At 42.8% G+C, this 72,089-nt stretch overlaps 4 protein-coding genes across 5 annotated transcripts in view; 1 reads left to right on the top strand and 3 right to left on the bottom strand.

Moving 5' to 3' along the window:
• Positions 1-16: 16 nt before the first annotated feature.
• On the bottom strand, positions 17-15,598 carry LOC308610870 (uncharacterized protein). Of its 2 annotated transcripts, XM_081259871.1 has the most exons (6): positions 15,576-15,598; positions 14,082-14,138; positions 12,537-12,672; positions 9,757-9,887; positions 4,593-4,725; positions 17-94 (listed from the first exon to the last, which is right to left on the bottom strand). In XM_081259871.1, exons 3-5 carry the CDS (start codon positions 12,643-12,645, stop codon positions 4,648-4,650), a joined length of 318 nt encoding a protein of 105 aa, XP_081115997.1. In that variant the 5' UTR covers positions 12,646-12,672; positions 14,082-14,138; positions 15,576-15,598; the 3' UTR covers positions 17-94; positions 4,593-4,647. The 2 variants fall into 2 exon arrangements, with proteins under 2 accessions (XP_081115997.1, XP_081115998.1); XM_081259872.1 differs by lacking the exon at positions 15,576-15,598 and having other exon boundaries at positions 14,082-14,387.
• A 6,155-nt stretch (positions 15,599-21,753) lies between these two features.
• LOC308610875 (BCL-6 corepressor-like) lies at positions 21,754-42,021 on the bottom strand (the record flags this gene model as incomplete). The annotated part of the gene is made up of 10 exons (XM_081259875.1): positions 21,754-22,488; positions 24,007-24,294; positions 25,720-25,876; positions 26,549-26,694; positions 27,845-28,011; positions 32,898-33,161; positions 33,379-33,560; positions 34,810-35,055; positions 39,601-39,878; positions 41,975-42,021. The coding sequence occupies 10 exons, from the start codon at positions 42,019-42,021 to the stop codon at positions 22,452-22,454; spliced, it is 1,812 nt and encodes a 603-aa protein (XP_081116001.1). The 3' UTR covers positions 21,754-22,451.
• LOC308610872 (ferritin heavy chain-like) lies at positions 42,020-42,433 on the top strand (the record flags this gene model as incomplete). Its single annotated transcript, XM_081259873.1, has 1 exon — positions 42,020-42,433. The coding sequence occupies one exon, from the start codon at positions 42,020-42,022 to the stop codon at positions 42,431-42,433; it is 414 nt and encodes a 137-aa protein (XP_081115999.1).
• A 27,010-nt stretch (positions 42,434-69,443) lies between these two features.
• Positions 69,444-72,089, bottom strand: part of LOC308610869 (BCL-6 corepressor-like) — a 9,399-nt gene continuing 6,753 nt past the window's right edge. Inside the window, exons 4-7 of the mRNA XM_081259870.1 lie at positions 71,516-71,682; positions 70,220-70,365; positions 69,707-69,782; positions 69,444-69,530 (exon numbers count right to left, since the gene is read on the bottom strand). Of these exons, the coding sequence (XP_081115996.1) occupies positions 69,772-69,782; positions 70,220-70,365; positions 71,516-71,682 (324 nt within the window). The 3' untranslated portion in view covers positions 69,444-69,530; positions 69,707-69,771. The remainder of the gene's footprint in view (positions 69,531-69,706; positions 69,783-70,219; positions 70,366-71,515; positions 71,683-72,089) is intronic.

Raw genomic sequence — 72,089 nt, 5'->3', positions numbered from 1 at the left:
GATGAAACGTGTTTACCTCACTGACTCGTCTATCAGCCTTCAGTCTTATTACTCTTTCCTCCTTTAACTGCTTTAGGCACTCCTCCAGGGTTTCCTAAGCAAACAGAGTCAATATTATAACTAATTCATAGTATAATAACCAAAAGCCTTTCCAGCTATTGGTCTCATCAGGATTTATGGGCAGAGCCAGAAGTGAACTCAGATTTTAGTCTGCTACTGGTCATATCATACCATGCCAGTGAAATGAATGATCAAAATCTATCAAATTTGCAAAGATTTATTTAAATTCCACTCTTTCCAACATAAATTTGTGGCAGGCCACCATAAAAGGCATATGCATATAACATAGTAAGTCAGAAATAAGAAGTTACGACCAAGAAAGAAAAATTCTATTTTTATTTGTGGGTCTCTTTATAGCAGGAAGTCCTATTAACGAACCTGCTTAGCATACCTGAATTGCATAATTGCAGATTCAAAAGCATGTTTTAAAAAAGTAATCACTGGGGCTTTCCTGGTGGCACAGTGGTTCGGAATCTGCCTGCCAATGCAGGGGACACGGGTTCGAGCCCTGGTCTGGGAGGATCCCACATGCCACGGAGCAACTAAGCCCGTGTGCCACAACTACTGAGCCTGCGTGTCTGGAACCTGTGCTCCACAACAAGAGAGGCCGCGATAGTGCGAGGCCCGCGCACCGTGATGAAGAGTGGCCCCCGCTTGCTGCAACTAGAGAAAGCCCTAGTACAGAAACGAAGACCCAACACAGCCATAAATAAATAAATAAATAAATAAATAAATAAAAATAAATTGCCCCCCCCAAAAAAACTTTAAAAAAATAATAAAATAAAAAATAATAAAAAAGTAATCACTTTTAAAGCAATTTACAGTCAAGCACTGTTCCTGGAGTTCCCTGGGTATTAAATAATCGAATCATCAAAACCCTAAGAGGGGGCTTCCCTACTGGCACAGTGGTTAAGAATCCGCTTGCCAGTGCAGGGGACACGGGTTCGAGCCCTAGTCCAGGAAGAACCCACATGCCTCAGAACAACTAAGCCTGTGCGTCACGACTACTGAGCCTACGCTCTAGAACCCACGTGCCACAACTACTGAGCCCGCGTGCCACAACTACTGAAGCCTGCGCGCCTAGAGCCCGTGCTCTGCAAAAAGAGAAACCACCGCAATGAGAAGCCCGCACACCACTACGAAGTGTAGCCGCCGCTCGACGCAAGCAGAGAAAGCCCGTGAGCAATATCAAACACCCAGCGCAGCCAAAAATAGATAAATAAAATAAATTTATTAAAAAAATCGTACGAGGAAAGAACGATCACTAACTCCATGTTATTTTACAGATGAGGGAAACAGAGGCAGAGAAGTAGAGTAAGTAGAGCAGCACAGCCAAGGTCACACCACTAAGTAGCAGAGCCACACTGTGGACTCAGGAAGCTGGCTGCCATTCCTGCTCACGGAGGTGGTAGTCTTCCCTTCACCAAGGTCACTGAAATAAAATGAACACTGATAAACTATCTTAGGAGTTTTAGGAACTAAGACACTTCGGTCCTTGAAGTGGGGACACTGCTTGCAATAGGCAGAATTCTGACAGAGCCCCCAAGATGACCACTTACTGAAGTACACAAACCTTCCACTTATCCAATCAAACTCTAAATGTAGGTGCTGTAGTGAAGGGATTTTGCACATGGAATTAAGGTTCAAAATCAGTTGATCTTTTAAGATAGGGAGATTATTTTAGGTGGATGTGGCCTACTCAGGCACCCCATGAAAAGGACCTGAACTCTTCCTGAATTGAAGTACAAAAGGGACAAAAGGGAGGCTCTCCATTGCTGGCTCTGAAGAAGTCCAATGCTGCGGCAGAGAAGGCAAGCGAGAGGCCTCTAGGAGCTGAAACTCTCCCCCGACTGACAGCCAGCAAGGAAATGGGGACCTCTGTCCTGCAACTCCAGAATCTGAATTATGCCAACAAGCCGGAAGAAGCCTGTAGGCATTCTTTCCCAGAGCCTCTGGACGCTAACACAGCCAGACTGACATCTTGATTTCAGCTCTGTGGCCCACACAAACTATGGTGAACATCCAATGTTTGGGGCTCAATATCTTACACTTAAATTTCACGTGCTTTAACACTCTCAGGAGGGAACCCACATGTTCCCGTGTATATCTGAGCAGGAAGCCCAGTCACGCTGTGCCTGGACTTCTGACCTACAGAACTCTGAGCTAGTCAAACAGGTATTGTTTTCAGTCAGTAAGAGTGTAGTAAAAGAATTAATATTCTACTCAACCTCCAGGTTCGTGAACAAAATAAATGATTGTCATTGTTTTAGGCCACTGTTTTGGGCTGGTTTCTTATGCAGTGATAAACAATCATAATACCTATACTTATGAAAACAGTAAGGTATATTTATACATGTTAACTGCTTTGAACAAAAAGAGTGAGGAACTCTATTACCTGCCATCATTGGGAGAGGAGCTGGTATCACTTTCTGGAGAGTAGCTTTTGGTACCTAACAACAATCCTACATCAGGAGTTTACCCTAAGGAAATCAAAGATGTGGGCAAAGATTTATCTACCAACATGATGTCATAAGATTGGTTATAACCAAACCCTAGAAGAAAGCTAAGAGCCTCTGAATTGGGACTGGTTTAAATAAAAACAGCTCATCGTCTGAAGGAATGCGTTATGAAGCCACTAAGAATGACAAGAGGTCTCAACCAGAGTTCATGAATGGGCTTCAGGAGTGCTACATTCAAAATATATCTGTGCGTTTTTCCTGGGAGATGATGCATAAGCTTAATCAAATTCTCTGATGTAGAAGAGTAGTTAGTGACATGGCAAAATATTTCGGATACTTTTTTAAGACAAAAGAGCAGATTAGGTGTGTGTACATGCAGAGGTGCCTTTTATTTCCTTCAAGAAGTTGTTCATTGTTTTCAAACATTTGCTCAATGAACATATATTTTTATATTCAGAACATGTTTAAAAAATTGAGAGTCTAAGAACTTCAAATTCTTTAATGTTTCATTACCAAACCCAGTCAAGTTTTCAATGAGGAAAAAGGGAAAAAAATTGCAAAATTCCTCTACTTTTAATATAATGGTTTAATCAATCTTCTAAAACTGATTTCAAAGAAATTCTAAACAAATAAACAAAAAAACAAAAAACCCTCAGCACGGTCAGAGGAAGGTAGACTAAAATTCCTGACTGGTTCTAAATAGCACATCAAAGTGCAATTACATGCAACAGTTTCTCCCTCTAATGGAGGGAATTAGAACACAGTGTTCAATTTTTGTGAAAAAGTGTACCCTCCTCCTACAAAGTATTCAGAATTCATGTCCCTTACATGGAAATATGGAACCAAAAAAGTTAGAAAGTAAAATTGCTTGATATTCTATTACTTAAATAAGACTAATGATAAGGCTTTGGAATAATTTTCCTTCCTGCCATCTGCTCTCCATTCCACCCTTCTGTACACCGGCTAGGGTGATTTTTCTGGGACAAAGCTCCCATCATATTGGATATCAAATTTTATGTTCAACTTTTCTCCATTTAACATTGAAATCAATCATTTCTCCTATAATCAGGGGATTCATAACCTTGATTTTTTTGTGTGGGCTACAAAATATTCCACTGAGTGGGTTTACTGGTTAACCATTTTACACATTTAAATTCTTTCCAACTTTTCAGTATTATCAGACAAAATAACCGTTTTTATGCATGAAGGCTTTTTTCCATATTGAGAATAACATTCTTACAATAAATCCATAAAAATGAGTTTGAGATCAAAGCAAATGAACATTTTTAAGGCTCTGAGGTACCTATCTCCAGACTTCTTTCCAAACGATTTCTGAGATTTTACACTGCCATCAGCGATGTATCACTTGGTATATAACCTCTACTATAACTGTTGGCTTACTTCCTCACTGAGAGTGCAAGTTATTTGAAGATAGGGGGTGTATTTTATTAAGGTTTATCCCCAGCACCTGTGCCTAGCACAACGTACACGGTCAATAAATAATTGCTTAATAAGGAGAATCCCTGCCACACACATACATATAAGATGTACGTGTGTGAAAGACAGACTGTGTGTTTTTCTCTAACTGGATAGATGAAAACTTGTCATCTTCTTTAATGTGCAATTTTTTTGCTTATAATTAGTCATTAAATTTCTCTTTTCGATTATATTGTAAATATTCAGATTCTCTGAGGCAAATGGGCCTGGCACTACCCATTAGCTACATAACCTTGGACAAGTTGTATAACTCTAGGCCTCAACTTCCTCATCTATAAAATGGAGATAAGCTCCCATATTACAGAGCTCTTGTGAGAATTACATGAGTTAAAACACATATAAAATTAGAAGAGTGCTTGGTACATAGAATATGTGCAATTAATGCTGAATGAATGAACATGCGAATGCAAACAGTAGTGAAGGACTTAAAATGAAACGGTCTCATCCCACTCCCACATCCAGCACTCAAGAATCGACCGATTCTTTACGCAGTTTTTAATTGTAAAATACGATATGTGTACTGAGAAGTGCACAGAACAAAACTGTCAATGTGACAAAGAAAAAGAGAATACTTACATAAGCACTACTAGAATCTGTCAGCATCGCAAAAACCCCCCATATCCTTTTCTCATCACAAGCTCCTTCCTTCTTCCCGGTTAAACACCAACCTCACTTCTTGACAGTCATTTCCTTTAACCTGCATGCATCCCTAACAAAAGAGTTTAGTTGTGTCAACATCTAACTTTATGTACAGGATCATAGTATATGAAGTCTTTTCTATCTTATTTCTTTCTCTCAACATTGGTTTAAAAAATTCATCCACATTGCTGCCTGTAGCTCTAGTTCATTCAATTTTATTGCTGGAGAGTTTTCCCACTGTACAAATACACATCATTTATTTAATTTTTGACTCTTAATGGACATTTGGTTTGCTTTCAGTTTGTGCTAATGCAAATCATGGACAGGAATCCTGCTGTACCCGTTATTCTGGTGCATTTACACAGGGCGGGGGTGAGGGCTGCTGGCTCACAGGCTATTTATATACCTTCAGGTGATGGAGAGGGCTAAATGCTTTCCAAAGTAGTTGTGTCGATTTATACTCCAGTATAAACAGGGTAGAAGATTCCCATAGTACTTCAGGTCTACAATACCTGATACTACCAGACTTTTTATTTATGTATTTGTCAATCTGATTGACATGTAGTTTCCTTGGTTTTGACTCACTTTTCACTTGTTACTTAATGAAGTCGTACACTTTTCTGTGTTTACTGGCTGTATGGATTTCCTTTTTTATGAGGTTTACGTCAACTATTGTTATTTTTTATTATTTTATTATTATTATTTACTTTTGGCTGTATTGGGTCTTCGTTGCTGCGTGCAGTGCAGGTTTTCTCTAGTTGCGGCGAGCGGGGGCTACTCTTCATTGCGGTGGCTTCTCTTGTTATGAAGCACAGGATCTAGGCGCGCAGGCTTCAGTAGTTGTGGCACATGGGCTCAGTAGTTGTGGTTCACGGGCTCTAGAGCACAGGCTCCGTAGTTCTGGTGCACGGGCTTCGCTGCTCCGTGGCATGTGGGATCTTCCCGGACCAGGGCTCGAACCCGTGTCCCCTGCCTTGGCAGGCAGTTTCTTAACCACTGCACCATCAGGGAGGTCCAACTATTGTTATTTTGAATTCTTCTCCATTTCCAAGTAATACTCTTCCATGACTATTTTCTCACTAAATTGGAGGCATTATCTGTTCACTTTCTAACTTACTAATAAGCGTTTAGTTCCTCTACACTCTTTCCTACGTCCACACTGCTCAGTAAAGTTATGTCATCATGAGTTATTCCACTGCTCATGATCTCTTTCACTTGTAGTGATATACTTAAAAACCTACATTGTTGATCAACTAGAAACTCTCTCAACGTCACGCTTTGTAAAATGAGGACATTCATAGCATCTTCCCTTTTTTCTACCTTCTGTCTACCTTCCAAACCTAGCTGTTATGTTGTCAAAGTTGAAATTTATATTCTGTTCTATGTGCAGTTAAGTCTTCTGTTATTTGAGAGTCAGTACGGAGTAAGGTTTAAGAGAACAGGCAGAGAGCCTAAACTCAAAGCCTCGATCCAACCTTAAATTAGGTACAGCCTGGGCAAGTTCCTTCCCTGTCTTAGCTTCCTGTTCTCAAAAGTGGGAATGATATTAGCACCAACCTCATAAGGCTATTCAGAGGATTAAATGAGTTAATATATGCAAAAACACTTAGAGCCTAATATATACTAAGTACATACTAGTACACAATACATTTCAGTACATACCAAGTTAATACTAATACATACTAAGTATAGTTTACTTTAGTTATTTGTGATTACATGCACGTTGACAATAAAAGCTGCAAACCAAGACAGTATTGCCATTATTACAATGAAATTAATATTGCCCACTGCAGATGTACTGTGTCTCTGTGTATAGACTACACCTCGTTCCATACTGTGCCAGTGTCACTGCCCTTGTGCAGGGTGACCACATACCCCAAGCCGCCTTTGGCTGTTCCAGTTTATACCTGTTGTCCTGATGTTACAGCATTAGAGCGCCTCCTTACACTATTGAAGTGTAAGGAGTTTGGACAAGTTCTGGTTTGGACAACAAATTAGATACGTGGTCATTACCCCTGTGTGTCACTGAAAAGGGGGACATCTATAGTGTCAAGTTGAAGTGGATTCTTCCCTTCCTCACCAATACTAGGTTAAAAATCAACCATAGTTCAGTGTGCTTCAGCTTTATGTCCGTATAGCCTTTTCTCCTCTGGAGTTCAAGTTCCTTCTCCTCTTCCTCTCCCTCCTCCCTTCCAACAGTGCCTAACACCTAGTAAGTACAATATGCCTCAAGGTGTTTCTAAGCTCTCAATCACACAATCAATAGAAGCCTCTCCACTCTAGACTAGCTGCAATCTGCACTGAATCCCCTATTACCTTCCTTCTTGGTTTATTGCCTCATTTTGCTGGATTATGTCTATAAATAGCTTAAGGTGTAGCACAGGAGGTCAATTTTTCAAATTTCTTTGGGTACAAAATATCTTCTTCAGCTTCCACGTATGACTGATAGTTTGGCTGGATACAAACCCCTAGGGTGAAAATTATGTGCCTGAAAAACTTTGGAGGTATCTTTCTAATGCCTTCCAGGATCCATGGTGCTCATGACAAGTATGATAAAGTCAGATTGTAACCTTTTTTTTTAGGTGACCAGTATTTTTCTCTCTGGAATGGATGTATCCTCTCAGTATTTTATTCTATTTTAATTTATTTTTTCAGTATTTTAAAGTTTCACAATGAAGGGTGCCTAGGTATGAGTCTATTCTTGCTCATCTTGCGTAACTATTTTCAATCTGAGGCCTGATGTCTACTTTCAGCTGTGGGGAATTTTGTTGCCCTTTGACAGCTTCCCTCCATTGTTTTTCTGGGTCTGGAGTTTCTAATAGTAACATGTGGGATCTCCCAGATGCAGCCTCTCTAACATATTTCTATCACATTTTCCATTGTGTCTTTCTTTCTTATATACTGAGAAATTTTTTAAATTCCTACTGAATTTATTTCAGCACCCATATTTTCATTTCCAGGAGAACTCTCTTGCTTTCTGACCATTCTCCTTTTCATTAATACCCTAGTCTTCTTTTATAGTTGCTAGCTCTTTCTAAACCTCTCTCAGGATACTAATTAGGGTTTTTTCTTAAATTATTCTGTTCCCTAAATTGTCCCTGGTCCTACTAGGATATGTTTGCACTCTTTCCCCCTCTCTCATGTTGTAAGCTTTACTCAACAGGCAAATGACACTTATTTTCTATTTAAGAATGAGCGCAGGAAGCTCCCTGAAGTCAACGATTGATTGGCTTCTTATGAAGGAAGAAGCGGGCAGTAACTGTAACAGGATCTCCCCCAAACACAATTTTCTAGGGTGTAAAAACTCACACTAGCTGCCCCAGTTCTCGCCAGTTTCACTGTTTTCAAAATGAAATCATCTCATTTCAGGAGGGTGAGGGCGGGGCTGGGAGTCCACTCCTCCAAACACAACCCTTCAATGAGCTCCCCTATCTCAGTCACACTTTTAACTAACTCCACCCTCTCTCCTACATGCGCACCTGAGCATGGGGCTACTTTTTCAGGTGGGGTCAGAATCCTCCTCAGTTGCACGTGGTCCCTGTGCATATTCTAGGTGATGCTTTTCCTCTGTTCTACTGCTTCAGTTTCATACTCTTCCACCTGTCTTCTGTCTTTCAAAACTATGTTGAAATCTCTTGATTGTTGTGGGCATATATACTTAAACACTTTGATACCATCACTGTAGTGTCTTGTCAAAACAGAGAAGAGGACTTCCCTGGTGGCGCAGTGGTTGGGAGTCCGCCTGCCGATGCAGGGGACACGGGTTTGTGTCCCGGTCTGGGAGGATCCCACATGCCGCGGAGCGGCTGGGCCCATGAGCCATGGCCGTTGAGCCTGCGCGTCCGGAGCCTGTGCTCCTCGACGGGAGAGGCCACAACACTGAGAGGCCCACATACCGCAAAAAAAAAAAAAAAAACAAAACAGAGAAGAGCTAAAAGATCTCAGTGCATTCTGAATCTGCTATTCTGTGGTCCCAGTGTTTAAACTTCTTGGACTTCCCCAGTGTCTATTACTGCTTTTACAAATACAATCTTGTGGTCTATTCGTGAAGGAAATGAATACACCACATCTAAAATAACAAGGAATGCAGGTTGGATGCTCTAGGGTCTTGTCATACTCTGCCATTTACTAATAAACCACTTACGTTCTACAAATTGTAGGTGCTCATTTATAAAACGAAAGGGAGTAACTCTACAGGAACTATAGATTTCTCCTACTCTAACATTTCATAATTTTCTAAGTTCTTTTCTTAAAATTTCTCTATATTATCATTAATTTTAATTAAAAAATAAAAATCTAACTTTCTCTTTTGAAAATCAAAGAGTAATTCCCGTAGTCGTACAATAATGGGATAAATAGTTCTGAAACCTGTCAAGTGTCATGTTTCATATGAAGAGAAAATCATACTAAATAATTTTAAAAAATTAAACATGGACTTTGTAGCACAAAAACAAGGTCCCCCACAAATGGTGTTCCTTTATTTACTAGAAATGTTCAGCTCTGCATTAAAGTTGAAATAAAATAAATATATTAATTTTGAGGTGCAAAAATTTCTTATGAAAATCAATTTTTGTTTTCTGTCCATACAAACAAAAGTATGGAATGACATTAGAGGTCAGGTTTATTTGGTAATAGAATGAAGCTTCTTGATATTTTTGATTTTAGGAAAGGAGACTATCAACATCAAAACTTTTTTCAACTTTACTTTTATTTAAAATGAGGCCATATTTTCCTCTTATAAAAAGAGAGTTCAACTAGAACTGTCCATTTTCTCATCTGTAAAACAAGAGCACTGAATCAGCTGACTGTATTCATTCAGAACTCAATTTCCTTATCTTATGATCACTAAGGTTCTCCCTAAATCTAATATACTAAGGTTCTAAGGAAAGGAAAATATATTACTAACAACATGTTTTGATTTTAATTTCTTAGAGTTCAAATGTCCACCATTCACCTTGGTCTAAGCTTAAGGAATCATTCAAGGGGATACAATGCAGATGGCATGAGAAAACAGAACCCTCACACAAGCTGTGCTGTGTTGCAATCAGCCTTCCGTTTGAAAAATAATCTTCTCTATAGCTTTAAAGTGATAACTTTGTACCTGCAATACTTCTTGTTTCAAATGGATTTTCTCTGGCTCCTCCTGAACACGTTCTGAGGAATCATCGACCTCTTCGATTTCTGAGGAGGAAGGACTCCCTACTGTCACCGTCACAGGAAATTCTGATGGACCTGAGTGTCACAGGAAGATAGGAAACCATAGAGTTGTTAAACTAAAGTGCAAAGAAAGAAGACAAGATTGCATAAAAGACAACACAAGCCAGATACCAAATATCCAAATATTAGAGGACATTTAACAAAAGTGATCTGAGGTATCATTATTTATAAATGTCTCTCACTGCTCTTTAGTGTAAAACAGGCAATGACTAAGTAAAAGTACAGTAACTTATTTTTGCTATGTTACTGTACAGACCTCTGTTGTACGTGGTTAGGATTAGTAATGGGAATTGCCCATATTATTTTATTAAGTTTCTTTCACAGAAGCCAAGTGAAGATCCAAGGTAAACATTTTTTCTCAAATCAATTTTATACTGCAAATGAAAAATTTATTCTTCACCATCAGACAAAAACAGTCTGGAAGAAAATGTAGTTTTTCAGAGGAAAATACATCAGTAAAGGGACTGATGAATAATCAGGAAGTCAACATATCTAAGCTGTGAATAATAGACATTAGAATTAAAAAAAATAAATCACATACACATACACAACTAAAACTGACCCATCAAAAATTTCATCTTCTCACCACCCTTAAGCCAAAACTAGGGCAACAATTCTCCCAGCAAGCTTCACTGCCACTGCAATGTTGTTCAATAGGACATTTCCAAACATTTAAAAACTGACCTGGCCACAACCCCATAAAAGTTTACAGATCATAAAGAAGTGTGCTGGGATTATATAACCACGAAGAAGACAAGTCACTAGGACATCATTTTGACAACAAGCAGCAAACCCTGCAGCATAGGAAAACCCTAACAAGAGAACGTGGTGCACACCCCTCTCTCTGGGAATGCAAGGCCAGGACTGACACCCAAGATGCTCTTCTCTCAACCTCAGCAGTGGTCCCTTTCACAGAGCCACTATGCAGTCTCCCAAGACCACTGGGAAGGAGAATCTGATACTGACAGTATTCGCTTGCCACGAGGCCATAAGCGAGGGAATGTGTGTGGCCTTGGTGAGAGAGCAGAGGTTTGGGAGATGTTGCTTTATATTGGCTTTCAGATCAGGAATTTATACATATAGCCCGCAAACAACGTTTCTTGAAAATATGTGAACATTCTTGAGTATGACAGCTCCATGTGAGGGGTCAGAAATGGCAGTCAAGTTCGTTTCACTGGGTAACAGCTGATTTGCGGACTGGAAAACAGGATTCCTTGTTTACAGACATAACCACAAGGCTGCCCGTTATGTGCCAAATCCACACAACTACACAGTTGCATTGGGAGAGCGACCAAACATGTTTTACATGGATTTATTTCAGAGAGGGAAATGCTTCTTGTAAGGCTCTGTCAGTTTAAAAAGCAAGAAGAATGACCATCCACCTTTCCCAATTCAAGCCCTATATATCATAAATATGATAGCTACACACCACCAACTGATTACATACATCACGAGCTTTGATGAATGGAAAGCCCCTAAAAAGATAGCAACAAAACGAAGTTAGATCTTCATGTAAATACATCACCAGTTAAACCCAGTTAATACAACTATTTAGTAGTATGAACAGTATCCATACAGAATTGTGTATAAAAATAAATAAGCTCAAAACAAGGACCTGGAGGGCTCTGCTACGGAGAAAACACAACAGAATTCAGCCTACTGGCTTGCTAATTACTCTCTGAACTGCTGAGAGGCCCCTTCAGCTCCTATGTTCAGGACGGTTGAGATGTCAGCCTCTCTTCTTTAAATGGTGATATTAATCGTTCTCTAATTTACCACCCTGTGTGACGAGGATGGACCTGCAATTAAGTGTCTCAGGAAGAAGACAGGAAACCACAGAGCTGTGAAACTCAAGTGCAAACACTGGGGATTCAACACTATAGTTTATGCAACAGCAATTCACATTACCATTTGCAAAAAAGTAGTCGGTTGTCCAGTGGGGATTAGAAACATCCATTTAACATGAGCAACTGAACAGATATTTTACACAGTAACTACTTCAAGTACTATTTAAAATCAATTCTCTTTGTTTTCTTAAGCAATTGTTAATCCTCAATTTCCTGATTACTACCAAGTAAGTCACCTGAAGATCATCTAGAGCCATCTATTTCACTTAGCAAGCCTAAAGCTATAATTCAACCATTTTATTTACTGTTCTGTGACAAATATTACTATGAACAGCTATCCCCTGGATAAGAAATCAGGTAATGCTAGTTTGACTCACTAAATCTGATTTACTGAGTTAATAAGCCAGTTGATTTAGAAGAGGTCTAATGCATATTTTTCATCCATTCTGCATTAAACTATTTCCCATGCCTAAAATGTCTTTTTTCCCATTCGTACGTATCCAAATTCCTACTTCTGTGCTGTAGGGCTTCGCTCAACTACATCTGCCTTTAATGAAACTTTTCTCACATGCACAATTGGTGATCATTTTAGTCTCCTCAAGACTCCCACGGAGTTACCTCTGTTGTGACACTTGAGAAACAACTTGAAACTCCCAATTACTTTTAATTTTTCTTCCTTAGAAGGCTCATTAGGCAGAAGCCATGTGTGAGTTACCTTTTTTCCCTACACAAAGCACCAGAGACCACCCACATAATACAAGTTCCAAAATAAAGAACTCTAAATGACTGAAAAAGACAGGGAATGCAAACAGGTTACCTGTTGCTTTTTGCACTTTCTGCAGGACACAATGGCCGGAAACCAGACACTCCAGGTGGTAGCGCTTCAGGAGGGTAACATTCTTGACCAGCAGAGTGTTTCCTTCCATTACTTACAGGCTTCTTTGTGGCCAAGACTACGTTTGACAAAGCATGAAAACAAGGAATCAAGATGCACCAAAGGTCTACAGAGCAAATGTCACACGTGCACACGTCGAAAGGAATCAAAAAGGCACTTGACAATGATGCCAAGCCCATTAAAAAGAGGATCGGTTTTGTACAAAGGTTTTACATAAGCCAGCATTTTAAAAAAATATAAGTTCTCTACAGTAACAAGTTATTTTAACTAAAACAAAAGTATTGAGATGTGCAGAAATGCAAAAATAAAAGTTTTAAAAAAATCCCAAAGTATGATACATTGTATGTATCATGTAGAAACACTCAAGTTTCCTGAATCGTAGAACACCTTTGGCATTTCTGAATCTCAAGGACACAGAAACACAGATACACCCATGACTTCTGCCAAACAGAATCTTCAGAAGTAGACCAAAAGTTAAATTTAGGATGAATTTTTCTATGTAAAAACAATACAAGTTATAAGGCTGCAAGTTGCTGGGGGGTAGGTGAGTCAATTTTACCCTCCTATAAGCCTGTCAACCTTCACTGCTCCTTTGATTTCATATAGAAAACACACAAAAAAACAAATGAAACCCACTGGATGAAAGAGTGAAATGTGGAGACTTACCCTATATTTCAGTAGTAAAGAGGCATTTGGTTGCAAAAACTAGACCTACGTGTTAATATTTTACTTAGAACAAGCCATATATTAAAATTCACATTTAAATATTTAATTTGAATTTACTGAAAACAAACATCATAGGTTAAAATGGTTATATTTATCCTTCAAAGCTACTGCATTTTATGTTATTTTATTTATTTATTTTAATAGATCTTGATTGGAGTATAATTGCTTCACAATTCTGTGTTAGTTTCTGTTACACAACAAAGCGAATCAGCCATATGCATACACATGTCCCCATATCCCAACCTCTTGAGCCTCCGTCCCACCCTCCCTATCCCACCCCTCTAGGTCATCGCAAAGCACCAAGCTGATCTCCCTGTGCTATGCTGCTGCTTTCTACTATATTTTAGCAGCATTAGGATGCAGGGTAAAATGGAGTGTATGCGGTAATATAGGACAAATATTTCACAGAGTGTAGCTTATTGATAATCAACACACGATCCTGTGTGATTTACATGCCTCTTAAAAATATATAGGAGCTCAGTTCATTTTGTGCTATTTTATTGTGTTTTAACTTAATTGCCATCAAAAAAAATGTTTGTATGCATATGGTATGTATGTGTATACCCTTCCTTTCCTTTCAGAAACTAATGCAAATACATTTGTATTAAAATTTTTTTAATTACACTTTTCTTGTTAGGAGATTAAAAAATTTCTAATAAAAGTTCCCATCTTTTATTAGGCATACATAAGTACAATATAAATGTGACACAATTCACACCATTATTTCACCCCTATACTCACCTGGATCTAGGTATATACCCAGATACTGATTTGGCTTACTTCTATGTCTCCAAATAACTGAGGCAAACACAAAAAAAAGCCCAAGAAATAAAATTACTCTTAAAAGAGCTCAATGAGTTTGTATACTTCAGTTACATTTCCACTTTGTTTAATCATGCTAACTAAAAAAAAATGTTTAACTGTTCTCATTCCATGATGCCCTATTATTCTGTACTAGTTTTACAGAATTCCTAATATGTTTTACATATACATGTTTTATTTATATAGATTTCCATTTCTAATATCATAGCAAAAGTCAAGGTAGCTATTTTAAGAATGCTTTACATATGATATAAATTTTTAATAATAATATCTAATTAGTGTGATATCACAAATCTTAACTTCTTTGAATGTACTATTTGATTATTAAAATATCACTCTCTTGAAATAACAATTGGCAGACGATCATAAGCTTTTTTTTGACTTCATAAACACTCTTAACAACTTATTTAATACACTGTTGTCCAAGCAAGTTGATGAATAGAGAATCAAAAACATACAACTTTAAGTAGAAAAAAAAAAGCTGTATTTATGAAGATGTTTACAATAGTTTATTTTAGGTTATTTCCAATTTTTCACCAATTTAAAAACTTGACCAACTCAATGAAACCTTGTGAATGCAATGTTAAAAAGTATAACTATGAATTACAGAATTGAAATTTAGTATGAAAAGATAAGAATGGCAAATTATAATGAAGCTATGTGGAACTATGTTTATAGACAGCAGGAAGAGAAAATTAAAATGTAAATATTGCTTGATAGGATAATGGGATTAGAGGTGGTCTCTTAAATTTTTCTTTTTTATGCTAATACAATACCTTTATAAACCCCAAAAATCTTCAAACAACACATTTTTTAAAAATTGTGGTAAACGACACAAAACAGAAAATTTATAATTTTAACCATTTTAAAGTGGACCGTTCAGTGATATGAAGTCAACAAAGTTTTAAAACTTTCAGAGGGCACCTGAATAAAAGATGTGTTGTCCACTGGTGATTTTAATGTATCTGGTATATAACTAAAGTCACCACAAAACTCTTTGTGGGAAATTGGCAGATCATAAACATAAACAATTTATTTTGCTTTTTATTAAACCTTATTGTTTTGCTGTTTCAAAATTCAAATTTACTCACAAGAAAGAGTCAGTTTCATATTAGATTTGGTTTCACAAATGCTGCTCCTGCTATTCATTCTTATCTCCAAAAAAAAAAGACTATTGTGACTAACGATAATATGTTACAGAAAATAAGAAGTTAAAAGGTTTTCAATCTGCATATCTGGGAACCTAAATTAAAGCATCACACAACATTTTCAAAAACAGAAAAGCCATTTGATTTGACTCAAATCTTAGTTTTAAGATGGCAGAAAGTACCTTGATAATTTTCTTTTAAGAAAGAAAGAAAACCAAGCCATTAAAGAGAAATTCTTCCGAGAGAACTGAAACATGTTATATACCTCTGACTTGGCACTCCTTCCATCTGGAGAACTTGTTTGGTAACTGTTTTCATCACAGAATGATCTAAAGTAAAATGAATTGAAATTAGAGTAATTATTTTCCAATGAGTGGCTATTTCCATTTAAAACCAAAAGCCAACTAATTATTGCTTTTCCCAGACATTTAAATATGAAATCTACATTATATAATTATACACTTATTTCCCCCTTTGTGTATTCTAATTTCTTCCTCAGAAACCTAAGATGCCATCTTGCAGACTGCCCACAGTGGCTACTATTTTGGCAGCAGCAAAGGTCAACTTGAAACATTTTGCATCTGAAGTGGCTTTGGATACCTTTGGATACAAAGTACAGTCTGAGCACCGTCCAGACGCTTAGATACCTAAAGAGCATCTAAGATATCAAACCAGGGCATCCAAGATAACAAACCAAGTCCTGATATTCCCTCAAAAGCTGCTCCTCCCATCAGCCCCCTTCTTCTAAGTGATACTACCCAGTTGCACACATAATCATCAACGACTTGTCTCCTTGTTACTATTTCCTTCATACCTCACATCTATCTGCAGGTCTTGAGAGCTACACCCTCAAAACACAACCTGAATTCAACCACTTTTCACTTGCTGCAAACTTCCAACCTAACCTAGGCCATAAACATCTCTTATTTGGAGCACTGTGATAGTCTCCTAACTGGTCTCCCTATTCCTCTTTATTTATTTATTTATTTATTTTGCGGTACACGGGCCTCTCACAGTTGTGGCCTCTCCCGTTGCAGAGCACAGGCTCCAGACGTGCAGGCTCAGCGGCCATGGCTCACGGGCCCAGTCGCTCCGCGGCATGTGGGATCTTCCCGGACCGGGGCACGAACCCGCGTCCGCTGCATTGGCAGGTGGATTCTCAATCAGTGCGCCACCAGGGAAGACCCCTGTACCTCTTCTTTATCCTCCCAAGTCCCTTCTCTATACCAGGTCACCTTATTCAGATACGATTTGGATCATGCCTTTTTCCAGTTCAAACCCCTCTACTCATTTAGAATAATCCACATCTTTACTCTGGCCTTCAAGACTTTACAAGAGCAGACCCCTGGCTAGCTCCTTGACCTCATGTCCTACCACATTCTTCTTCACTCAGTACTCTGCCCAGATTGGCCTCCTTGCTTTTCCTTAAATACTCCACCCACCTACATGCCTACATACTCATTGCCTCCTTGTCCTGGAATGTGCTTACTCCACATCTTCCATGGCTTGCTCCTCTCTTCATTCAGGTCTCCGTTCAAATGCCACTTCTCCAGTGAAGCTGTCCCCTAACAAACCTATCCAATGGAGTCCTACCTGCTCTCCCTCACTCTCCTTACATTAAGATATTTTTGCACTTCCTACCCTCTAAAATTATATGACTTATCTGTTTACTCATTTCTATCTGATCTCCTTCACTATAATGTAAGCTCCATGAGGGCAAGACTTTTGTCTGTCTGGTTCACTGCTTTATCCCTAGTCCCTAAACCCATCTCTGGCACACAGAAGATGATTACAAACTTACTTGTGAATCTGACAAATGAATAAAGTACTCCTGGCAAGAATTCAGAGGTTGCACAGGAAAGAAAGAATGCTCTTGGTGGAAGCAGGCTTAGTATCTAGGTTCACCTCTATTCAGAGTAGAGATAAGAAAAATTGACAAGTATAATTCACTTTAATTAGTACAGTAGCTGCTAAAAACATAAGGGAAGTGCAACACTAGAAAAGTACAGTTGAAGCTTGAACAACATGGGTTTGAACCTCGCGGGTCCACTGACACACGCATAGTTTTCAGTACATAGGTACTATCGTCCTACATGATCCAAGGCTGGTTGAATCCACAGATGTGGAACCAGTGACTATAAACTTATACCCAGATCTTCAACTGCGTAGGGGTCGACACCCCTAACCCCACGTTGTTCAAGGGCCAACTGGATATGATGAGGAAAGTTAAACACATTAAGTTTTAAAAAACTGTCAATACCTGAACAAATTCTTTTTGTTTTGCTATGTGTTTATCAATTTTAAAAAAGTGACCACATACCAACCAGCAGATTTTTTATTATATCCAGAACGAGCAGAGTTCTGTTGGTTTCAAGGGCCTTTAGTAAAGCCTTTGCTCCTTCACTGGTGAGGCCGCACTGCTGCAGGTCAAGTGCTTTCGATGAAAGACAAAAGGTCACTTGCTAACTCTACAGATTTAACATATAGACAACTCTCATTTTCTCACGTGTGGAAGAGTCCTGCACAAGACAAGTCATGGCAGGTTTGTAATTTTGGGTATGGAAAAAAACAGAGACATATACGCACACACATAATGCATAATCCAATTTAAAAACCTCTTCTTGGATGTGCAATGATAACCCTGGCTTTAGTACCAATAAATCAGACAACATATTTTACAATTACAGAACTGAAGAATAACTGTATATAACCTATGAGCAAAAAGCATCACAAAATGAATCTCAGTTCATAATTAGCAAGGGCGGCAGGGGCATGTAAACCTCACAAGCAAAACCTGGTGGAGCTCAGAAATGCACTGCATTCTTTTGATCATGATCTTCAGCTCCAAATCACACTTGAAACTAGTTCAAAGGGGAAAACAAAATAGAAGAAATGTAATAACTGTTAGTTTTAGAGGAAAAAAAGACAAGTCTAAGAGGATACAAATAATAAAAACTTTCAACAATGTGTGAATAGAGAATACATACTAAAAACCTATCATGAAAGTATGATGGTCAAGAACCCTCGCAGTAAAAGGTCAGACAAAACCCAGAAAAACTGATCATGAATTCTAGTAGTTCTGGGGCTGAACAACCTACTCATTTAAACCAAAGGGATCATCACTAAAGCACAGGGATTAAAAAATATTACATGAAAGGAAACTATCATGAGTCTTTTGTTTAAGTGTTGTGTGGACCATCACATTAAAATAACTGGAGTCTTTCAACACCCCCATGACACACAGAAATAGCAAGTCAGACATACGGATCTGACAGGATATGATACAACCCTTACAAACTCTCACTACAGAAGAATGGACACAGGGTATAATTAACCAAATAGCCAAATTAATACAAACAGCCAGTAAACCTCACCAGTCAATCAAATGAATACAAAATAAAACAAAATGTGGTTATTCTCCTATCAGATGAAGCCAAGATTCTGTAAGAAAAGCCTTTAAATAATGTCTATACACTTTGGATCCAACAACTCTCTTTCTAAGAATTTAACCAAAAGAAATAGTCAGAGATATAGGTAAGGATATATATCAGAGTACTATTTGTAACTGAAAAACTGGACAAAGCTTATATACAAGAATGGATAAGCTATGTGCACTGTGGCATATTCATATAATGGAATACTGAACAATCACAAAAAATGATGTAGGAGATGCAAATTTACTGACTTGCTAAAATGCTCATACTGAATTAATTGAAAAAAGTTATAAAATTTGGAGTAATCCCACTTGCATAGAAAATGGAGAGGTACTCATTTTTGTAGTTTTACATTTTTTTACAAGTGCTACAGGCCAGTGTTTGTGAGAGGCAGGCTTCCCATCTACTGTTGGGGTGGACTATAAATTGGCATAGCCTTTCTGGGTGGTAATTTGGCCATGTGTATCAAATGTCTTAAAAATAGGTCACACTTAGTCATTCCACTTGTAGTACCTTATTCTACAGAAGTAATCCCGATGCACACAGAGATGTATATACAACGTATTCACATTGTTTCTGACAGGGAAAAGCAAACTGTCTAAATAGAATTGCAAAGAATTGATTAAACTATGGGACATCAATACGACGCAATACTACATGATACATCATTAAGTGAAAAAAGCAGGCATATGAAATAGCAAGTATACTACAATTCTATTTTTGTAATCCCTAAGTGTACATATATATTTGTAGAAAAAAAAAGACTGAAAGTATATACACCAAAATGAACAGTGATTATATCTGGGTATTAAAATTATAGGTAATTGTTCTCTTGTTACTCTGTATTTTCTGTAAAGGATATATGCAACTCTGAGAGAAAGTTGAAAAGCAAAATAAAAGCTATCAGTAAAATGAGGCTTTAAAAAATCCTATCACAATAGTATCATGCCAAAAGCTAAGCATATTTCATATTAAAAATTCAATATTTTCAATTTTAGAATTTCCCTCTAAGCCATAAATCCTCACTAAGAGATTCTGCCAAAGCACTTGCACCCAGGTCACCAATGAGCGTGTTGCAGTTCAGAGTGATGCGCCTCAAACCAGCCATGCAGTCAAGATCACGTCTCCTGGAATGAAGACTCTCAGCCCAGGTTTCTTCATGCCTTCTGGTAGTCGGATACTTCAAAGATTTAATGGGATGAAATTAAGATGCTTGAATAAGGAAACAGGGTGTGCCTGAGTATGGCTTATTCTGTCAGAGATTTACACACACACACAGATCAAGCATATATGCCAGGAGCATCAACCTGAGAAATTCAACAGTCACTTCTGGTTTACGAGTCCAGTGACCCAGATTCTGCTTGGTCAGTGATTAGATTCTAGCCACTGCATTTCCTGTTTCTGAACACTTATGCAAAGTTGGACAACTCAATTACAGTCTATGAATTATTTTCCTTATCTTCTAAGTCAGGGAATTGGTTCTAAATTCTATCTTTGCTGAGGCCCTATATTTCATCATCCTGTCCTCCAATGGCCTCCAAACACCTGACTGGGCAAACCATAAGAAAACTTTTTAATATGCATCTTATTTATTAACAAATTATATACACAAAGTTCCATACCTATAATTTATGTACATGATAAACTACACAGATTTTTAAAAATAATACAAAGGTAAAAATGTTCTAATATTTTCTTTTCCTAACTCCTAAGGCATTATTTTATTTTACTTATTTTTTATAAAGATTTATTTATTTATTTGTTTGTTTGTTTGCTTGTTTGGCTGTGCCGGTCTTTAATTGCAGCATGCCGGATCTTTTAGCTGTGGCATGTGGGCTCTTAGTTATGGCAGGCACTTGGGATCTAGTTCCTTGAGCAGGGATCGAACCCAAGCCCCCTACATTGGGAGCACATAGTGTTAACTGCTGGACCGCCAGGGAAGTCTCAAGCATTATTTAAAAAACTATATTTACAAAATGTATCTCACATGCTACCTAGGGTGTGCACACAAGCTTTAGAGGCCTGGGCTATGCAGAGCCAGTTTGATGTACCTTGGGAAAATAATGGTTTGACATTTAAGCAAAAGTACTGTCCTGAAGACATTCAATTCTTTATATTCATAAAGTAAATTTTGGTAACAGGGAACACTGACTGTCAATGAAAAAAGTCTTATTACATTTCTGAAAAAGTAAAAGACTCAAAGTGCCTTTGTTACTCTAAAAGGAAAATCATTAGTGTCATTTTTCTATTAACAATAACTTATTAAAACTCCAAGCAGAAACAACAGCAATCACTTACACAGCGCTTAGTATGTGCCAGGCACTATTTATACAAATAAGTGCATTTAAACCTCATAAGGAGGCATAGAGGTTAAGTGATTTGCCCATGGTCACTAGCTATGAAATGGGAGAAAGGGGATTTGAACCTAGGCCATTTGGCTTCCGCACCCAAGTTCCTGACTGTTTTCTACCTCAGGGGTCAATGCACTTGCCCTGTATAGGCTCAAAGAATTTTTCAATTTTTATTTATTTATTTATTTATTTTTTTGCGGTACACGGGCCTCTCACTGTTGTGGCCTCTCCCGTTGCGGAGCACAGGCTCCGGACGCGCAGGCCCAGCGGCCATGGCTCACGGGCCCAGCTGCTCTGCGGCATGTGGAATCCTCCCAGACCGGGGCACGAACCCGCATCCCCTGCATCGGCAGGCGGACTCTCAACCACTGCGCCACCAGGGAGGCCCTTCAATTTTTAAAATCTAAATTTAAACATTTCCAGATTTGTGGGCTGTACAGTTACTGTTGCAACTACTCTGCCCCACTGGTGTAGGGTGAAAGGAGCCATAACTACCATGTAAACAACGGGTGCGACTATGTTCCAGAAAAACTTCCTTTACAAAGCCAGGCGACGGGCTGCATCTGGCCCACCAGCCAGAGTTTACCTATCCCTGATCTGCACCATCAAACTATTAAAAAGCCTTCATGTCAAATTATTAACTAACTTTAGGCCTAAATACAGTCATTATAACCACTGTAAAGTTGTTAAGGCATTATTTTAAAAACTGTATTTACAAATTGCTGATGTACTGACTTTTATTAGTTTAAAAACTACAACAGCTAATAAACACTTGATTCATTTAAGTCTTGAAGACTAGAATGGCATAGTTTCTTCAGAGTATTACAATAAAAGTTTTCAGTAAAAAAACATTCATAAAAGTATTATTAGGTATTATATATTAAATCTATTTCTAAAATTAAGTGGACTATCTTTACTAAATGGTAGAATCCCAAACTGAAAACTGGTCACATTCTTTCAGCAAAATGAAAGCTGCGCTCACATGTATCAAAAGACAAAAATTAGGGCTTCCCTGGTGGCGCAGTGGTTGAGAGTCCGCCTGCCAATGCAGGGGACATGGGTTCGTGCCCCGGTCCGGGAAGATCCCACATGCCGCGGAGCGGCTAGGCCCGTGAGCCATGGCCGCTGAGCCTGTGCGTCCAGAGCCTGTGCTCCGCAATGGGAGAGGCCACAACAGTACCACACACACACAAAAAAAAGACAAAAATTAACTGCCCTCTGTATCAATATATTAATGTGTTTCAATCACATATGTTTTCATGAAAGTTTAAACATAAAATCACCTTTAAGATCTAGGCCATGGGATCGGCTCCATGCCATGACAGAATACACCCCGTGAAGTTTACTTAACTTGTCTTAAGTGTGATAGAATTCTTTATACCTTGACAAATAACTAAAAGGAAAAAAAAAACCCACACACACAATAAGATGAAGAGCCTATACATTTGTCAATCTTGACTTATTTGCTTTTCTTGAGACAGTTGGAAGTTTATAGCCACATTCTCAAAATCATTAACTACAATCTTCCCAAACAGGTAATTGACGAACAGATGCATTCTAAAACTTGTCAGTAACAAAGTGCTATTCCAGTTTACAGCAACAGTTTAATTCTACTTAGATACTAAAACTGAATACACTGAATACTGCAAACTTGATTCCCAACCACTCAGCAAAGTACTACATACCTTTTCAGATATAGGAAAAAAAAGAAAAAGCATACGATTCTTCCTATTTTCATTTCCAAAGATACATCCCAATCTTAATGATCAATCAGCGATTTAAACGTCAACTATAAACCCAGTATACTGCTGCTGTGCAGTGTACTAGAGCAATAGAAGAGAGCGGACCTCAAACCCTCTGTTCCCTCAAATTCAAAGGCAGGCTTCCTGACCCCTCCAGACCACTACTGGACACAGGGAAGGCACACTAATGTTGCAGGACCCCAACCAACAGTCACCTGCGTTGTAATTACTTCCATGACACACCCTCACCAACACCACTGAGTTTGCTGCTCCTACGGGACGTTACATGTATTTACTATTTTAACACATACCACAGTGCATCATAATTATGATTGCAGATAGATGTTCTAACAATTGAAAGAGAATGATGACTTTTTGGCTCTTTACATCTTGCTATTTCCCTTCCCATAATATTTCTTGAAGCGAAACCATAAAATATACACAAACACAAAAAACAGAAAATATACAAAACATGTGCTTTGCACCTTAACGCAAACTTAAGTAAAATTAGTTCTGACAGTATCCGGCATGACAAACTTCCATGGCACAAATGAGAATGGACCAAGGTTTGAGCAGGTACAGGAGACAATCCAGGCATGAACAACACCAAGGAAAGGTAGACAGGAAGTAACATGGTGTGTAGGAAATCACGACACCAGTCTGATGGGAAGAGACTTAAACAAGACTGAAACTCACTTTCTAAACCTCCATCTCCAACTGGACAATTCGCAGGACACAGGTACACCAAAGTGGCCAATTTATTCAATCCCTTTAATATGGAGGAAGAGTTTAAAATTTTACTGGTTTAATTTGCCCCAAAAGCAACTCTCAACAGTTATGGCCTCTGTCGTCGGAGCTTTGTATGAAATTAAGTCAAAGTGTGGAGCTCCTTTGCCTTTTTTTTTTTCTCCTTAAAAAAGAAAAGAAACAATTGTTCCGAGTAAAAACAAACATATTCCAAAGCATGTGTACATTGAAAAGTAAAGAAACTTTATTAACAACTTCATAAAAACTGACTTAAAATTTTAAAAAGAAAAAAACATGAAGTCCTTCCGACTGGAGTCGTGTCTCATAGTGTCCTTTCTTTACAGAAATAGTCGTATTATGACACATATGCACAAGGATTAACACCATGACACACTGTACACGGCGGGCCCTGGCGAGCTCACCAGTTGTCGTCTGAGTCCAGGTCTCTGGGGAGGATCCACTCCACGGATGAGCCCAGCAGAGTCTGAAGCTCGTTCGTGAACTCCACCAGATCTAAGAGCTCCTTACTTTCTGGATTACAGGACTCCAGGTCTTTGGGGCAAGAGAATAAGAGACTTGCTGACACTTGCCGGCAGAACTCGGCCTCCGCGATGGTGACGATTTCCACATTTGGGAAATTGCAGCGGAATATGCAGGAGGACATTTGCAGTTTCTTGAGCAGGTCTGAGAGCAACAGCCAGTTACGAGGCCTACACCAGAGAAAGGACAGTGGTTTGAGTTTCCGGCAAAATTAGAGGCGCTCCCAACTATGAACTACCCGTCTCCTGGCGGTGAAAGGGCCTGCTACTTCCACTTTAATTACCCCACCCCCACCCCACTTCTCACTGTCCTTAGAAGGTCTACTTCTTCTTTTTTTTTTTTAATTTTATTTATTTATTTATTTTTGGCTGCATTGGGCCTGTTGCTGCGCACGGGCTTTCTCTAGTTGTGGCTCGCGGGCTCTAGAGTGCAGGCTCAGTAGCTGTGGCGCACAGGCTTAGTTGCTCCGTGGCATGTGGGATCTTCCAAGACCAGGGCTCGAACCTGTGTCCCCTGAACTGACAGGCAGATTCTTAACCACTGTGCCACCAGGGAAGCCCGGAAGATCTACTTCTAGCGGGGGAACTCTGGACTCATGTGCATGTGTTAAGAGACCACCTAGGGCAGACCAGCCAACTTAGACAAAAGCAGGAGCAGCGCCCCTGAACGAGCCTCGTTGCAGGCCACCCCAGTGCTGCCTTGGCTCTGGTCACAACTCAGGTCACCCCTCTCCAAGTAAGTGCACCCCGTTCTAGTCACTGGGGAAAACCAGTCTGTATGCCAACCCAAGGGAGATGGCAAACACCTCTTTGACCTCTCCTCTCCTCCGGCCCTCACGGAGAGAGCATGAGAAACACTCGAGGTCACCTGGCTTTCCTTGCCTTTCCCACACCTCCAACCTGCCTCTCAATGCTGCCGGGAGTGAGGCTTTTTCGAGAAGGGAGGTGGTACAATCCTTCCTGATACCCTGCCACGCTTTATCATCTCTATCCCGAATAGAATGTCACCACAAGGGCAGACACGTTCCCAGCCTCAGAGTCCAAGGAGGATGCTACTCCTTAAGCACCGGGGTCAACACACAGCAGAGCAAGGTCTCCTGATGTGTTCACTCCGAAGGGTTGGTCATAGGGCACAGTGGCCCGACCGTGGGGACAAGACTCGATCTATGCAAATCTGAAGACACATAAGATCCCAGGTGCCACATACGGCTTTCTCTAATCTTATACGAGAAGCGGGTACACATCAGTATCGTCCCGTGGACCTCACGCGCCTTGGAAGGCCCCTATGGTAGCCGTTTGGGGTGGATCCCTTCCCCAAGAGTTTACTGACTGAAACTGTGCAATTGCAGTCGCTGACTCCCGTGTCCTTTGGGCTCTAGGGGTGTGTTCCAATGAGGGCAGTTGGCTGGGGAGCCCTCCCACCCCACAAACTTTTCTGGAAAAGTTCCACTGCATTATGTGAGGTCGGTGGACACTTGGTGAGGAATTCACTCACCCCCCAACCCAGCCAACCTCATCTACTGAAGGGGATTTCTAACTCCTGCCACCCCACAGAGCAGCTGGGCTGGCTCTTGACCACATGCTGGCCACGCTCACCCCTGAGCGACGGACACCTGGACGTTATAACACGGCAAAAGGGGGTCTTCGGAAAATTCAGATTCCAATAGGTCACCATAGGCCTCGTTGCTGTCATCCTGGTCCTCCGGTCCTGCGGGATTTGCTAAAACATCATAACCACTTTCATCATCTGGTTCTAACCGGGGGGACAAACAAGAGAGAGGTCAGTAAGCTGGAGCAAGATTCCAGCTGTTCGCCAAAAAGGACTCTGGAAAAATTCTTTCCCAAGCAAGTCCTGCTCACAGCACCACCACCACCCCCAGAAGCCCAACTGAAACGAACAAGGCTGTTCAGCACACACAGAGCTGCCAGAGAACTCCGAAGAGCAACCGGGGCTACCGTCGTCAGGAGCCTGCAGGTTATTTCAACAGTCTGCAGAGGTTGGGGGGGGGAAGAGAGAGAGAGAGAAACAAGATAACGCCTGCTGGTAAGAGGCAAATGCTGCTGGAGTTCGGGAACATCTCACGCTGGGGCTGGTGTCACCTCCTGACAAGTCCCACTGCACACGCCTCCAGGTATCTGACTGAAACCTCCCCACGCGTCCACCCGCCTTCCTGAGGGACTGCCCGCCTCACCGCCCCAGCCTGCCAAACAAAAGCTAGCCTGGCTAGCCAAGAGTTTTCCAGCCCCCCACCTCGCAAAACTCAAAGTACGTATCTCTTCTTTGACAGACTAACGTTGGGCCGCTTTTCCCAGTAAAGGGTCACTTAGAGTAAACGGGGGGTGGGGGTAGGGGGAACCCAGGTGAAAGGCTGTGAAGTCACCGTCTAGATGCTTGAACAAGACCGTGTCTTGACCTCTGCCGTACCTGTTAAGAACTTCTCCAGAAGTTCGCTGTGGTTCACTTTCTTGATGGTTCTACCTGAGTACGTAGCCAGGGTAGGAACAGCACCGTAGGAGAGGAGCAAGCGGACAATTTCGAGATGATTATTCTTGACAGCATCGTGGAGAGGCCTAGGAGAGGTGCGGGGGATTACACCTGTGCACGCGACGCTTGCTTCTAAGGACACGGGGCAAAATCGAGCGTGTGCGGCCAAGCCTCGTAGGCGCGCTATTTCACCGAGGAGGTGAGTGTACGGTCGCTGCAACAAATTACTCTGTTATTTCAACACATAACCCTTTACGGGACAGGTGAAGGGACCATCTCAGGCCTAATTCTTCAATGCAAATCTCTCTTAATGCATGGCCCAAGGAGGAACTCAGGCCACGATGAAAATGTTTCCAATGAACTTAAATAGTGACAGACTGTAAGAAGGTAACATACGGCGGGGTGGGGGGAAGAACCCCAGCACCACGGAAGCAGATACGAGAAGCCATTGTTACACCATTACAAACAAAACCCAAAAAGTGCAGTTGGTAAAAGAAACTAGGGGCAAAGTGGAACCTCTCCTGAAACCAATTTGGAGATGAGTGATCAACCCTCTCGCCCAGAAGCAGTCGACAGGCAGGGCGAGTTCTCAGGAGGATACAGAGTCCTCCTGCCCGTGTCCGCTGGGGTCAGGAACACTGTCCGCAGTCCCATCCAGAAAGGATGCTATTTGGAAACCATGAACCACCAAATACCTTACAGTTTTGCTAATGTTATGACCGTCAGGAAAGCCCCAGTGCCCTGCCTCGTGGTGGCATCCCAGGTACAACCAGGAAGATGCTTGGGCTGACTCAGACATGGGCCTCTGGCCAATAAACCGAGGTCAAGGACAGAGTGGGGGCCAGGCCCGGGGATGTGGGTGGACACGGCAGGTCCTATCAAGCCAGTTGCCACTGGACCTGTCTGTACTCCTACAACTTTCAACTCACATATATGTTCAAGAGTGAGATTCAACAGACGCTGGTGGAGAGTCCAGGGTCTTAAAAGAGAACACCCCTGATTATTCATGCAGGCTCAACATTTTCAGGGACTTCTGTCCATAAGAGCGTCACAGAGTTTTAAAGTTCTATGTAAATTTGCCAGAAAGATCTGTCCGATTCCATTCTAGAGGACTCCGCCACCAGTGTGCTTACATGGCACTCACTCTCCATCTTTCCTTCTGGGGTTCCCCGCACACCCTGAGAACCACTGCCTATGCCCCAGCAGGGCCACGCCAAGAGCAAGACCGCCACTGACCCGGTTCCATCCTGGGCACTGCAGTTGACATCGGCGCCATATTCAAGGAGGTGTCGTACGATGTTGAGCCAACCTCTTGCACAAGCCTCGTGCAGGGCACAGTAACCCGCGTTGTCGCGGTGGTTCACATCACAAATCTTGTTCTCCAGGCAGTACAAGACCACTTCCTACGGGGAGAGGAGAGGAGAGGAGAGGAGATACCATCAGACAACCATACAGTGAACCTTGTAAGGGTGACCTCCCCACAGCTTGCCGGTGCCCACTTTCAAAGGCATACATCCTTGGGGCCAAAAGCCCACCATGGCGCGGGCAGGCGGCAGGCATCCTGGTGGGGGGTGAGAGTGCGTGAGAAGGGCTTGGAGATGCAGACAGTGTTGTCTAAGGCTCTGCTGCACCAGTGGCCTGGCCATGGGCAAGTTACCCTTGAACTTCTCCAAGCTTCCACAGGGCTGCTGAGAGGACGCATTCGGATAGCGATGGAAGCCCTCAGCCCAGGGGCCGACGTGACCAGTACAGAGGTGTCACGGCTGCTAACATCTTAGATGACACATTGCCAAGCACAGACCATTCTCACTTGATGGGTCTGTTCAGTCAGTGGCAGTGGACGATAACACAAGTTTAGATCAAAGTATGGATGACCAACACTTAAAGAGAGCTTAAATCAGCCAGAGAACATTCCCCAGCTTAGAGAAGCAGGGACACCCAGGTCACCTACATCCTCGCAACCCTTGTTAAGAACCCAAATCAGAACCTGGGCCTCAGATGCTCTTGTCTGTACGTTAAGTAGAGTTAAAGAGAAGCTCTCTCCCTCCATCCTCGAGGAATGACACAAAATGCCTCCAATAACCCCACCCTCTATTTTGCCTCACTCCACCCTCTCAAGTAAATATGAAAATTTTAGACTGATTGTGCCCCAAGTTAATGACAGGAACCTGATACACCACAGGCTGCAACCTCCACGTTTCAAGAATCAAATAAAACGTTCACCCCCGCCCCCGGAGATGTTCTGTGTCAACACTGTGCATTAGAATCACTGTTATTAACCTTATTTCTTTGGCTTGTTAAAATATTAATATGAACCACTCCCAGTAAGCAGAGCAGGAACTTATTCAATGTTTTATTACCTTAAGAAAGTTTTCAGACACATCGAAAGCATTTGCCACCAGAAAACACGTTATACTGTTAATACTGGGTAAATCGTGCCCAGCAGAGAGCCGTCAGGTTCTGAGAGCTGGGAGTAGGCAGAACGTGCATGTGGCCCAACACATGGTCTGCTGGGTAAGGGGGGATGGGATGGGGTCAGAACAGGCCTCCTTGTGACATCTCTCAGGTAACTTATCTGTTAAACCTAAAACGGGGGTCATTCTAGCTGCTCATAAGTGCGAGATGGGTTCTGTAAAACCTTTTATGCCCTTTGGAGGACACGCCAATCAAAGGTGACCACTCACTTGGGAGCAAACTAGAATGTTCCATTTGCTTACCACGTGAACCCAATGGGGCATGCTGGTAAACCTGGCCATCGGTGCCCTGTTACTTCAGGTCACTGCAGCAGCTCCCTTCCAAAACAAGAGGAGGAAGAGAAAAGGCACGCCCACGAATGCGTTTCTCCGTTTACATCCCAACCTGCCAGAAAGCCCACAATCCTCTGGGCTCCCAGGCCACCTGCCCCGAGCCCTGGTATCCAGGATACCGCATGAAGCTGCTGCTCTTTTAGCAGGCCCTCACTAGCCAGACTTGAGTGGACGGCTGCAAGCTAATGAGTTGTGTGCCCCAGCCAGGGAGAGGCCCTGTCACGTGGCTCTGGGATCAGGTCTGAACGCCACCAACTGCTGTGCACACATCAATTTACTCAACCCAGGGTTTATTTGCTGTGACAATCATGGCCTTCACCTGGAAACCTTCATCACTACTAGGGCAGATTCAAGGGTACCTAGAAATGAAAGGCCGTCCAAGCTGATGGGTAAGTCAACTCTCTTCTCCCGGAAGATGGCAGCAGAGGCAGCAGTAGCCCCACGGCCAGGTCAGACTTTTTGCCACGGGCTGTCCTAACTCAACCACGTTGATCCCACTATTTACACAGTGCTTCTCATTTCCCCAGATGAGGACGTCTTCTGTCACCCACAGGAACCCAGGAGCTACCAGGAAAGGAAGGTAGTACCATCCTCATTCAACACTTGGAAACTGAGGCCCAGAGATATTAAACCCCAAGTTCAATTAACATCAAGTACTAGACCTATAACTCAGGTCTTTGGTACCTGGTCAGCTGGGAAGATTCAAAGGGCCCAAGAGGGCCCCAGTTAGAGGGATGCAATCCAGCTGTGACGAGCATCCCACAGGCCTTCTCTGTTGGGGGTCAAGTGGGCTAACTACACTATCCTAACTAGGAGGGTGATGGCCTCTAAATGGATGGCAACCATCGCCACCAACACTTTCTCTAACTGAAAGGTGAAGAGGCGGGGCGAGTCTGTCGACGCAACACATTCCTTGGTTTATTTTCTCCGCTAGAAATAAACGGGAGTGTCTGAAGGGCAGCCCAGCCATTCCCAAGCAAAGTCAAACTGCTTTTGTCGGACAGCTCTCTGTTCAGCGGCTATAAGCCGAATGCCATTACCCGCAAAATGTAACCATAAAGGCCATAAGCCCGACGTTGTTAATTAAATGCCTCATTAACTTTTTGAAAAACATGACTTAATCAGTTCATAGAAAATTTAACCATCACCGCTAAAGGCACAAGCATGTGGTTGCACACGGGCGTTTCAGCCTAAGAAATAGAAGCCTTTTTCCCAGGAGGGAAAGGTTTGAGGTCTTTGGCCACGCAAGTGATCTATTTAACGCGGATCTGAAGCCAGAGTGTGTTTCTAAACTTCCAGAACCAGATTATCATGACATAAAGCTCAGACAGCCTTTATACTGCACATGGTATCTTTGGCTAAGCAGAAGAAAATAACCAAGAATGCTGAAGACAAAACTTCAGGAAAACCCTCCCAAACCACACCCTTATCTGCTTAAGCAAACTGTCCTTCAATTTGAAAAGGTTGAAGCTGCCACATCTCCCAACTGGGCCATCATCCCAACATTTAAAATTCTGCCCAGAGAAATCCCAGAAATTTCTGCCCAGAGAAATCAAAGTTGAAAGCGTTCATCTACTTGTCACAATGTTCAGCATCAACACTGGTGATCTGTGGAATCTACATATTGAAATTTACATTTGAAGAAAAAAACAAATCCGACCCTAAACATTCCCAAGGCTTCCTGTGCAATCAAAGGCCAGGTAGCCTAAAAAAGGATGGATCAAGTGCCCCTTGGTCCAGGCCTCAGAGCCACCAAACCAAAATGGAAACTGTCTTAGAGGACCAACGAGGGTCTTTTGACGTCTCTGGTCCCAAAGGGAGGCTGCTGGAAATGATGCCAAGCTCACAGGTGGGGCTCGGAGCCCCGCCCTCCACGGCGGGTGCAGCAGCACCCCGCCCCCCCATCTCCAGCATTTGCTGGAAGCGGGAGTCTACTTTCTCAACCCTAACCCAAAAGTTGGGGTTAGGGGTCTCCCCCCGACCTCCAGCGTTTGCTGGAAGCAAGGAGACTATCTTCTCAACCACGGGGGGGTCTAGCTCAACACTATGTGCAACATCTGCTCTGTCCTCCTAGGCGCCCGCTCTCAGCTCTTGGGAAACCAACTGGGTGCTCCTTGGACTTCACCTGCAAGTAACTGCGCTAACTACCACAAAGTGCTCTCTAGCTAATGGAGAGGTCTCCAAGAGACGTGTAGATATAAACAACAGCACATTCAACCCACAACAACAACAAAAAAACATCCCAAACTAAGCATAGCCCTAGTGCTTCCAACTTCCCACCCACAGTCATGCCTTAGGGCCAAGGCAGGCACACTTCCAAGGGCTCACGGCACTATGGACCGGGGTGGGGGGACACGACGGGAGACGGGGGACAGGGGCACAGAGCTGGCTGAGGGTGTGGGCGCCAGGGCTCCGGGCCAGCCTGGGTCCTGCCACCCCAGTGCTCAGCCACACCTCCACGCTCAGCCTGCTGCACCGCGTTTTACTGTCACCATTCAACTCCCAGAGGGCTGATGCCAGCACAGAAAAATGCCTTTGCCCTGTGGGCTATTACATCACAATTGCTACTGACAAGTATGGTGGGGGAACTGCACAGGGCATGGAGAGTCATCTGTCTCACAGAGGTTTTGAACTGTCAAAAGGGCAATTCCAGTGTGAGCCAGTCTTGCTGAGGAGCGTGGTGGGCTGTGGAGCACTGCTGGATTGCTACCTGTACGGGTATCAGCTAACCCCTCTGAGGCTCAGTTTCCTCATCCGAGAGTGGGCTAGTACGCGTTACTCCCAAGTGAACATGTTAAAAGGGTGAAAGGAGTTACTACAGATCACACGGGCTTAGGCAGATATCAGTTATCTTTCTATGTTGCTCTAGCAATAGAGGCCATCACTGTCATCAGCCGTGCTGGGTTGGGATACAGCAGTGTGGACAGGGAGTTTTGTGCAAGGCTCAAGCCCTGCTCCCCGCCCATCAGCCCTCGGCTCCCGTGCCCTCTCAGAAAGAGACTGCTCAGGTCTGCCCCACTCCCACCCCTACTCTGCACAGACACTTCCCACCCGCTACCCCACAGGGGCATCACTCTGCCCCAAACAGCACAAGTTAGTAGAGCTAATAACTACTCTCCTTCTTGCTATTCAGAATCCAAAAGGGCTCATTAAAATTCCCCTGGTCGCCAAGCCCTGGGTTAGGTCAGATTTTATATCAGAGATAAGTGAGCCGGACTGGCCGAAGCAGCCTACCTGCCTGAACGGGAACGGAACATCAGAGAGGCCTGCCTTTCTTTTCACACCACGACTGAACAAGCCACCAAAGAGCCCGCAGTGTGAGCGGGAGCCAACGCAAACACCCTGCTGGAACACCCAGCCCAGCCCGCCACGTGGAGGGGGCTGGGCTCTGAGACCCGCCCCCCATCCCCAGCCAGTGTGTCCCCCACCCAAGGAGCAGCAGCCGGTGGATCCTGATCCGGGGAACCCACAAGGATGCTCACCTCGTAGCCAAGCCGGGAGGCCTGCTGTAGGAGGGTGTCGCCTGCGTTCTTATTGACAATAAGTCTCCGCGCTTCTGGTGGCATCGGGCGGGACTGGGTGGTCTCTGGAGGGGAGCTTGAGCATGTCAGCTGCGAGGCCTGGGAAGATGGTAACAATTGCTGCAAACGGTCCAAGGGCTTCTGGTCCTGCTTGGCCGGCGAAAGATCATAGTCGGAACTGGGCTCAGGCCGCTCCTGAGTGGAGGAAAGCACTTTTCCTCCTCTCTGTCTGAGGGAGGCGGGGCGCGAGGAAGGGGCTGCATTTTTACTCGCTGGGAACTTCACCGCCACCCAGGAGACACGTCCCCTAGGAAGGGGCAGGGACGTTTTGGGGGAGGGGTTCAGGAAAAGGAAAGCTTTGTCCCCAGAAGCAGAGAAGTAGGCAGGCGGGATGTGCCTGCAGAGGCCCGGGGGGCGGGGGAGAGCCAGGGGCAAGAGGTACCTTGCCATCCGCATTGTCCACGTAGGAGTCCCCTGGCAGCGGCAAGCCCCGCCTGGGCTCCTGAGGGATCAAATGCTTGGTTTTGCACGGTCGCTTCGCGGATGGTTTCTCGCTGTTGTCGGTGTATTTCTGCGGCAGGGGCGAAGGCTGCCGATCCATTTCTTCGTCCATGCACAGCACATCTGTCAGGGGGAGAAGCAGCGGGCGTTACACAGTTGTAGCCGGTGAGGAAAGAAAAGCCCATTGTTAGCACTGATCGTTGGAGCAGCTTCAGTTTTTAAAGATACACCAATTATGTTTTCAAAGCACTAATATTTTAATTATCCCACATTCAACCGGCAAATGGGCTAACCCACGAAACGCCAAATGGCAAGTCGCTTCAAAGGGCCGCAAGAGAGGGCAGAAGCCAGCCCTTCGTGCGCTCCCGTCCCCACCCATGGGGGGCCTGGGTGCTCGGGACAGGGCGACTGGGGACAGACAGCCTGAGGCTGGAATGAGGGCACTGACAAGCGCCCGGGGTCACCCAAGACTTCCCTTCCTGCCCAGCCGCGGGCTGGGTGATGAGGAGCAGCCCAGGAAGTCGAGCTCCCACCTCACTATCCATTCCATAAGAAGTGTGCAGGCTGAAAGGACCTCATGAAGAAAACTCCCCGCTCGCCATACGCTACTCTTGTCAACTTGGATGGCCCTCAGGTCCCCTCCAGGGCCGTTTCCCACAGAGGGCGGGTGATCCACCCTCCAGGAGCGCCCCCCGCCCCGTGCGTACCTTGTTCATTGTCACTGCATTTAAGGGACTCCTCCAACCAGCTTCTGTTGCTTTGGGCCTCTGCCCTTTTCCTGCCAGGTTTCTCTTCGGAGATGCTATTGCCCTGGGGGGTGACCGCAGGCTGGACCGCCTGGGTCACTTCCTTCCTGCCCTGCCGGCCAGGTTTGCTCTCTGCTGCCGACACCTGCTGCTTCTGCCGTTCTCTAATGTGCAGCAAGCGGCGCTGCTTTCTGGGATGGAGCCCTGTTAATTCAATGCACACCTCAGGTTGGTCAGCTCACTATAATGTGGCTCTTCTAAGCGGTTAGAGGAACTGTTTGTCATTTCCCTCTCAGGCCAGTCAGCTAATGGAGAAATAACTACAAATTAATGAAGAAGCCCCCCAGGGCGGGGAATGAACTGTCTTACACATCACTAACAGGAGTGGGGGAGGGGAGGGGTGTGGTCACTGTGTTGGCTGGAACTTGTCACCAAGTCTCGGGAGGGGGCCTATTTGCCTTTGGCCACCTTTGGGCTCCAGCCCCGCCACCTGGCTTTGGGGGGGTGGGGGGTGGGGAGGTGTAAGTGGCTCCCCCCAGGGCTCCAGGGTGGGACTGGAACTTTCCACTGCTCCGCTCCAGGACTTCCGTAGGGTGCCCTGCGGGCCGAAGCGAAACCGAGCTCACCTTTGGAGACCCGTCTCGGCTTGGCTTTCAGCAGAGAGTTCTCCGGGAGCACAGTGGTCTCAGTGTGCTTCCTATTGCCAGAGACCTTGCGCTTTCTGTTCAGCCTGAGGGTGGGGCTGCGTGACGCGTCCGGGGCCGTCTGGTCGGTGAGGGACTCTCTGGGGGGCTCCGTGTCCATGTCCTCAGGAAGATCACTGTCTTCTGGGGCTCCGAAGGGGTCAGGTTTGCTTCCATCATAACACTCCCCTAGGGGAGGGGAGACAACCCGGAAAGGAGGGAACAAAGGTCACCAGGAGCAGGCAGGACCCCCATGCCCAAGGCAATCTGCTACCAACAGACCACCCCCCTTTGGAGACCAGGGGCCTCACACGCTGGAAGCACAAAACCCTCAGAAAGACGTCCCAAAGGAAGGACAGCTGAACACAGCCAGCAAAGAAAGCAGAAGATGAGGCGTGTAGCCCACTCACAATCCATCCTTCAAGGGTCAAGGTGAGGCATCTACACTCTCTCTCTATAGGCATGTGAGATAACTCCCTAACTGCTTAACTCTCCAAGGTGGCTTACTTTTAAAGGGGGGGTGAGTGACTTCACAGTAAGATCCAACCAATCAGGGCGGAGCTACAAATGACTATCCAACCAATCAGGGCGGAACTACAAATGACTATGGAAACAGCTGCTAGTAAACAAAAAAGGCTGATGTCATCAACAGACCAAATAGCCCCCAACTGCCATCTACACAGACATAGCACCAATGTTCACTTGGGTCAGCAGGGGCGAGGGTGAAGAAAAAGGGTAGGGAAAGAATGGTGGGAGGCTGGGAAGCTGGGGAGACCAAGGCAAGAGGAGCCTGGCAAAGGGAAAGGAAAGGCTTCCTGGTGCACACACAAGGGTCAAGGGCAATTTCAAAGAACTCAACCAGATTGCTACAAGTCCGTCTGTCCTCCTTCCACACCCGTGGGGGGAAAAGCATTTCACTGCCATCGAGGGGCTGCTCCTAGTTCCTGTCTAGGAAGAAGGCCCTCAGTGACACCAGTCACCCACCTGGCACGTCTCCACGCCTTCCTTCCCAGGCAACAAGCATCTAAGGACATTTCAAAGACAAGACTCCAACCCCCTTCATGGGGGGGCGGGTGGGGGGGCGGCGGGCAGGGCTGAACTGCTCACACCCCAGCTCCGCCTGTGTTGCTCCTGCCCCCTCTGCTCAATCTAGCATCCACTTGGGGCTTTTCCTCCAATCACCCCAGCCTAACATTACTCCTCGCTTTTGCTCTAGCCAAAGAAACAGTTCAACTTCTTTGCTAGTCACATTGTTTCTAACACACAAATAATTCCATAATGATCACTGTGCTGTTAAAGAGTTCCCCGAAGATGACCCTGTGTCCATCACCGGCCGGGGGTGGGGGTGGGTGTATGAGTTTGGTATTTCGTTAACACCTGAGCTAAGCTCCCACAGCCCGTTTTTCTAGATGAAATCATGGACACACCCCTCACATGCTGCTCGCATTCCTCCTCCTCTCCCTAGACCACTTCAAGTATCACTCCCACTTCTGCCCAGCCGGCTGGTCCCCTGATCAGCCTCTCTTGGGGGGCATTCCCAGCATTTAATGGCAGCCAGTTGTGGGGATGAACCTCACCCTGGCCTGGGCTAGCCTGACCTGTGTTCTCAATGGTGGAACACACTTAGCTTTTCTCCAAGGGTATCCCAAGGTGGGAGAGATCCCCATCTACTCTTGCCGGAATGGTGGAATCACCCCAACCGCGAGGGTCTCCTGTCATGGCAGCAGGAGAAACCCCAAACTCCTGGCCTGTGCTTACGGGTGATGCAGCCCAGGCTACTGCAGGCCCGGTGAAGACGGCGTGCTGCAACTCTCACTCGGGCTGCTCTGTGACCCTCTTAAACACTCGGGCAGGAATGGCGCCGCTTTACAACTCGGCCCCCTTCACTTGTAAAGTGGGAATGTTACTGCTAGCCTCCCTCCAGGGTGGGCTTCATAATCACGGGCCGGGCTCAGCACAGAGAAAGGCTGGAAAAATCCCTTTAACCAAAAGATGCCAAGACTTTCAGACCAGCCTGAATCTCAGGCCTGAAATGTAGGAAATTTTAAGAGGTGAGCCCTGCTGGTTACACCATTGGACTTCTCTGGTCCAATCAGCCTTCCCTAAAAGCTCCGTGGGAGGGGATCCATGGAGGAATGGAAGGGCTACCTTAAGAACCTCCATGTCCAATTTGAAAGTTTCTTTTTCCAAACTAGGTCCATCCACCCTTCCCCCAACCCCGGAGCCTTTTAGGGCAAAGATCTCAATTCCCCTCAGCTAAGGCCCCCCAAGACCTTACGCTAGTGTGACCTTACCCAGGCCAGTAATAACCCTGAAGGACGCCCACCCCGACTGCCCAAGATGCCCATGGCCACCAGCTATGGGGTAGAGGCTCCGTGTCACTTGGAGCTTCTCAAAGACTGTTCTAACCACGACCCACAGGAGGATGACCCTTGAGGGCAAAGGAGATGGGGAGATAAATAGATACACGGGGATCCTAACCATCAGGCTTTGCCATCATTGCTACTTTTGGCCCTTCTAAAAGTGGGAAGCCATGTGCCCTTGGTCACCCAGTCTAAGCAAGATGTGAACGTGGTCCCTGCAGCATGGTCCTATGACTCACAGCACATATATCCCAAATTCATTATGATTGTACCATAGCATCACCTCACAGAAGCATCACCACAGCAACATTTACAAGTCACTGTGGCAGCAAAGCACCCTCACCACTGTTGAGCCATGCCCAGTGAGGCCTAAACAAGGTGAGAGGGTTCTGACTTGCTGGAAGGCTCCCCAGGATTAAAATCCCCTTCTCTGTAGCTTAACTATAATAGCACCTCCAGTCAGGGCTAACCTTGTTCAAAGTTACACCCGCTACACAAGGAGTGCAGGGGATCTCTGTTCCAAAGTAGTTTACAAACGTGCAAGTGCTCAGCTGGAAGAGAAGTTCCCTGAGCAAAGAAGTTTCATGAAGCCCCTCGACTGAGGCTTCCTCCAGCTCCTGGCCAGGCACTGCCACTGAGCAGGTCCTAGGCCTGTCCCAGCCAAGTGCTTGGCAAGGGAGATGGTTACTCCAAGTTTGAGAAGGAAGGGACCAGTGCCACCTTGCCCCGCCCCATCTTCAAATGCCACTGAGGGTTCCTAGTGATGAACTTCCAAGTCTGAGGAACCTCCAAACTCTGGTGAACTTCCAAAATAAAAATTTCACTCAGCCACCCATGTGATCATAAAGAATAAATGAGTATCTCGGCCACTGTGTTTTCAAGTTAATTCCTTTTTTTAAACAAGCCCCTAGCAACAAGATGCACCCGCACCAGGACAACCAGGGCCACGCAAACAGCACCCACCACCTTGGAAGCTCCTGGGCCCTCCATGGGTAGGGGCTGCCTCAGAAGGGGGAAGGCATCTTGAAGGCATCCTGGACCCTCTCTGTGACCCCTGCCCGCCCCAAATCCCCGCCCCAGCTCCCATGTGCTCACAGCTCGGCTCTCGGCCACACCTACACCCATGAGAAGGACCTGAGCCCATATCAGCTCAAGACATGATGGCCCAAGAACAAGAAGGCCCATTCATATCCAGCTGAATGGAGTGAACACCTGCTGGGCCTTGGACGTGGAGGCCGCAGTAAGAACAGTGGCCCCTTCAGGTGACCTTTCCTGACCAGCTATTTACAAACCCCACGTTTCTACAAGACAGAGGGTGGGTGGGGAACCCACCTCCGTTGCCCCAACCTTTCAAACGGAGCCCCTCACCTTCCCCAACCCTTCTCCTGCCCTCCCATGGTGGCCATTCATGGCTCACTGGGCCATGTCCCGGGTGCTCCAGGAAGAGACCCGTCGGTGAGTCTGAGATTGGAGGCAGGCGGTGGGGGGAGGGGGCTTTCGGAATCATCTGGGGCTCAGGCCCTGCTCCCCATCAGCCACACCGAGTTCTCGTCTCCACGCTCAGCAGGAAAGACTGGGAAGGACGCACACAAACGTCTCTGGGAAGAAGGGCGGGTGAGGCCACTGAGACGTGAAGGGCAGCGGCCACCCTGGGTTTGGCCACGTTGCTGGAGAAAAGGGCGAGAAGACTCGAGGCCGGTTAACTGCCCGCTGCCTTCCTCCAGCCTCCCTCACCGTCCACCCAGAACAGGCAGATCCCATCCTCAGAAAAGTGCATCCCCGTGAACTTGGCCTTGCCCACTTTTACCACATCTCTCTGAGAAACTTCCCAAGAGCTGAGTTATGAGGCCACTCGGGAGGGTAAGGGCTGCATGTCAGCTGTGAGCACAGGCAAGGAGGGAGGCCTTCTTGCTGCTTCACTCCAGGGTGGCCTGGACCCTCCGTTTTTCATTCCAATCCCGAGGGGGAGGAGCTCGGAATCGTCTACTCCAGGCACATCGAGAGCCCCATCCCTCGGGTAAGGCCGCCACTGACTAGCCCCAGAAATCCCCTTCTACGGGAGCCACGTGGGACACACCGGTCCCAGTGTGGCTTACCCAGAACCCTGGCCACAGGCCTTTGTCTGACCCCAAAGATGAGCTGGGGGAGGGCAGTGCTCCAAGCAGCAGAGAGAAGCACACGCTGCTGCTGACCACAATTCTCCCGAACTGCATCAGGCACCCACGACCTAAGCGTGCGGGCCAACGCCGACCCTACGACTGGGTCCAAGGGCCTGGGCCTCCCAAACGTGCCCACCACCCCCGACCGTCCCGTCTCAGGAGGATGTCACGCCCACCCTGTCCTCGACGTTCACCGAGGTGCCCTCACTCACCATCACCGGTAAGGTTTCTGGGGTCCGGAGCAGGCTGCAGGCCACAGGCCACCAGCACGCACACTGAAGAAAGCGGGAGAAAGACCTCCACTTGCTGCCAACGCATCTCATTAGCCCAGGAAGTCTCGAGGGCCAAGCCCGAAGTCAACCCCAGTGGGGGAGCAGCTGAGGGGACCGCAGAGTGTGACTCGAGGCCAACACGAGCTTTCTCTCCAGTTCGGCCTCCAGAACAGAACACAGCCGTCTGGTGGGAAGAACGGCCTCGTTGATCCCACGGCCTGGGAGCGTGGTGTCAGCTCCTCATGACTGCAAACGAGCCTCCACAGAACACAATGATGCTCATCTCTAACATAATACCAACACTGACCACAAACATTTCAAAGAAACCTTCATCTTATAGTCCTATAGTGATATTTTAAAAGACATTATCTTAGCACAGACCAAGTTATAAACTATAAAATTTGATTATCAAATTTTTTTAATTTCGGGGGCTTCCCTGGTGGCACAGTGCTTAAGAAACCACCTGCCAATGCAGGGAACATCCGTTTGAGCCCTGGTCCGGGAAGATCCCACATGACACGGAGCAGCTAAGCCCATCTGCCACAACTACTGAGCCGGCATGTCACAACTACTGAAGCCCAAGCACCTAGAGCCCATGCTCCGTAACAAGAGAGGCCATCGCAATGAGACGCCCATGCACTGCAACAAAGAGTAGCCCCCACTCGTTGCAACTAGAGAAAGCCCACATCCAACAAAGACCCAATGCAGCCAAAAATTTAAAAATAAAATAAATACATTTAAAAAATAAAATTTAAAATTTTTCTAAAAACATCATCTGCTCTGAAGTTTTTTCATTCTGTGTTTGTATTTAGCTTTACATTCCTCATTAAAGAAAAACTGGATGCAATGTTTTTGTTTAGATATATGTATATTTCCTTCATGGAAATTTGAGGTTCCAGTTCATGCTAGTTTATTGATTTCCCTTTAAAAAGTTAGATTTTAAACCTTAGGTTTCTCTTAGTTATAACATGTATTTTAACATTATCTTCTAACCTAGGGAGTAATGATGAGGGATAAAAAATCTGAGAAACACCATTATCACCCCTTAGTATACATAGAACCATTCAATAGTATTATTTTAATATTTGAAGAGTAAAGTTGTCCAGATAAATTAATTATTAAATGATCTTGGGACATAAGGAGAAAATGTCCTACAAAATCAAGATTTCTTCTATTTAAATAGATTCTTCCAGTGAAGCCTACAATGGACTATTCCAAGGAAATTTTTGAAAGATTGCAATTATATTAAGACTAAACACTGGTGTTAAGCAAACATAGAATACAATTTTATTTCACTGAGAAACTGATCATGTAGTTCTTTTCCATCTCTAATGTATGATCCTATCATTAACATCAACTTATCAAATAGACATTGTTATTATTCTATTTCTTTACAGACTCAACAATTAAATGCCTCTAAAATTGCTTAGATAAGTGTACAAAGTGACAGTTGATATTTGATCCTTTGCTTCCTTCATAAACAATGATTATAGCACAGCATGAGCTTTCAAAGAGAAATAAAGGGACCCCCCAAAAAAGTACATTAGTCAAAGTCATGGTAATAAAACTGTAAGTGAAAACAGCTATTTTATCCAAAAACTTTAAAACCATTGAGAGCACTTAAAACAGTCCATCACTCTTTCTTGTACCTTGAGAACAGAGACCATGTCTGATTCTTCTGTGTATCTCCAGAGTCAAACACAAAATATTATTACACATATTTGGAATACTGTCTAGAAATGGCTGTTGAATTAATTAATTATAAATACCTAGATTGGTCTTATGTCTTCCACTAGAACATCCTTAACTTCTAAGAAAATATTGACTTTTTAATATCATATACATGTGTAATATCTTATACGTATTTACTGGAGACAAGAAAGGGAGAAAAACAGTAGTTTTTTGTTTTGTTTTGTTTTGGTCTGCTTCTCCACTAGAATACAAACCTCATGGGAACAGACTTTGTCTCTCTGTTACTAATATATGCCCAAATCCCATACCAGTGCCTGGGCCATATTAAGTAATCAATAAATATTTACTGAATGAATGAATGAAAGATAATTTGAGATCAATGGTATTTCCTACCACTGTGGCTCATTCCACACAACATAATTGAGGCGTTACAAAAAATGCTTGCTGAGTGGCAGTGAAAGGACAAATGAGGCTGGAGGGGATAAATACATCCACACAGTTAAGCTCTTTCTCTAAGAATACACCTAAGCCTTTTGTTTTCTGACAAACAAAAGAGAAGTCTGCACTTACCCAAGACGAAGGAAATTGCTAAATCACGTGAAAGGGACTCCGAGACAGGTACCGCAGGCCCCGCGGCTTCGCCTTCACCTTGGCCTTCACACCCACCATGCTGCCCGCGCCGCCCTCGCAGGTGCGCCAGAGCTACCACGCCGACTGCGAGGCCGCCGTCAACAGTCATTTCACCCTGGAGCTCCACGCCTCTTTCGTGGGCCTGGCCGCGGCCTTTTACCTCCACCGCGACGACGTGGCCTTGAAGCACTTCAGCCGGTTCTTCCTGCGCCACTGTGGGCCCAGGTCCCGAAGCGCCTGCAGAACCAGCGCGGGGGGCCGCCTCAACTTCCAAGACATCAGGAAGCCAGTCAGTGACGAGTGCAAGAGCAGCCTCAAGGCCATGAAGTGCGCCTTGTTCCTGGAGAAGCAAGTGGTCGACCCGGAGCCGGCTCCACTGCACCAGCTGGCCACCGACAAGTGCGACCCCCACCTGCTCCACTTCCTGGCAACTCACTACCTCAGCCAGTAGGTGGCGCTCATCAGACAGCTGGAGGGTCATGTCACCACCCTGAGCATGATGGGGGCCCCAGACGTCGAGCTGGCAGGGTAACTCTTTGACAAGCTCACCCTGGGTGACAGCGACAAGAAGAACTGAGCCTGGACTGGACTTCCCCAGAGCCACGGGGTGACCAGAGCCCTGGTCACCATGCCTGCCATGCAGACGGCAAGAGTGCCCTTGCAGAAGAAGTTCACTTAAGTTTTGGTTCTGTTTTTTTTTTGGCAACAAGGGCAGGACTCTCTTTTCCTGGACTTTATCACTTAAGTTTTTTTCTTCCAGTTTTTCCATTTCTTCCAATAAAGTTATTGGTTCATAAATAAATAAAGGTCTCTGGTTGATTCATGTGGGCAAATCTCTCATTTTTTAAGTTTTAAAACAGGTATCCAGGAGTTTCTGAACACAGCCATACCCCAACCAGATGCAGCTCAGGATCTCCATAGTGGGAGGGAGAAGGTGTTCCATGGGGCCCTGGAAAACACAAAATCAGTCTTCCCCTTATAAATAATGTAGGTATATGGGGGTAGACTGGGGTGGCGTGGGGTGAGGTAGGGGTACCTGGTGAATGTGGGTGCATGTGCATAGTGAAAGTATAGAACCATAGCCTGAAAATCATGATTGCAGTTGCCTCTGGGGAACAAGTGAAGGGAATGGGATTGGGCAGGAATTAAAATAAAGGGTGTCTTCAGTTTCACCTGACATGTTTATGTGCATTAATTATGCAAATACTAATGGTTAAGTATGAGTAGCAAGATGGGGGGTGGAGGGGTTTGGAAGTCTGAATGGTGGAGTATCTCTTTGACAAGTTCACTCTGGGCAACAGTGATAATGGAAAAATGAGTGTTAGGCTGTCTTGCTCAGAAACACGGAGGTGACCTCCCATGGTCACCAATGCCTGGCATGCATGTTGTAATAACAAAACATCCACTTATATATGTTTTCTTTCTTTGTATCATATGTATATATGCATGCTTGTGTGTGTGTGTGTGTGTATACATATATATATGTATAAACATATATATATATATATATATATATATATTTTTTTTTAACTCCAACAAGCAGCAGAGCTCATTTTGAAGTTCATTAGGAAGACGCCCTTTGTTGAAAAGCAGTTCGGCGATCACATTACTGGAAATGATATAGCTGCTTCCTAGACCTTTCCTGAGCCTGGCTGTATTTCTGCCCTTGGGTTTCACATATCCAACTTTGATTTAGTTTTTGTTATTTGCTACCAAGAGAACCTAAGCTAATATGTCCTATTATCAACACACTTTTACCAGCCTCCACTGTATTTACACTAGAGTAAATAGCTCTTCTAAGGTAGTAAATGACATTTTTCCCTTTATCCCTACTACAGAGTCCACTGAAAGGAAGAAGGATCAAGGGTGGAAGGGATCAAATAAGAACAATTTCCCGAATGGAAATACAGAATACTGAAGCCTGCTACCATATGCATCTCTTCTCACCTAAAAGTGTTTTCCTCATAATTTACAGAATTTTAATTCCTTAGATCAACCTTCCCAAGACTGTGTTCAGTATCAGCCAGTGCCTCAAAAACATTCACAAGTGTTCAGTGGAAAACTTGTATTAATCGAATTAGCAGGATTTTTTGTTTTGTTTTTTCAGTTTTTGTTTATTCTAGGAATTTTATCTCTGATGTAAAAAATATACATTTTGAATGTATAACGTGGGGATAAAATATTCAGTGTTTCCCAAACATTCTGATCATGGGATTCTTTTTCTACCAAATCTCACAGAACAGTATTCCAAAGAAAATAGCTTTGGAAACAACGTTAAAAGGTCCCACTGTGGGCTTCTCTGGTGGCGCAGCGGTTAAGAATCCATCTGCCAATGCAGGGGACATGGGTTTGATCCTTGGTCTGGGAAGATCCCACATGCCGCAGAGCAACTAAGCCCATGTGCCACACTACTGAGCCTGTGCTCTAGAGCCCACAAGCCACAACTACTGAAGCCTGTGCACCTAGAGCCCATGCTCCGCAACAAGAGAAGCCAGCAAAATGAAAAGCCCATGCACCACAATGAAGAATAGCCCCCACTTGCCGCAACTGGAGAAAGCCCGCATGCAGCAACAAAGTCCCAACGCAGCCAAAAAATAAAATAATATAAAAATAAAGTAAAAAAAAAAAAAATAGGGCCCTTCGTGTGTTGTTCCAGAAGCACATACCTGGTAGCTAAACCTCATTCACTTTCACTTAGAGGTCATTATGAGGAACGGGAACCTTTGCTGTGAAGGTTTCAGCACAGTAAGCTTTAGACAGTAAGTGTAATGCAGGGCCCTCACCATGACAGTGGGTAGGTATCACACACATCCATTTTGTTTCCTGATAGGTAACTCCCAACACTGTATTTTTCCATCTGTTCTAATTTACATTTCTAAATGAATGGTCTCTGGGAATGATAACATTGATGTTTCTCCAGCACTTATATCAAAGTCAAGAGAAAGTTTAAGGCTGCTAAGTAGTTTATATTCTTCACCTCCCTCTACCTATGTATTCATCTCACCAGCAGCAGAATTCTTCATTTATTTTCTAGACTAGATGGCTGAATTTTGGTCAGTAATACACCTTTTGGTCAAAAACAGTCTGTGCCTGCATCTTTTTGAAAATAAGATGACTGTTCCTCTCACCAAAGCATGCTGAAATTTCTCAAAATTCAGACATTTAACTATAAGAAAAGAAATAAGGCATACATACTACAAAACATTGTATTAATGAAGTCCAAGATTGTTAAATAAATATATAATAAGTAATGTGTTTAATGTGTAGCATGTTTTTCCTCCAGTAGAGATGATCAACATTATTCACATCATTATTTGATTTTTGAATGAGCACCTTATGGCAATGCATTCCTCTTTAGGTTCAATGCAGGACTTATCAAGTTTCTCTACAGCCCTAAAATACATGCTGCAATTCTATAAATTGAAACTGCATTATTCCCAAACAATATAGTGGGCATGAGGCAATATCAAAAATCTTGTATATTTTTAAAATTTAAATGTGTTCCCACAACAACCCTTAGGTATCAATTCTCATGACACCTCCACTGAATTTGATAAGGTGTCTATTTTATTCCCAGGCAGATTCAGCGTAATACAAAACTATTATTTTCTCAATATGAGAAATATTCTATCACATTAATACACGATTATATAAGGCTGGAAAATAAGAAGGTGATTAAAGCAAGCTTCTCAACAAGAATACTATTTCAGTCTGGCCCATCTTATTAACCACAACTTTCATTTGTCTACTGTTTGGCTGATTAATTCGATTCAACAGGCATTTACTCTTTTTTTTAAAATAAAGTCCAATATTCTCGACTGTTTATTCTATTTTATTTTATTTTATTTATTTATTGGCTGCGTTGGGTCTTCATTGTTGCGCATGGGCTTTCTCTAGTGGTGGCGAGCAGGGGCTACTCTTCGTTGCACTGTGCAGGCTTCTCATTGTGGTGGCTTCTCGTTGCAGAGCAGGGGCTCTATGCATGTGGGCTTCAGTAGTTGCAGCACATGGGCCCTAGAGGGCATGGGCTTCATTAGTTGCAGCATGTGGGCTCAGTAGTTGCGGTGCACGGGCTCTAAGGTGTGTGAACTTCAGTAATTGTGACTCACGGGCTCTAGAGCGCAGGCTCAGTAGTGTGGCGCCCAGGCTTAGCAGCTTCGCGGCATGTGGGATCTTTCCAGACCAGGGCTCAAACCCGTGTCCCTGCACTGGCAGGTGGATTCTTAACCACAGCACCACCAGGGAAGTCCCAAGCATTTATTCTTAATAAATGAGTTTGTGCTGGGGAATCAAAGCTAAATAAGACATGTACTTGGTCCAGTTAAACTAAATATATTAGCACTTTGCCAATTTTCTAAGAGGAAAATACAAGTCCAATATGAGGTTATTTTAATAAACAATTAAATCAATAGTATAGCTAGGGAGTGTTTTCATTTATTACTCTCCATTTTAGCTTTATAAAGAGGTATGCTACCCAGTCGTTCAACAAACTCACAAATGGGAATGCAGCAATTTTTAATAAGTATGAGAAATAATGTAGGCCAGCTATTCCTCTCTGAATGGTGGACTCTAAATGAATCTAAAGCATCATCAAAAAAAGTAAAATAAATCAAAAACAAATGAAGCATCATCATAATGACCATCATCTGGGTAAATTATGCTGTCGAAATAACATGTTAAGGAACTTCCTCTTCCTAATAATAAGGAATGTTACCTGATGGAGAGAGAGAATTTGGGGAAGAGCAATAATACAACATGATCAACAGATTAAATTTTAGCAAACAAGGACACTCATTTGTTTACATATTTTACACTGCTGTTGCCTACAGACAGAGGAGGCACCTGAAGGTATATTTTACTAGTGTGGGTCACATAGGAGTCTTCTAAGGAACTGGTTTAAAAACATCATTCCAAAACTAGTAAAAAAAAAAAAAAGTTATTTCCACTGTAGATTTGAACCTGTAAGTAATCTATAGGTAAATGTAATCTAAAAAATATTAGGGCAGCCTTAATGGCAGTGCTTTATATAAGAAAGAAACACATACTTGCTGAAAGCTTTTACAGCATCACTAGCTTGCATCCAATAATAAAAACAGCCTACACTTTTTATTTTTACATCTTTATTGGAGTATAATTGCTTTACAATTTGGTGTTAGTTTCTGCTTTATAACAAAGTGAATCAGTTATACATATACATATGTTCCCATATCTCTTCCCTCTTGTGTCTCCCTCCCTCCCACCCTCCCTATCCCACCCCTCTAGGTGGTCCCAAAGCACCAAGCTGATCTCCCTGTGCTACGCAGCTGCTTCCCACTAGCTATCTATTTTACGTTTGGTAATGTATACATGTCCATGCCACTCTCTCACCTTGTCACAGCTTACCCTTCCCCCTCCCCATATCCTCAAGTCCATTCTCTAGGTCGTCTGTGTCTTTATTCCTGTCTTACCCCTAGGTTCTTCATGACATTTTTTTCCTTAGATTCCATATATATGTGTTAGCATACGGTATTTGTCTTTCTCTTTCTGACTTACTTCACTCTGCATGACAGACTCTAGGTCCATCCGCCTCACTACAAATAATTCAATTTCGTTTCTTTTTATGGCTGAGTAATATTCCATTGTATATATGTGTCACACCTTCTTTATCCATTCATCTGATGATGGAAACTTAGGTTGTTTCCATCTCCTGGCTATTGTAAATAGAGCTGCAATGAACATTTTGGTACATGACTCTTTTTGAATTTATGGATTTTGAATTATGGTTTATGGTACATGCCCAATAGTGGGATTGCTGGGTCATATGGTAGTTCTATTTGTAGTTTTTTAAGGAACCTCCATACTGCTCTCCATAGTGGCTGTACCAATTCACATTCCCACCAGCAGTGCAAGAGTGTTCCCTTTTCTCCACACCCTCTCCAGCATTTATTGTTTCTAGATTTTTTGATGATGGCCATTCTGACTGGTGTCAGATGATATCTCATTGTAGTTTTGATTTGCATTTCTCTAATGATTAAAGATGTGGAGCATTCTTTCATGTGTTTGTTGGCAGTCTGTATATCTTCTGTGGAGAAATGTCTATTTAGGTCTTCTGCTCATTTTTGGATTGGGTTGTTTGTTTTTTTGGTATTGAGCTCCACGAGCTGCTTGTAAATTTTGTAGATTAATCCTCTGTCAGTTGCTTCATTTGCAAATATTTTCTCCCATTCTGAGAGTTGTCTTTTGGTCTTATTTATGGTTTCCTTTGCTGTGCAAAAGCTTTGAAGTTTCATTAGGTCCCATTTGTTTATTTTCGTTTTGATTTCCATTTCTCTAGGAGGTGGGTCTAAAAGGATCTTGCTGTGATTTATGTCATAGAGTGTTCTGCCTATGTTTTCCTCTAAGAGTTCGATAGTTTCTGGCCTTACATTTAGGTCTTTAATCCATTTTGAGCTTATTTTTGTGTATGGTGTTAGGGAGTGATCTAATCTCATACTTTTACATGCATGTACCTGTCCAGTTTTCCCAGCACCACTTATTGAAGAGACTGTCCTTTCTCCACTATACATTCCTGCCTCCTTTATCAAAGATAAGGTGACCGTATGTGTGTTGGTTTATCTCTGGGCTTTCTATTCTGTTCCATTGATCTATCTTTCTGTTTTTGTGCCAGTACAATAGTGTCTTGATTACTGTAGCTTTGTAGTATAGTCTGAAGTCAGGGAGCCTGATTCCTCCAGCTCCATTTTTCGTTCTCAAGATTGATTCGGTTATTCGGGGTCTTTTGTGTTTCCATACAAATTGTGAAATTTTTTGTTCTAGTTCTGTGAAAAATGCCAGTGGTAGGTGGATAGGGATTGCACTGAATCTGTAGATAGCTTTGGGTAGTAGAGTCATTTTCACAGTGTTGATTCTTCTAATCCAAGAACATGGTATATCTCTCCATCTATTTGTATCATCTTTAATTTTTGACTCTTAATGGACATTTGGTTTGTTTTCAGTTTGTGCTAATGCAAATCATGGACAGGAATCCTGCTGTACCCGTTATTCTGGTGCATTTACACAGGGCGGGGGTGAGGGCTGCTGGCTCACAGGCTATTTATATACCTTCAGGTGATGGAGAGGGCTAAATGCTTTCCAAAGTAGTTGTGTCGATTTATACTCCAGTATAAACAGGGTAGAAGATTCCCATAGTACTTCAGGTCTACAATACCTGATACTACCAGACTTTTTATTTATGTATTTGTCAATCTGATTGACATGTAGTTTCCTTGGTTTTGACTCACTTTTCACTTATTACTTAATGAAGTCGTACACTTTTCTGTGTTTACTGGCTGTATGGATTTCCTTTTTTATGAGGTTTACATCAACTATTGTTATTTTTATTATTATTTTTATTATTTTATTATTTACTTATTTGTGGCTGTGTTGAGTCTTCGTTGTTGCATGCAGGCTTTCTCTAGTTGCGGCGAGCGGGGGCTACTCTTCATTGAGGTTGCTTCTCTTGTTAGGGAGCACAGGATCTAGGCGCACGGGCTTCAGTACTTGTGGCACGTGCGCTCAGTAGTTGTGGTTCACAGGCTCTAGAGCGCCAGGTCCATAGTTGTGGAGCACGGGCTTCGCTGCTCCGTGGCATGTGGGATCTTTCCGGACCAGGGCTCAAACCCATGTCCCCTGCCTTGGCAGGCAGTTTCTTAACCACTGTGCCACCAGGGAAGTCCAACTATTGTTATTTTGAATTCTTCTCCATTTCCAAGTAATACTCTTCCATGACTATTTTCTCACTAAATTGGAGGCATTATCTGTTCACTTTCTAACTTACTAATAAGTAAGGGTTTAGTTCCTTTACACTCTTTCCTATGTCCACACTGCTAAGTTATGTCATCATGAGTTATTCCACTGCTCATGATCTCTGACTTGTAGTCATATACTTAAAAACCTACATTGTTGATCAACCAGAAACTCTCTCAACGTCACGCTTTGTAAAATGAGGACATTCATACCATCTTCCCTTTTTTCTACCTCCTGTCTATCTTCCAAACCTAGCTTTTACGTTGTCAAAGTTGAAATTTATATTCTATGTGCAGTTAAGTCTTCTGTTATTTGAGAGTCAGTACAGAGTAAGGTTTAAGAGAACAGGCGGAGAGCCTGAACTCAAAGCCTCGATCCAACCTTAAATTAGGTACAGCCTGGGCAAGTTCCTTCCCTGACTTAGCTTCCTGTTCTCAAAAGTGGGAATGATATTAGCACCAACCTCATAAGGCTATTCAGAGGATTAAATGAGTTAATATATGCAAAAACACTTAGAGCCTAATATATACTAAGTACATACTAGTACACAATACATTTCAGTACATACCAAGTTAATACTAATACATACTAAGTATAGTTTACTTTAGTTATTTGTGATTACATGCATGTTGACAATAAAAGCTGCAAACCAAGACAGTATTGCCATTATTACAATGAAATTAATATTGCCCACTGCAGATGTACTGTGTCTCTGTGTATAGACTACACCTCGTTCCATACTGTGCCAGTGTCACTGCCCTTGTGCAGGGTGACCACATACCCCAAGCCGCCTTGGGCTGTTCCAGTTTATACCTGTTGTCCTGATGTTACAGCATTAGAGTGCCTCCTTACACTATTGAAGTGTAAGGAGTTTGGACAAGTTCCGGTTTGGACAACCAATTAGACAGGTGGTCATTACCCCTGTGTGTCACTGAAAAGGCGGACATCTATAGTGTCAAGTTGAAGTGGATTCTTCCCTTCCTCACCAATAGTAGGTTAAAAATCAACCATAGTTCAGTGTGCTTCAGGTTTATGTCCGTATAGCCTTTTCTCCTCTGGAGTTCAAGTTCCTTCTCCTCTTCCTCTCCCTCCTCCCTTCCAACAGTGCCTAACACCTAGTAAGTACAATATGCCTCAAGGTGTTTCTAAGCTCTCAATCACACAATCAATAGAAGCCTCTCCACTCTAGACTAGCTGCAATCTGCACTGAATCCCCTATTACCTTCCTTCTTGGTTTATTGCCTCATTTTGCTGGATTATGTCTATAAATAGTTTAAGGTGTAGCACAGGAGGTCAATTTTTCAAATTTCTTTCTGTACAAAATATCTTCTTCAGCCTCCACGTATGACTGATAGTTCGGCTGGATACAAACCCCTAGGGTGAAAATTATGTGCCTGAAAAACTTTGGAGGTATCTTTCTAATGCCTTCCAGGATCCATGGTGCTCATGACAAGTATGATAAAGTCAGATTGTAACCTTTTTTTTTAGGTGACCAGTATTTTTCTCTCTGGAATGGATGTATCCTCTCAGTATTTTATTCTATTTTAATTTATTTTTTAAGTATTTGAAAGTTTCACAATGAAGGGTGCCTAGGTATGAGTCTATTCTTGCTCATCTTGCGTAACTATTTTCAATCTGAGGCCTGATGTCTACTTTCAGCTGTGGGGAATTTTGTTGCCCTTTGACAGCTTCCCTCTATTTTTTTTCTGGGCCTGGAGTTTCTAATAGTAACATGTGGGATCTCCCAGATGCAGCCTCTCTAACATATTTCTATCACATTTTCCATTGTGTCTTGCTTTTTTATATATTGAGAAATTTTTTAAATTCCTACTGAATTTATTTCAGCACCCATATTTTCATTTCCAGGAGACCTCTGTTGCTTTCTGACCATTCTCCTTTTCATTAATACCCTAGTCTTCTTTTATAGTTGCTAGCTCTTTTTAAACCTCTCTCAGGATACTAATTAGGGTTTTTTCTTAAATTATTCTGTTCCCTAAATTGTCCCTGGTCCTACTAGGATATGCTTTCACTCTTTTTCCCCCTCTCTCATGTTGTAAGCTTTACTCAACTAACAGGCAAATGACACTTATTTTCTATTTAAGAATGAGCGCAGAAAGCTCCCTGAAGTCAACGATTGATTGGCTTCTTATGCAGGAAGGAGCGGGCAGTAACAGTAATAGGATCTCCCCCAAACACAATTTTCTAGGGTGTAAAAACTCACACTAGCTGCCCCAGTTCTCGCCAGTTTCACTGTTTTCAAAATGAAATCATCTCATTTCAGGAGGGTGAGGGCGGGGCTGGGAGTCCACTCCTCCAAACACAACCCTTCAATGAGCTCCCCTATTTCAGTCACACTTTTAACTAACTCCACACTCTCTCCTACATGCGCATCAAAGCGCGGAGCTACTTCTGCAGGTGGGGTCAGAATCCTCCTCAGTTGCACGTGGTCCCTGTGCATATTCTAGGTGATGCTTTTCCTCTGTTCTACTGCTTCAGTTTCACACTCTTCCACTTGTCTTCTGTCTTTCAAAACTATGTTGAAATCTCTTGATTGTTGTGGGCATATATACTTAAACACTTTGATACCATCATTGTAGTGTCTTGTCAAAACAGAGAAGAGCTAAAAGGGTTCTCAGTGCATTCTGAATGTGCTATTCTGTGGTCCCAGTGTTTAAACTTCTTGGACTTCCCCAGTGTCTATTACTGCTTTTACAAATACAATCTCGTGGGCTATTCGTGAAGGAAATGAATACACCACAACTAAAATGACAAGGAATGCGGGTTAGATGCTCTAGGGTCTTGTCATACTCTGCCATTTACTAATAAACCACTTACGTTCTACAAATTGTAGGTGCTCATTTATAAAACGAAAGGGAGTAACTCTACATGAACTATAGATTTCTCATACTCTAACGTTTCATAATTTTCTAAGTTCTTTTCTTAAAATTTCTCTATATTATCATTAATTTTAATTAAAAAATAAAAACCTAACTCTTTTGAAAATCAAAGAGTAATTCCCATAGTCCTACAATAACGGGATAATTAGTTCTGAAACCTGTCAAGTGTCATGTTTCATATGAAGAGAAAATCATATTAAATAATTTAAAAAAATTAAACATGGACTTTGTAGCACAAAGACAAGGTCCCCCACAAATGGTGTTCCTTTATTTACTAGAAATGTTCAGCTCTGCATTAAAGTTGAAATAAAATAAATATATTAATTTTGAGGTGCAAAAATTTCTTATGAAAATCAATTTTTCTTTTCTGTCCATACAAACAAAAGTATGGAATGACATTAGAGGTCAGGTTTATTTGGTAATAGAATGTAGCTTCTTGATATTTTTGATTTTAGGAAAGGAGAATATCAACATCGAAACGTTTTTCAACTTTACTTTTATTTAAAATGAGGCCATATTTTCCTCTTATAAAAAGAGAGTTCAACTAGAACTGTCCATTTTCTCATCTGTAAAACAAGAGCACTGAATCAGCTGACTGTATTCATTCAGAACTCAATTTCCTTATCTTATGATCACTAAGGTTCTCCCTAAATCTAATATACTAAGGTTCTAAGGAAAGGAAAATATATTACTAACGACATGTTTTGATTTTAGTTTCTTAGAGTTCAAATGTCCACCATTCACCTTGGTCTAAGCTTAAGGAACCATTCAAGGGGATACAATGCAGGTGGGAGGAGAAAACAGAACCCTCACACAAGCTGTGCTGTGTTGCAATCAGCCTTCCGTTTGAAAAATAATCTTCTCTATAGCTTTAAAGTGATAACTTTGTACCTGCAATGCTTCTTGTTTCAAATAGATTTTCTCTGGCTCCTCCTGAACACGTTCTGAGGAATCATCGACCTCTTCGATTTCTGATGAGGAAGGACTCTCTACTGTCACCGTCACAGGAAATTCTGATGGACCTGAGTGTCACAAGAAGAAGATAGGAAACCACAGAGTTGTTACACTAAAGTGCAAAGAAAGAAGACAAGATTGTATAAAAGACAACACAAGCCAGATACCAAATATCCAAATATTAGAGGACATTTAACAAAAGTGATCTGAGGTATCATTCTTTATAAATGTCTCTCACTGCTCTTTAGTGTAAAACAGGCAATGACTAAGTAAAAGTACAGTAACTTATTTTTGCTATGTTACTGTACAGACCTCTGTTGTACGTGGTTAGGATTAGTAATGGGAATTGCCCATATTATTTTACTAAGTTTCTTTCACAGAAGCCAAGTGAAGATCCAAGGTAAACATTTTTTCTCAGATCAACTTTATACTGCCAAAGAAAAATTTATTCTTCACCATCAGACAAAAACAGTCTGGAAGAAAATGTAGTTTTTCAGAGGAAAATACATCAGTAAAGGGACTGATGAATAATCAGGAAGTCAACATATCTAAGCTGTGAATAATAGACATTAGAATTAAAAAAAATAAATCACATACACATACACAACTAAAACTGACCCATCAAAAATTTCATCTTCTCACCACCCTTAAGCCAAAACTAGGGCAACAATTCTCCCAGCAAGCTTCACTGCCACTGCAATGTTGTTCAATAGGACATTTCCAAACATTTAAAAACTGACCTGGCCACAACCCCATAAAAGTTTACAGATCATAAAGAAGTGTGCTGGGATTATATAACCACGAAGAAGACAAGTCACTAGGACATCATTTTGACAACAAGCAGCAAACCCTGCAGCATAGGAAAACCCTAACAAGAGAACGTGGTGCACACCCCTCTCTCTGGGAATGCAAGGCCAGGACTGACACCCAAGATGCTCTTCTCTCAACCTCAGCAGTGGTCCCTTTCACAGAGCCACTATGCAGTCTCCCAAGACCACTGGGAAGGAGAATCTGATACTGACAGTATTCGCTTGCCACGAGGCCATAAGCGAGGGAATGTGTGTGGCCTTGGTGAGAGAGCAGAGGTTTGGGAGATGTTGCTTTATATTGGCTTTCAGATCAGGAATTTGTACATATAGCCCGCAAACAACGTTTCTTGAAAATATGTGAACATTCTTGAGTATGACAGCTCCATGTGAGGGGTCAGAAATGGCAGTCAAGTTCGTTTCACTGGGTAACAGCTGATTTGCGGACTGGAAAACAGGATTCCTTGTTTACAGACATCACCACAAGGCTGCCCGTTATGTGCCAAATCCACACAACTACACAGTTGCATTGGGAGAGCGACCAAACATGTTTTACATGGATTTATTTCAGAGAGGGAAATGCTTCTTGTAAGGCTCTGTCAGTTTAAAAAGCAAGAAGAATGACCATCCACCTTTCCCAATTCAAGCCCTATATATCATAAATATGATAGCTACACACCACCAACTGATTACATACATCACGAGCTTTGATGAATGGAAAGCCCCTAAAAAGATAGCAACAAAACGAAGTTAGATCTTCATGTAAATACATCACCAGTTAAACCCAGTTAATACAACTATTTAGTAGTATGAACAGTATCTATATAGAATTGTGTATAAAAATAAATAAGCTCAAAACAAGGACCTGGAGGGCTCTGCTACGGAGAAAACACAACAGAATTCAGCCTACTGGCTTGCTAATAACTCTCTGAACTGCTGAGAGGCCCCTTCAGCTCCTGTGTTCAGGATGGTTGAGATTTCAGTCTCTCTTCTTTAAATGGTGATATTAATCGTTCTCTAATTTACCACCCTGTGTGACGAGGATGGACCTGCGATTAAGTGTCTCAGCAAGAAGATAGGAAACCACAGAGCTGTGAAACTCAAGTGCAAACACTGGGGATTCAACACTATAGTTTATACAACAGCAATTCACATTACCATTTGCAAAAAAGTAGTCGGTTGTCCAGTGGGGATTAGAAACATCCATTTAACATGAGCAACTGAACAGATATTTTACACAGTAACTACTTCAAGTACTATTTAAAATCAATTCTCTTTGTTTTCTTAAGCAATTGTTAATCCCCAATTTCCTGATTACTACCAAGTAAGTCACCTGAAGATCATCTAGAGCCATCTATTTCACTTAGCAAGCCTAAAGCTATAATTCAACCATTTTACTGTTCTGTGACAAAAATTACTATGAACAGCTATCCCCTGGATAAGAAATCAGGTAATGCTAGTTTGACTCACTAAATCTGATTTACTGAGTTAATAAGCCAGTTGATTCAGAAGAGGTCTAATGCATATTTTCCATCCATTCTGCATTAAACTATTTCCCATGCCTAAAATGTCTTTTTTCCCATTCGTACGTATCCAAATTCCTACTTCTGTGCTGTAGGGCTTCGCTCAACTACACCTGCCTTTAATGAAACTTTTCTCACATGCACAATTGGTGATCATTTTAGTCTCCTCAAGACTCCCACGGAGTTACCTCTGTTGTGACACTTGAGAAACAACTTGAAACTCCCAATTACTTTTAATTTTTCTTCCTTAGAGCGCTCATTAGGCAGAAGCCATGTGAGTTACCTTTTTTCCTCTACACAAAGCACCAGAGACCACCCACATAATACAAGTTCCAAAATAAAGAATTCTAAATGACTGAAAAAGACAGGGAATGCAAACAGGTTACCTGTTGCTTTTTGCACTTTCTGCAGGACACAATGGCCGGAAACCAGACACTCCAGGTGGTAGCGCTTCAGGAGGGTAACATTCTTTACCAGCAGAGTGTTTCCTTCCATTACTTACAGGCTTCTTTGCGGCCAAGACTACGTTTGACAAAGCATGAAAACAAGGAATCAAGATGCACCAAAGGTCTACAGAGCAACTGTCACACGTGCACACGTCGAAAGGAATCAAAACGGCACTTGACAATGATGCCAAGCCCATTAAAAAGAGGATCGGTTTTGTACAAAGGTTTTACAAAAGCCAGCATTTTAAAAAAATATAAGTTCTCTACAGTAACAAGTTATTTTAACTAAAACAAAAGTATTGAGATGTGCAGAAATGCAAAAATAAAGTTTAAAAAAAATCCCAAAGTATGATACATTTTATGTATCATGCAGAAACACTCAAGTTTCCTGAATCTTAGAACACCTTTGGCATTTCTGAATCTCAAGGACACAGAAACACAGATACACCCATGACTTCTGCCCAACAGAATCTTCAGAAGTAGACCAAAAGTTAAATTTAAGATGAATTTTTCTATGTAAAAACAATACAAGTTATAAGGCTGCAAGTTGCTGGGGGGTAGGTGAGTCAATTTTACCCTCCTATAAGCCTGTCAACCTTCACTGCTCCTTTGATTTCATATAGAAAACACACAAAAAAACAAATGAAACCCACTGGATGAAAGAGTGAAATGTGGAGACTTACCCTATATTTCAGTAGTAAAGAGGCAAGTATCTTTATAGGAAACATTTGGTTGCAAAAACTAGACCTACGTGTTAATATTTTACTTAGAACAAGCCATATATTAAAATTCACATTTAAATATTTAATTTGAATTTACTGAAAACAAACATCATAGGTTAAAATGGTTATATTTATCCTTCAAAGCTACTGTATTTTATGTTATTTTATTTATTTATTTTAATAGATCTTGATTGGAGTATAATTGCTTCACAATTCTGTGTTAGTTTCTGTTACACAACAAAGCGAATCAGCCGTATGCATACCCATTTCCCCATATCCCACCGTCTTGAGCCTCCCTCCCACCCTCCCTATCCCACCCCTCTAGGTCATCGCAAAGCACCAAGCTGATCTCCCTGTGCTATGCTGCTGCTTTCTACTATATTTTAGCAGCATTAGGATGCAGGGTAAAATGGAGTGTATGCGGTAATATAGGACAAATATTTCATAGAGTGTAGCTTATTGATAATCACCACACGATCCTGTGTGATTTACATGCCTCTTAAAAATATATAGGAGGGCTTCCGTGGTGGCGCAGTGGTTGAGAGTCCACCTGCCTATGCAGGGGACACAGGTTCGTGCCCCGGTCCGGGAAGATCCCACATGCCGTGAAGCAACTGGGCCCGTGAGCCATGGCCGCTGAGCCTGCGCGTCCGGAGCCTGTGCTCCGCAACGGGAGAGGCCACAACAGTGAGAGGCCCGCGTACCACACACACACACACACACACACACACACACACAAAAATATATATATATATATGTATTAAAAATTTTTTAAATTACACTTTTCTTGTTAGGAGATTAAAAAATTTCTAATAAAAGTTCCCATCTTTTATTAGGCATACATAAGTACAATATAAATGTGACACAATTCACACCATTATTTCACCCCTATACTCACCTGGATCTAGGTATATACCCAGATACTGATTTGGCTTACCTCTATGTCTCCAAATAACTGAGGCAAATACAAAAAAAAGCCCAAGAAATAAAATTACTCTTAAAAGAGCTCAATGAGCTTGTATACTTCAGTTACATTTCCACTTTGTTTAATCATGCTTACTAAAAAAAAATGTTTAACTGTTCTCATTCCATGATGCCCTATTATTCTGTACTAATTTTACAGAATTCCTAATATGTTTTACATATACATGTTTTATTTATATATCTTTCCATTTCTAATATCATAGCAAAAGTCAATGTAGCTATTTTAAGAATGCTTTACATAGGATATACATTTTTAATAATAATATCTAATTAGTGTGATATCACAAATCTTAACTTCTTTGAATGTACTATTTGATTATTAAAATATCACTCTCTTGAAATAACAATTGGCAGACGATCATAAGCTTTTTTTAGCCTCATAAACACTCTTAACAACTTATTTAATACACTATTGTCCAAGCAAGTTGATTAATAGAAAATCAAAAACATACAATTTGAAGTAGAAAAAAAAAAGCTGTATTTATGAAGATGTTTTCAATAGTTTATTTTAGGTTATTTCCAATTTTTCACCAATTTAAAAACTTGACCAACTCAATGAAACCTTGTGAATGCAATGTTAAAAAGTATAACTATGAATCACAGAATTGAAATTTAGTATGAAAAGATAAGAATGGCAAATTATATTGAAGCTATGTGGAACTATGTTTATAGACAGCAGGAAGAGAAAATTAAAATGTAAATATTGCTTGATAGGATAATGGGATTAGAGGTGGTCTCTTAAATTTTTCTTTTTTATGCTAATACAATACCTTTATAAAACCCAAAAATCTTCAAACAACACATTTTTAAAAAATTGTGGTAAGCTACACAAAACAGAAAATTTATAATTTTAACCATTTTAAAGTGGACCGTTCAGTGATATGAAGTCAACAAATTTTTAAAACTTTCAGAGGGCACCTGAATAAAAGATGTGTTGTCCACTGGTGATTTTAATGTATCTGGTATATAACTAAAGTCACCACAAAACTCTTTCTGGGAAATTGGCAGATCATAAACATAAAAAATTTATTTTGCTTTTTATTAAACCTTATTGTTTTGCTGTTTCAAAATTCAAATTTACTCACAAGAAAGAGTCAGTTTCATATTAGATTTGGTTTCACAAATGCTGCTCCTGCTATTCATTCTTATCACCAAAAAAAAAGACTATTTGTGACTAACGATAATATGTTACAGAAAATAAAAAGTTAAAAGGTTTTCAATCTGCATATCTGGGAACCTAAATTAAAGCATCACACAACATTTTCAAAAACAGAAAAACCATTTGATTTGACTAAAATCTTAGTTTTAAGATGGCAGAAAGTACCTTGATAATTTTAAGAAAGAAAGAAAACCAAGCCATTAAAGAGAAATTCTTCCGAGAGAACTGAAACATGTTATATACCTCTGACTTGGCACTCCTTCCATCTGGAGAACTTGTTTGGTAACTGTTTTCATCACAGAATGATCTAAAGTAAAATGAATTGAAATTAGAGTAATTATTTTCCAATGAGTGGCTCTTTCCATTTAAAACCAAAAGCCAACTAATTATTGCTTTCCCATACATTTAAATATGAAATCTACATTATATAATTATACACTTATTTCCCCCTTTGTGTATTCTAATTTCTTCCTCAGAAACCTAAGATGCCATCTTGCAGACTGCCCACAGTGGCTACTATTTTGGCAGCAGCAAAGGTCAACTTGAAACATTTTGCATCTAAAGTGGCTTTGGATACCTTTGGATACAAAGTACAGTCTGAGCACCGTCCAGACGCTTAGATACCTAAAGAGCATCTAAGATATCAAACCAGGGCATCCAAGATAACAAACCAAGTCCTGATATTCCCTCAAAAGCTGCTCCTCCCATCAGCCCCCTTCTTCTAAGAGATACTACCCAGTTGCACACATAATCATCAACGACTTGTCTCCTTGTTACTATTTCCTTCATACCTCACATCTATCTGCAGGTCTTGAGAGCTACACCCTCAAAACACAACCTGAATTCAACCACTTTTCACTTGCTGCAAACTTCCAACCTAACCTAGGCCATAAACATCTCTTATTTGGAGCACTGTGATAGTCTCCTAACTGGTCTCCCTGTTCCTCTTCTTTTTTTTTTTTTTGCGGTACACGGGCCTCTCACAGTTGTGGCCTCTCCCCTTGCGGAGCACAGGCTCCGGACGCGCAGGCTCAGCGGCCATGGCTCACGGGCCCAGTCGCTCCGCGGCATGTGGGATCTTTCCGGACCGGGGCACGAACCCGCGTCCCCTGCATCGGCAGGCGGATTCTCAACCACTGCACCACCAGGGAAACCCCCTGTTCCTCATCTTTATCCTCCCAAGTCCCTTCTCTATACCAGGTCACCTTATTCAGATACGATTTGGATCATGCCTTTTTCCAGTTCAAACCCCTCTACTCATTTAGAATAATCCACATCTTTACTCTGGCCTTCAAGACTTTACAAGAGCAGACCCCTGGCTAGCTCCTTGACCTCATGTCCTACCACACTCTTCTTCACTCGGTACTCTGCCCAGATTGGCCTCCTTGCTTTTCCTTAAATACTCCACCCACCTACATGCCTACATACTCATTGCCTCCTTGTCCTGGAATGTGCTTACTCCACATCTTCCATGGCTTGCTCCTCTCTTCATTCAGGTCTCCGTTCAAATGCCACTTCTCCAGTGAAGCTGTCCCCTAACAAACCTATCCAATGGAGTCCTACCTGCTCTCCCTCACTCTCCTTAACATTAAGATAGTTTTGCACTTCCTACTCTCTAAAGTTATATGACTTATCTGTTTACTCATTTCTATCTGATCTCCTTCACTAGAATGTAAGCTCCATGAGGGCAAGACTTTTGTCTGTCTGGTTCACTGCTTTATCCCTAGTCCCTAAACCCGTCTCTGGCACACAGAAGATGATTACAAAATTACTTGTGAATCTGACAAATGAATAAAGTACTCCTGGCAAGAATTCAGAGGCTGCACAGGAAAGAAATAATGCTCTTGGTGGAAGCAGGCTTAGTATCTAGGTTCACCTCTATTCAGAGTAGAGATAAGAAAAATTGACAAGTATAATTCACTTTAATTAGTATATTAGCTGCTAAAAACATAAGGGAAGTGCAACACTAGAAAAGTACAGTTGAAGCTTGAACAACATGGGTTTGAACCTCGCGGGTCCACTGACACACGCATAGTTTTCAATACATAGGTACTATCATCCTACATGATCCAAGGGTGGTTGAATCCACAGATGTGGAACCACTGACTATAAACTTATACCCAGATCTTCAACAGCGTAGGGGTCGACACCCCTAAGCCCACGTTGTTCAAAGGCCAACTGTATATGATGAGGAAAGTTAAACACATTAAGTTTTAAAAAACTGTTAATATCTGAACAAATTCTTTTTGTTTTGCTATGTGTTTATCAATTTAAAAAAAGTGACCACATACCAACAAGCAGATTTTTTCTTATATCCAGAACGAGCAGAGTTCTGTTGGTTTCAAGGGCCTTTAGTAAAGCCTTTGCTCCTTCACTGGTGAGGCCGCACTGCTGCAGGTCAAGTGCTTTCGATGAAAGAGAAGAGGTCACTTGCTAACTCTACAGATTTAACATATAGACAACTCTCATTTTCTCACGTGTGGAAGAGTCCTGCACAAGACAAGTCATGGCAAGTTTGTAATTTTGGCTATTTAAAAAAACAGAAACATATACACACACACATAATGCATAATCCAATTTAAAAACCTCTTCTTGGATGTGCAATGATAACCCTGGCTTTAGTACCAATAAATCAGACTACATATTTTACAATTATAGAACTGAAGAATAACTGTATATAACCTATGAGCAAAAAGCATCACAAAATGAATCTCAGTTCATAATTAGCAAGGGCAGCAGGGGCATGTAAACCTCACAAGCAAAACCTGGTGGAGCTCAGAAATGCACTGCATTCTTTTGATCATGATCTTCAGCTCCAAATCACACTTGAAACTAGTTCAAAGGGGAAAACAAAATAGAAGAAATGTAATAACTGTTAGTTTTAGAGGAAAAAAAGACAAGTCTAAGAGGATACAAATAATAAAAACTTTCAACAATGTGTGAATAGAGAATACATACTAAAAACCTATCATGAAAGTATGATGGTCAAGAACCCTCGCAGTAAAAGGTCAGACAAAAACCAGAAAAACTGATCATGAATTCTAGTAGTTCTGGGGCTGAACAACCTACTCATTTAAACCAAAGGGATCATCACTAAAGCACAGGGATTAAAAACTATTACATGAAAGGAAACTATCATGAGTCTTTTGTTTAAGTGTTGTGTGGACCATCACATTAAAATAACTGGAGTCTTTCAACACCCCCATGACACACAGAAATAGCAAGTCAGACATACGGATCTGACAGGATATGATACAACCCTTACAAACTCTCACTACAGAAGAATGGACACAGGGTATAATTAACCAAATAGCCAAAGTAATACAAACAGCCAGTAAACCTCACCAGTCAATCAAATGAATACAAAATAAAACAAAATGTGGTTATTCCCCTATCAGATGAAGCCAAGATTCTGTAAGAAAAGCCTTTAAATAATGTCTATACACTTTGGATCCAACAACTCTCTTTCTAAGAATTTAACCAAAAGAAATAGTCAGAGATATAGGTAAGGATATATATCAGAGTACTATTTGTAACTGAAAAACTGGACAAAGCTTATATACAAGAATGGATAAGCTATGTGCACTGTGGCATATTCATATAATGGAATACTGAACAATCACAAAAAATGATGTAGGAGATGCAAATTTACTGACTTGCTAAAATGCTCATACTGAATTAATTGAAAAAAGTTATAAAATTTGGAGTAATCCCACTTGCATAGAAAATGGAGAGGTACTCATTTTTGTAGTTTCACATTTTTTTACAAGTGCTACAGGCCAGTGTTTGTGAGAGGCAGGCTTCACATCTACTGTTGGGGTGGACTACAAATTGGCATAGCCTTTCTGGGTGGTAATTTGGCCATGTGTATCAAATGTCTTAAAAATAGGTCACACTTAGTCATTCCACTTGTAGTACCTTATTCTACAGAAGTAATCCCGATGCACACAGAGACGTATATACAACGTATTCACATTGTTTCTGACAGGGAAAAGCAAACTGTCTAAATAGAATTGCAAAGAATTGATTAAACTATGGGACATCAATACGACGCAATACTACATGATACATCATTAAGTGAAAAAAGCAGGCATATGAAATAGCAAGTATACTACAATTCTATTTTTGTAATCCCTAAGTGTACATACATATTTGTAGAAGAAAAAAAGACTGAAAGTATATACGCCAAAATGAACAGTGATTATATCTGGGTATTAAAATTATAGTTTCTCTTGTTACTCTGTATTTTCTGTAAAGGATATATGCAACTCTGAGAGAAAGTTGAAAAGCAAAATAAAAGCTATCAGTAAAATGAGGCTTTAAAAAATCCTATCACAATAGTATCATGCCAAAAGCTAAGCATATTTCATATTAAAAATTCAATATTTTCAATTTTAGAATTTCCCTCTAAGCCATAAATCCTCACTAAGAGATTCTGCCAAAGCACTTGCACCCAGGTCACCAATGAGCGTGTTGCAGTTCAGAGTGATGCGCCTCAAACCAGCCATGCAGTCAAGATCACGTCTCCTGGAATGAAGACTCTCAGCCCAGGTTTCTTCATGCTTTCTGGTAGTCGGATACTTCAAAGATTTAATGGGATGAAATTAAGATGCTTGAATAAGGAAACAGGGTGTGCCAGAGTATGGCTTATTATGTCAGAGAGTTACACACACACACAGATCAAGCATATATGCCAGGAGCATTAACCTGAGAAATTCAACAGTCACTTCTGGTTTACGAGTCCAGTGACCCAGATTCTGCTCGGTTCTAACCACTGGATTTCCTGTTTCTGAACACTTATGTAAAGTTGGACAACTCAAGTACAGTCTATGAATTATTTTCCTTATCTTCTAAGTCAGGGAATTGGTTCTAAATTCTATCTTTGCTGAGGCCCTATATTTCATCATCCTGTCCTCCAATGGCCTCCAAACACCTGACTGGGCAAACCATAAGAAAACTTTTTAATATGCATCTTATTTATTAACACATTATATACACAAAGTTCCATACATATAATTTATGTACATGATAAACTACACAGGTTTCTTAAAATAATACAGAGGTAAAAATGTTCTAATATTTTCTTTTCCTACCTCCTAAGGCATTATTTTATTTTACTTATTTTTTTATAAAGATTTATTTATTTATTTGCTTGTTTGTTTGTTTGGCTGTGCCGGGTCTTTAGTTGCAGCATGCCGGATCTTTTAGTTGTGGCATGTGGGCTCTTAGTTATGGCAGGCACGTGGGATCTAGTTCCTTGAGCAGGGATCGAACCCAAGCCCCCTACATTGGGAGCACATAGTGTTAACTGCTGGACCGCCAGGGAAGTCTCAAGCATTATTTAAAAAACTATATTTACAAAATGTATCTCACATGCTACCTAGGGTGTGCACACAAGCTTTAGAGGCCTGGACTATGCAGAGCCAGTTTGATGTGCCTTGGGAAAATAATGGTTTGACATTTAAGCAAAAGTACTGTCTTGAAGACATTCAATTCTTTATATTCATAAAGTAAATTTTGGTAACAGAGAACACTGACTGCCAATGAAAAAAGTCTTATTACATTCCTGAAAAAGTAAAAGACTCAAAGTGCCTTTGTTACTCTAAAAGGAAAATCATTAGTGTCATTTTTCTATTAACAATAACTTATTAAAACTCCAAGCAGAAACAACAGCAATCACTTACACAGTGCTTAGTATGTGCCAGGCACTATTTATACAAATAAGTGCATTTAAACCTCGTAATGAGGCATAGAGGTTAAGTGATTTGCCCATGGTCACTAGCTATGAAATGGGAGAAAGGGAATTTGAACCTAGGCCATTTGGCTTCCGCACCCAAGTTCCTGACTGTTTTCTACCTCAGGGGTCAATGGACTCGCCCTGTATAGGCTCAAAGAATTATTCAATTTTTAAAATGTAAATTTAAACATTTCCAGATTTGTGGGCTATACAGTTTCTGTTGCAACTACTCTGCCCCACTGGTGTAGGGTGAAAGGAGCCACAACTACCACGTAAACAATGGGTGCGACTATGTTCCAGAAAAACTTCCTTTACAAAGCCAGGCGACGGGCTGGATCTGGCCCACCAGCCAGAGTTTACCTATCCCTTATCTGCACCATCAAACTATTAAAAAGCCTTCATGTCAAATTATTAACTAACTTTAGGCCTAAATACAGTCATTATAACCACTGTAAAGTTGTTAAGGCATTATTTCAAAAACTGTATTTACAAATTGCTGATGTACTGACTTTTATTAGTTTAAAAACTACAACAGCTAATAAACACTTGATTCATTTAAGTCTTAAAGACTAGAATGGCATAGTTTCTTCACAGTATTACAATAAATGTTTTCAGTAAAAAAACATACATAAAAGTATTATTAGGTATTATATATTAAATCTCTTATTTCTAAAATTAAGTGGACTATCTTTCCTAAATGGTAGAATCCCAAACTGAAAACTGGTCATATTCTTTCAGCAAACTGAAAGCTGCGCTCACATGTATCAAAAGACAAAAATTAGGGCTTCCCTGGTGGCGCAGTGGTTGAGAGTCTGCCTGCCAATGCAGGGGACATGGGTTCGTGCCTCGGTCCAGGAAGATACCACATGCTGTGGAACGGCTAGGCCCGTGAGCCATGGCCGCTGAGCCTGCGCGTCCAGAGCCTGTGCTCCGCAACGGGAGAGGCCACAACAGTACCACACACACACAAAAAAAAGACAAAAATTAACTGCCCTCTGTATCAATATATTAATGTGTTTCAAGCACATATGTTTTCATGAAAGTTTAAACATAAAATCACCTTTAAGATCTAGGCCATGTGATCTGCTCCATGCCATGTCAGAATACACCCCGTGAAGTTTACTTGTCTTAAGTGTGATAGAATTCTTTATACCTTGACAAATAACTAAAAGGAAAAAAAAAACCCACACACACAATAAGATGAAGAGCCTATACATTTGTCAATCTTGACTTATTTGCTTTTCTTGAGTCAGTTGGAGGTTTATAGCCACATTCTCAAAATCATTAACTACAATCTTCCCAAACAGGTAATTGACGAACATATGCATTCTAAAACTTGTCAGTAACAAAGTGCTATTCCCGTTTACAGCAACAGTTTAATTCTACTTAGATACTAAAACTGAATACACTGAATACTGCAAACTTGATTCCCAACCACTCAGCAAAGTACTACATACCTTTTCAGATATAGAAAAAAAAAGAAAAAGCATACGATTCTTCCTATTTTCATTTCCAAAGATACATTCCAATCTTAATGATCAATCAGCGATTTAAACGTCAACTATAAACCCAGTATACTGCTGCTATGCAGTGTACTAGAGCAATAGAAGAGAGAGGACCTCAAACCCTCTGTTCCCTCAAATTCAAAGGCAGGCTTCCTGACCCCTCCAGACCACTACTGGACACAGGGAAGGCACACTAATGTTTCAGGACCCCAACCAACAGTCACCTGCTTTGTGATTACTTCCATGACACACCCTCACCAACACCACTGAGTTTGCTGCTCCTACGGGACGTTACATGTATTTACTAATTTAACACATACCACAGTGCATCATAATTATGATTGCAGATAGATGTTCTAACAATTGAAAGAGAATGATGACTTTTTTGCTCTTTACATCTTGCTATTTCCCTTCCCATAATATTTCTTGAAGCAAAACCATAAAATATACACAAACACAAAAAACAGAAAATATACAAAACGTGAGCTTTGCACCTTAATGCAAACTTAAGTAAAATTAGTTCTGAGAGTATCCAGCATGACAAACTTCCATGGTAAAAATGAGAATGGACCAAGGTTTGAGCAGGTACAGGAGACAATCCAGGCATGAACAACACCAAGGAAAGGTAGACAGGAAGTAACATGGTGTGTAGGAAATCACGAGACCAGTCTGATGGGAAGAGACTTAAACAAGACTGAAACTCACTTTCTAAACCTCCATCTCCAATTGGACAATTCGCAGGACACAGGTGCACCAAAGTGGCCAATTTATTCAATCCCTTTAATATGGAGGAGGAGTTTAAAATTTTACTGGTTTAATTTGCCCCAAAAGCAACTCTCAACAGTTATGGCCTCTGTCATCGGAGCTTTGTATGAAATTAAGTCAAAGTGTGGAGCTCCTTTGCCTTTTTTTTTCTCCTTAAAAAAGAAAAGAAACAATTGTTCCGAGTAAAAACAAACATATTCCAAAGCATGTGTACATTGAAAAGTAAAGAAACTTTATTAACAACTTCATAAAAACTGACTTAAAATTTTAAAAAGAAAAAAACATGTTTTGAAGTCCTTCCGACTGGAGTTGTGTCTCATCGTGTCCTTTCTTTACAGAAATAGTCGTATTGTGACACATATGCACAAGGATTAACACCATGACACACTGTACACGGCGGGCCCCGGCGAGCTCACCAGGCGTCGTCTGAGTCCAGGTCTCTGGGGAGGATCCACTCCACGGATGAGCCCAGCAGAGTCTGAAGCTCGTTCGTGAACTCCACCACATCTAAGAGCTCCTTACTTTCCGGATTAAAGGACTCCAGGTCTTTGGGGCAACAGAATAAGAGACTTGCTGACACTTGCCGGCAGAACTCGGCCTCCGCGATGGTGACAATTTCCACATTTGGGAAATTGCAGCGGAATATGCAGGAGGACATTTGCAGTTTCTTGAGCAGGTCTGAGAGCAACAGCCAGTTACGAGGCCTACACCAGAGAAAGGACAGTGGTTTGAGTTTCCGGCAAAATTAGAGGCGCTCCCAACTATGAACTACCCGTCTCCTGGCGGTGAAAGGGCCTGCTACTTCCACTTTGATTACCCCACCCCCAACCCACTTCTCACTGTCCTTAGAAGATCTACTTCTTCTTTTTCTTTTTTAATTTTATTTATTTATTTATTTTTGGCTGCGTTGGGCCTGTTGCTGCGCACGGGCTTTCTCTAGTTGTGGCTCACGGGCTCTAGAGCGCAGGCTCAGTAGCTATGGCGCACGGGCTTAGTTGCTCCGTGGCATGTGGGATATTCCCAGACCAGGGCTCGAACCTGTGTCCCCTGAACTGGCAGGCGGATTCTTAACCACTGTGCCACCAGGGAAGCCCGGAAGATCTACTTCTAGCGGGGGAACTCTGGACTCATGTGCATGTGTTAAGAGACCACCTAGGGCGGATCAGCCAACTTAGACAAAAGCAGGAGCAGCGCCCCTGAATGAGCCTCGTTGCAGGCCACCCCAGTGCTGCCTTGGCTCTGGCCACAACTCAGGTCACCCCTCTCCAAGTAAGTGCGCCCCGTTCTACTCACTGGGGAAAACCAGTCTGTATGCCAACCCAAGGGAGATGGCAAACACCTCTTTGACCTCTCCTCTCCTCCGGCCCTCACGGAGAGAGCATGAGAAACACTCGAGGTCACCTGGCTTTCCTTTCCTTTCCCACACCTCCAACCCGCCCCTCAATGCTGCCGGGAGTGAGGCTTTTTCGAGAAGGGAGGTGGTACAATCCTTCCTGATACCCTGCCACGCTTTATGATCTCTATCCCGAATACAATGTCACCACAAAGGCAGACACGTTCCCAGCCTCAGAGTCCAAGGAGGATGCTACTCCTTAAGCACCGGGGTCAACACACAGCAGAGCAAGATGTCCTGATGGGTTCACTCCGAAGGGTTGGTCATCGGGCACAGTGGCCCGACCGTGGGGACAAGACTCGATCTAAGCAAATCTGAAGACACATAAGATCCCAGGTGCCACATACGGCTTTCTCTAATCTTATACGAGAAGACGGTACACATCAGTATCGTCCCGTGGACCTCACGTGCCTTGGACGGCCCCTATGGTAGCTGTTTGGGGTGGATCCCTTCCCCAAGAGTTTACTGACTGAAACTGTGCAATTGCAGTCGCTGACTCCCGTGTCCTTTGGGCTATAGGGGTGTGTTCCAATGAGGGCAGTTGGCTGGGGAGCCCTCCCACCCCACAAACTTTTCTGGAAAAGTTCCACTGCATTATGTGAGGTCGGTGGACACTTGGTGAGGGATTCACACACCCCCCAACCCAGCCACCCTCATCTGCTGAAGGGGATTTCTAACTCCTGCCACCCCACAGAATAGCTGGGCTGGCTCTAGACCACATGCTGGCCACGCTCACCCCTGAGCGACGGACACCTGGACGTTATAACACGACAAAACGGGGTCTTCGGAAAATTCAAACTCCAATAGGTCACCATAGGCCTCGTTGCTGTCATCCTGGTCCTCCGGTCCTGGGGGATTTGCTAAAACATCGTAACCACTTTCATCATCTGGTTCTAACCGGGGGGGCGGGGGCAAACAAGAGAGAGGTCAGTAAGCTGGAGCAAGATTCCAGCTGCTCTCCAAAAAGGACTCTGGAAAAATTCTTTCCCAAGCAAGCCCTCCTCACAGCACCACCACCACCCCCAGCCCCACCCCCACAAGCCCAACTGAAACGAACAAGGCTGCTCACCACACACACAGCTGCCAGAGAACTCCGAAGAGCAACCGGGGTTACCGTCGTCAGGAGTCTGCAGGTTATTTAAAGCCTGCAGAGAGAGGGGGAGAGAGAGAAAGAGAGAGAGAAACAACATAACGCCTGCTGGTAAGAGGCAAATGCTGCTGGAGTTCGGGAACATCTCACGCTGGGGCTGGTGTCACCTCCTGATAAGTCCCACTGCACACGCCTCCAGGTATCTGACTGAAACCTCCCCACGCGTCCACCCGCCTTCCTGAGGGACTGCCCGCCTCACCGCCCCAGCCTGCCAAACAAAAGCTAGCCTGGCTAGCTAAGAGTTTTCCAGCCCCCCACCTCGCAAAACTAAAAGTATGTATCTCTTCTTTGACAGACTAACGTTGGGCCGCTTTTCCCAGTAAAGGGTCACTTAGAGTAAACGGGGGGTGGGGGTAGGGGGAACCCAGGTGAAAGGCTGTGAAGTCACCGTCTAGATGCTTGAACAAGACCGTGTCTTGACCTCTGCCGTACCTGTTAAGAACTTCTCCAGAAGTTCGCTGTGGTTCACTTTCTTGATGGTTCTACCTGAGTACGTAGCCAGGGTAGGATCAGCACCGTAGGAGAGGAGCAAGCGGACAATTTCGAGATGATCATTCTTGACAGCATCGTGGAGAGGCCTAGGAGAGGTGCGGGGGATTACACCTGTGCACGCGACGCTTGCTTCTAAGGACACGGGGCAATATCGAGCGTGTGCGGCCAAGCCTCGTAGGCGCGCTATTTCACCGAGGAGGTGAGTGTACGGTCGCTGCGACAAATTACTCTGTTATTTCAACACATAACCCTTTACGGGACAGGTGAAGGGACCATCTCAGGCCTCATTCTTCAATGCAAATCTCTCTTAATGCATGGCCCAAGGAGGAACTCAGGCCACGATGAAAACGTTTCCAATGAACTTAAATAGTGACAGACTGTAAGAAGGTAACGTACGGCGGGGTGGGGGGAAGAACCCCAGCATCACGGAAGCAGATACGACAAGCCATTGTTATACCATTACAAACAAAACCCAAAAAGTGCAGTTTGTAAAAGAAACTAGGGGCAAAGTGGAACCTCTCCTGAAACCAACTTGGAGATGAGTGATCAACCCTCTCGCCCAGAAGCAGTCGACAGGCAGGGCGAGTTCTCAGGAGGATACAGAGTCCTCCTGCCCGTATCCGCTGGGGTCAGGAACACTGTCCGCAGTCCCATCCAGAAAGGATGCTATTTGAAAACCATGAGCCACCAAATACCTTACGGTTTTGCTAATGTTATGACCATCAGGAAAGCCCCAGTGCCCTGCCTCGTGGTGGCATCCCAGGTACAACCGGGAAGATGATTGGGCTGACTCAGACCTGGGCCTCTGGCCAATAAACCGAGGTCAAGGACAGAGTGGGGGCCAGGCCCGGGGATGTGGGTGGACACGGCAGGTCCTATCAAGCCAGTTGCCACTGGACCTGTCTGTACTCCTGCAACTTTCAACTCACATATATGTTCAAGATTGAGATTCAACAGACGCTGGTGAAGAGTCCAGGGTCTTAAAAGAGAACACCCCTGATTATTCATGCAGGCTCAACATTTTCAGGGACTTCTGTCCATAAGAGCGTCACAGACTTTTAAAGTTCTATGTAAATTTGCCAGAAAGATCTGTCCGATTCCATTCTAGAGGACTCCGCCATCAGTGTGCTTACATGGCACTCACTCTCCATCTTTCCTTCTGGGGTTCCCCGCACACCCTGAGAACCACTGGCTATGCCCCAAAAGGGCCAGGCCAAGAGCAAGACCGCCACTGACCCGGTTTCATCCTGGGCACTGCAGTTGACATCGACGCCATATTCAAGGAGGTGTCGTACGATGTTGAGCCAACCTCTTGCACAAGCCTCGTGCAGGGCACAGTAACCCGCGTTGTTGCAGTGGTTCACATCACAAATCTTGTTCTCCAGGCAGTACAAGACCACTTCCTACGGGGAGAGGAGAGGAGAGGAGAGGAAATACCATCAGACCACCATACAGTGAACCTTGTAAGGGTGACCTCCCCATAGCTTGGCGGTGCCCACTTTCAAAGGCATACATCCTTGGGGCCAAAAGCCCACCATGGCGCGGGGAGGCGGCAGGCATCCTGGTGGGGCATGAGAGTGTGTGAGAAGGGCTTGGAGATGCAGACAGTGTTGTCTAAGGCTCTGCTGCACCAGTGGCCTGGCCATGGGCAAGTTACCCTTGAACTTCTCCAAGCTTCCACAGGGCTGCTGAGAGGACGCATTCGGATAGCGATGGAAGCCCTCAGCCCAGGGGCCGACGTGACCAGTACAGAGGTGTCACGGCTGCTAACATCTTAGATGACACATTGCCAAGCACAGACCATTCTCAC

The sequence above is a fragment of the Mesoplodon bidens genome, assembly GCF_964165515.1.
Source record: "Mesoplodon bidens genome assembly, contig: HAP1_SCAFFOLD_451, whole genome shotgun sequence".
In the NCBI taxonomy this organism is placed as follows: Eukaryota; Metazoa; Chordata; class Mammalia; order Artiodactyla; family Ziphiidae; genus Mesoplodon; species Mesoplodon bidens.
Note: the sequence above shows the minus strand (reverse complement) of the source record. Positions and strands in the feature narration are given on the sequence as shown.

What these genes read in the sequence shown, in the direction of transcription:
- LOC308610870 (XM_081259871.1), bottom strand. Translation starts at nt 12,645, where the DNA reads ATGGAAGGAAACACTCTGCTGGTCAAGAATGTTACCCTCCTGAAGCGC. An exon ending in GAAAGTGCAAAAAGCAACAG is followed by an intron (nt 9,888 to 12,536) that starts GTAACCTGTTTG and finishes TGTGACACTCAG; the next exon opens with GTCCATCAGAATTTCCTGTG. An exon ending in TGAAACAAGAAGTATTGCAG is followed by an intron (nt 4,726 to 9,756) that starts GTACAAAGTTAT and finishes CTCTTTTGTTAG; the next exon opens with GGATGCATGCAGGTTAAAGG.